Source organism: Culicoides brevitarsis, chromosome 2 (assembly GCF_036172545.1).
Source record: "Culicoides brevitarsis isolate CSIRO-B50_1 chromosome 2, AGI_CSIRO_Cbre_v1, whole genome shotgun sequence".
Taxonomy (NCBI): domain Eukaryota; kingdom Metazoa; phylum Arthropoda; class Insecta; order Diptera; family Ceratopogonidae; genus Culicoides; species Culicoides brevitarsis.
In genome coordinates this window covers 18075268-18147356 of record NC_087086.1, presented here as the reverse complement: position 1 = coordinate 18147356, position 72089 = coordinate 18075268, and the positions used below count along the sequence as shown (strand labels likewise).

At 28.7% G+C, this 72089-nt stretch overlaps 5 protein-coding genes across 7 annotated transcripts; 3 read left to right on the top strand and 2 right to left on the bottom strand.

Annotated features, from left to right (window-relative positions):
* Positions 1-17315: 17315 nt before the first annotated feature.
* Positions 17316-18433, bottom strand: LOC134830963 (collagenase-like). 2 transcript variants are annotated; one of them, XM_063844583.1, is made up of 3 exons: positions 18356-18414; positions 18235-18288; positions 17316-18198 (listed from the first exon to the last, which is right to left on the bottom strand). In XM_063844583.1, the coding sequence occupies exons 1-3, from the start codon at positions 18401-18403 to the stop codon at positions 17341-17343; spliced, it is 960 nt and encodes a 319-aa protein (XP_063700653.1). In that variant the 5' UTR covers positions 18404-18414; the 3' UTR covers positions 17316-17340. The 2 variants fall into 2 exon arrangements, with proteins under 2 accessions (XP_063700653.1, XP_063700652.1); XM_063844582.1 differs by having other exon boundaries at positions 17316-18288; positions 18356-18433.
* Positions 18434-42925: 24492 nt separating this feature from the next.
* On the top strand, positions 42926-58848 carry LOC134829386 (tubulin monoglutamylase TTLL4). Of its 2 annotated transcripts, none has more exons than XM_063842438.1 (5): positions 42926-43014; positions 51897-53713; positions 54858-55584; positions 55644-55922; positions 58492-58848. In XM_063842438.1, the coding sequence occupies exons 2-5, from the start codon at positions 51954-51956 to the stop codon at positions 58846-58848; spliced, it is 3123 nt and encodes a 1040-aa protein (XP_063698508.1). In that variant the 5' UTR covers positions 42926-43014; positions 51897-51953. The 2 variants fall into 2 exon arrangements, with proteins under 2 accessions (XP_063698508.1, XP_063698507.1); XM_063842437.1 differs by lacking the exon at positions 42926-43014 and adding an exon at positions 51129-51386.
* Positions 58849-59052: 204 nt separating this feature from the next.
* On the bottom strand, positions 59053-63239 carry LOC134828650 (zinc finger protein 729-like). The gene is made up of 3 exons (XM_063841632.1): positions 62725-63239; positions 60316-62667; positions 59053-59674 (listed from the first exon to the last, which is right to left on the bottom strand). Exons 1-3 carry the CDS (start codon positions 63237-63239, stop codon positions 59095-59097), a joined length of 3447 nt encoding a protein of 1148 aa, XP_063697702.1. The 3' UTR covers positions 59053-59094.
* Positions 63240-63527: 288 nt separating this feature from the next.
* LOC134831496 (uncharacterized) lies at positions 63528-64829 on the top strand. The gene is made up of 2 exons (XM_063845231.1): positions 63528-63847; positions 63903-64829. Exons 1-2 carry the CDS (start codon positions 63715-63717, stop codon positions 64676-64678), a joined length of 909 nt encoding a protein of 302 aa, XP_063701301.1. The 5' UTR covers positions 63528-63714; the 3' UTR covers positions 64679-64829.
* A 161-nt stretch (positions 64830-64990) lies between these two features.
* LOC134831495 (gastrula zinc finger protein XlCGF64.1-like) lies at positions 64991-66579 on the top strand. Its single transcript, XM_063845230.1, has 3 exons — positions 64991-65191; positions 65250-65628; positions 65688-66579. The coding sequence occupies exons 1-3, from the start codon at positions 65069-65071 to the stop codon at positions 66311-66313; spliced, it is 1128 nt and encodes a 375-aa protein (XP_063701300.1). The 5' UTR covers positions 64991-65068; the 3' UTR covers positions 66314-66579.
* The last annotated feature ends 5510 nt before the right edge of the window (positions 66580-72089 follow it).

Here is a 72089-nt window from a genome sequence, read left to right as displayed (position 1 = left end):
TCTGAAGCCTGAAGAATAAAGCAAATTTTTTACATAGCTTTGCTTAACATGGGTACAGTTAACTGGAAAACTTTAAAAACGTTTAAGTCAAAAATCAAAACTTAAAGACTTTATAATTTCGCTTAAGTTAATAAATTAAAAAATTAAGTCAACTTGATAGGAACTTAATTAACATATTTTGAACCGAAAAGATACACATTTTTTCATCAAAATTACTTCGAAAAAGTAAAAAAAAAATAATTGAATTTTAATTTATTCTTAAATTTGTGCTGAAGTCAAAGCCTTTTAAATCAAACGATCTTAAAGTTTAAGTTTCATAATTTCTTAAGTTTAACAAAAAAGTTTCAATGGATCGAAATATTAAAAAAAAACATGGCTTGTTAAAAAACTTATGAAACTTAAATTTTAAATTAGGTTTATGACTTATTAAAGTTTTGACTTAAGCTTAAGTTTAAGAATATTTTTTTGGATTTTCGAAAAATTTTGGAAAAAATATAATTTTTTTGAAAATATTTATATTTTTTTTTCAAATTAATTAAATAAATTTGACTTAAGCCAAGTTTAGTCTTGCCAAAAATATCTGATAAAAAAATAAAAAAATCCCCCAATTCACCAGTTTGTGAATCACAACAACGAAAACAGCACCAACAAATAAAGAAGAGTCACGAAAAACGCTTTGTGATATAAATCCGTTGAATTGTTTTAGACAACCAGACTTAACATATCAGATTGAATCAAGAGATAAATATCAAACAAATCGAGAAAAGTACTCCAGCAACAACAACAAACAATTCTCGATAAAAATTCAAATAAAAACATCAATCGTACGCTACACACAGCTTCTCTTTTCTCCAATATGAATTTGAACTTGATTTAATTTAACTGCACGTTATTCACTTCTAAATTAATCATTTGAGGCTTCTGATAGCAAGTTATTTTATTTGTCGGTTCGGATTCATAAATTAATTTTGAGCGAGATTCACTATTAGATGAACGAAGTTGGAGGGAGAGAGAGAGCTATTAAGGAGCGATTACCTTTGATGTTTATATTTTTCATGTCAGTGCTATTAATCTTTTTTGTTCTTCGTCTTTCGCTTGTGTGTACGTGGAGATTGAGACGTCTAAGCTGACATGAAGATATTTTCGTGAGATGTTTTTAAACGCTTCACTTACTTAAACGGAGCTCCGGCATGAGTGATGTGTTTATATGTGTGGTGATTAGATGAAGCGAAAACAATGGTCTCCTCTGCGTTGAGGTCACTTTTCTGCATCAAACGGCGAAAGAAACGCACAAGACAATTAATCACGTTTGCTTTGTAATAAAATAATCAATTGGCAAAGTCAATGCATGTGAATGCGAAAACTAATCAAAAAAACTCACATGTGGTGTAAATTATTTGCGTGTAAACATTTTAAATTATCTTTTCAACAACTTACTCGCGATCGATGCTCGTTTGCTCCGTTTTTCGACGAAAAAAAAAAGTTAATTACAACCACTCGCGGATAAAGAAAATGCAGAAGCAACAATTTATAGCAAACAAAAACAGCGTGTGTCAATGAAGATCGCTTTTTTTCTTAACTTAACTTCACCTGCAGAGTAAAAAACGTAACTAGTTTTATTTCACATCGCAGATGATTTATTTGACCAAAGCATACGATGATGTAATTTCATGCATTATCACTTCTCAAACGAACGAAATCTTCAAAAAAACAAAAAATCTCAGTGTGTCAAATTTTCTTCAAATTTTTACCAGGCGGTGAAAAAAACTTCTCTGACTGTGCACTTTAACAAGGAGGCGGATCACTTCTCTTGTTAATTTATTTTTTATGTCTTCTTCAACAGTTTATTCTGTGTGTTAAAAATTTTTTGAAAGGATCCGAAATTTTGCGCATTATCAGCAAGAGTAGACAAGTGTATTCTGTTTTTTTTTTCTTGTCTAAAATGCCGAACAAACCACCCACATGGCATGACAAATGTCTTAATTTAGTCATTTTAGCGACTTTCCCGATTACAAGAATTTTTTTGTGTAAGAAGAAAGGCCCTTAAAAATTAAATTAAATTTTAAATTAAAATCCAATCTTAAGCTAAGAGGATCAAAATTAATCGAATTCGTAAGTTTTTCTGCAGAAAAGATCTGGATTTTAGGATTAAAAATTATCATCATTATTAGTCTTTTCTCAATTATTATCACTTTTCAAAAAAAAATTGTTAAAAAAATTAAAAATAAAAATGATCCGTTTAAAAGTTAATATTTTCATTAGTTGAACAAATATTTGCTCATTTACGGCACAATATTGGCAAATTTTAAGCTCATTAGGTCATTAACAGTCCTTTTCACCAAAAAAAAATTTTTTTTTGCTGTAAGACGCCGTTTTGTTCGAGAAAGGGATGAAAATGAGAACAAAAAAGACCTCAAAGGTCGAAAGTAGATTATGATCAAAACTATTTTTGCATGTTTTGTTAAATATTTGTCAGGTTCATTTTTGCATTTTTTTAAATATTTTTTTTTTTGTGTGAAAGAAAGAAAAGAAAGGGTTTGAAGGACATAAAGAGAGACTTAAACAGGATTAGGGATGTACATTTCTAGAGTGTAATGAAGACCACAAGTGCATTTTTCGAGCTCACAGCTGTAAATTACGCGGTGATTCATCGGCTTCTTATAAAAAATAGATGAAATCGGGAATTTATTACCGTAACCTTTAACCACACTTTGTTTCTTATTTCTTTTGATGAAACAAAGATGTTTCTTTTATATCTCACTTCCCTCCTTTTATGATAAAATGACTAATTTAACGGAAGGTTATTTTTTTTTTCTTAATAAAAATTGTTTTTGTTTTAGTAGCGAGCAACTGCCTCCTTTTTTCTCGATCATCAACAATATCAATTTTTCAAATTAGGTCAGATTTTGGGACCACACAGACGAAAGATGAGAAATAGTACCCAATTACACGCTGATGTTCGGAAATTCGTGTTATTAAGGTCTAAATATGTTGTTTGGATTTTGTTATGGCATCAACTATCAAAAACAACGGCAACAGTTTTTTTCCGTTTGTAAGATGAAACCAAATTATTTCTGCTGAAGATTTCGGTTCATCCCCTTTTGTTTTTGTTTTTCACTATTTTTTGGTTAAAGGTCGATTTTTTTCATTAAACATTGGACTGAAAAATCGATTTTGATTGAAATTTGACGAAAGCATGCAAGTAATAACTATGAATTTGTCATTCGTTTAACCTTTAACGATGGAACATTTTCGAACTTTCTTAGAAAAAAATATTTTGTGACGTCCTTCCATTATTGCATAATAAGTTAAAAGCATAAAAGGACAAGTTTTGCTCAATTTTTAAATATTTTAAATTTAATCGTGAACTAAAAATGTTTATTTTTCAAGAAAATTCTCCTGAATTTCTCGCATTACTGCGTCAGATCAAAATTATCGGCAGTTTCGGTGGTTTTGAGTTCAGCAATCCTTGGTCTCATCGTGGCTGGAAGTTTTATCGTATCTTCTGCATTTGCATCTTTTTGTCATATGTTGTCCTTAACTGGTCCGCCATTTACACATCTCGCGTTCATCCGATCGCATTTTTGCTGCAAATTGGAATCAACGGAGGAGTTCTCGCGTCATTGAGTTGTTGCTACGATCTCATTTCTTGCAACAAGAAATTTATGAAAATTTTCAATTCTATTGGAAAATTTGAACGAATTTATCAAAATAATCGACATTTCAACGAAGCTTATAGAAAATCTCAAAAAGCGATTAAAATCAGTGTCAAATTCAATTTTGGCAGATTTTTCTTGGTCGTTTTCTTGAGTCTCATCATTCAGTTGTTGCATAAGCCCGTGTGGAGTGAAAGTGGAAAATTCAATATTCGGCTGCCTTTGAGGTTTTATTTGCCGTTTTTGGGTCCGCCACGTGGATGGATGACGTTTAGCATTAATTATATTTTTCAATTTTTCGGAGCTTTTTTAAGTTTTTGCAACTATGGGTTTTTCATGATAGTTGTCTCGATTTTAGCTCTTTTCTTGGAAGCAAGTTTGGATGTTTTAGGAGATTTAGTTGAAAATATGGGACATTTGATGCAAAGTGAAACTGAGGAACGTTATTGGAATAGAAAAAGTCATCAAATGTTGATTAAAAATATTATTAAGATACATGTTTTAATCATGAGGTAAGAAATTCCTAAGAAAAAATTTTAAATTTCAAATATTTTTTTACAGAAATTTACAAGAATTGAAGTCCATCATTTATCGGACTTTATTTTGCTTTGAAATTGTTCTCTTTGTTTTCACATTTTTCCTCTGGATCGCCATCACAGTTGAGCTAAATGATATTATTTCAAATATCGCAATTGCTTTGGCTGCCATGGCGGGAATTCTCATGTATTTTTGGTTGGCATTCTTGAATGGAAAGCTTTTTGATGCGGTAAATTATTTTAATCTTAATTTTGAAAATTCTATTTTAAATAAAAATAAATATTTTTTAATTATTTTTTTTTATTTTATTTATTTTTTTATTAATTTAAATTATTTCTAAAATTAAATAATTAATTAGTTAAATTAATTCAATTAAATTAATTTTTTTTATTATTTTACTTAAAATTTTATTTTTTATTTTTTTTAGAATTCTCGACTTTTGGACAAAATAACTGATCTCCCATGGTACAACCTAACCTCAAAAGATCGTGAGCTTTTAATACTCATCATACAGCGTCTGCAATCTCCATCACTTTTGAAGATTCGTGGCATCAGTGGCTTGAAGGATGTCAATTACGAGAGATTCGGCGAAACAGTTCAGACCGTTTATAGTTGCTGTTTGGTCATTCAGAAAATACTAACCCGTTAAACTCGCACTCGTTACACTCTAGAAATGTACATCCCTAATCCTGTTTAAGTCTCTCTTTATGTCCTTCAAACCCTTTCTTTTCTTTCTTTCACACAAAAAAAAAAAATATTTAAAAAAATGCAAAAATGAACCTGACAAATATTTAACAAAACATGCAAAAATAGTTTTGATCATAATCTACTTTCGACCTTTGAGGTCTTTTTTGTTCTCATTTTCATCCCTTTCTCGAACAAAACGGCGTCTTACAGCAAAAAAAAATTTTTTTTTGGTGAAAAGGACTGTTAATGACCTAATGAGCTTAAAATTTGCCAATATTGTGCCGTAAATGAGCAAATATTTGTTCAACTAATGAAAATATTAACTTTTAAACGGATCATTTTTTCTCTTAATTTTTTTAACAATTTTTTTTTTTGAAAAGTGATAATAATTGAGAAAAGACTAATAATGATGATAATTTTTAATCCTAAAATCCAGATCTTTTCTGCAGAAAAACTTACGAATTCGATTAATTTTGATCCTCTTAGCTTAAGATTGGATTTTAATTTAAAATTTAATTTACTCGAATAGTATTAAAACACTTGAAGGATTTTAATTTTTTTTTCTTCGTTTTTCATTAGGTACATTGGCTTAGAGATGTTCTTTCGTCAAACAGTCAAGCTGAAGACTTCATTCCTTTAACACACTCCAAAATCGAGGCAAAAATTTCTCAAGTATCATCGAGAAAAGTATCTTGTATGATAAATTGTTGCAAAAAAAAAACATATCACGTCTTAATAAAATTGAATAAAATCCTTACCTGATGTAGACAAAAAACGACACAATAACGAAATTCATCTGTGGAAAGATTTAAGTGTTGTGGTTTTTTGATATCTTTACTTACTTCATTATTAACTATTATTAGCTCATCACTCAAATCTATTTTAGAGCAAATATGAAATTAAAAGCAAATCTGGGTAATCTGTGGTAATAATAAATGTAATTTAAGAGCTTCTTCATCTTTTATTTCTTCACTCGTATATGTCTCGATGTGTGGATGTGGAAAGAAAAAGGACAGAATTTAATAATTATATAAATAAGGGTTTCAAATTACCCTTTTTATTTACTCTCCGGATAGAATTCAACACACGAACGAGCAAAAAAAGATGTTGAAATTTGATTTTTTTTCGTACTTGAACGTCTTGAAAAGAAAATTATTATTATTATTATTTCGTTTAATTTGGGATCCCAGGTGAGGTGAATCCTCGTTAACCTTAAACAAATATCGATTTTGTCTCGTAATAGGCTTATAATGGAGATAATTCCGAAAAAAAAACGTTTGGTAGTGGGTGACTGACTGACACAAAATTTAATATAATAAAAAAGCAAGAGTTGAATTTGATACCGCCATGCAATTTTTTTTGCGGGCTATTGACAAAATATCTACAGAGAAAGGTTAAATTTGTCGTTTTTTGCACTTTTTTAAAGGATAGCGTGTGCGTAACTCGTAAGAGATTAAAAAAGTGGTAGAAAGTACTTTTTTTTTGGCGGTAAATCAAGGTAACTGAGGTGTCGCAGCATGTCCCAAGCAACATGTCAAAAGTGAAGGGATTTATTTAAAATAATTTTTTTTAAAGGAAGTCAGTTACCTACAAAAAAAAATTAAATGAACTTTGTCATCGTTGCCTTGTTTTCCGATATTTTCGTCGTGAATTATTGAAACGTTTTCGATCTGTATGTAAATATCGCTTCATTTGTTTAGTAATAACAATAATAACTTCTGACAAGCAAACGAACGATGAGTGAATGAAAAACTTTACTTACACACAAAAAACGACTATCATTTCATTAAAAATTGAACATCTTTTTAAAATTACTGTGAAATTGGTTGAAATTGTTGTTCGTGCACTTGTCTTGATACTACTTATTATTTTTTTTCAGAAAGAAAATAACGAGACACAAGCCGTTACTGGTTAGAAAATTTTCCACGATCCTCATTAAATATTCACGATGCTTGAAGTTTTGTGTGTGTCTATGAGGCGTATAAGTAATTTTAAATAAAATAAAACGTCCTCCCACTTTATTCATCGTTTGATCGCAAGTCACGCAAAAGCTTTTCGCCTTTCTCGTTCACGTCAACGATGAGTAAATAAGTGAAGAGGGAACATTTTGTTACAATTATATTTTGAAAATATTTTTAAATATTTAATAACATGACGAGTCCACAATGAAAAAAGGAAAATGTTTAATTATATATTTTGTGTGGCGAGTAATGATCTGTGTTTATTAAATATTTTTCCGATAGATTAATTAAATATTCATTAATTAATTGACGAAAAAAACATGTCACTTGACTTTGGTTTGTTATGTGAGTCGGAATGTACAAACAGTTATTAGTCCTTGAACAGAAAATTAAATGAATATAATTTTTTAATGAATAAAAATGAAAATTTTTTATTTATTAAAAAATTATTTTTTTTTTAATTTTTTAAGAATTTAAATAATAATTTTTAATTTTTTTTTAACTTTTTTATTTTTTTTTTTATTTTTATCTATTTTAGATTTTTATACAAATTTAATGATTTAAAAATAAAATTTTATTTTAATAAATACGCATGTTTATATTTTTAATAAATTTTAATTTTATATAATTAAAAAATAATTAATTAATTAAAATTATTCAATAAAAAAATTAATAAAAATCAAATAAAATTAAATTTTATTATAAAAATTATTTTTTTTATTTTATAATTAATTTTTTTAAAAATTAAATAAGTACACCTGAAATTATAATTTATTTGATTTATTTTTAAAAAAATTAATTAAATTAATAATTCAATGAATAATTAAATTAAATAATTAAAATATTATTTTTAATTAATTTTATTGTATATTTAAAAATTTTTATAAAAAAAATTATTTAATAATTTATTGTCAAAAATTAATTTATTTTCAAAATTTAAAAATAATTTTTTTAACAAAAAATCTATAAAAAATGACTAGACGGCTTAAAGTTAATAAAGATCATGTGTGGCAAATGTGTTCGCCGCGGTGGCACGCGTGTTTTGAGACAACAGACATCATCACAAAAATTATGTCTCCGATAAAGTCCTTACACTAAAAGGATCGTCGCTTTCTCCATTATGTTTAATGATAAAATATTTAGATAACTTACTCCTGTTTCTTCATTTATTTTTTTATAATTATTGTGGTAATAAACAAGTAGACGAAAGGATATAGGCGTAACCGACGATAAGGAAGAAATTTTTTGTCCTCATGACTCACAACTTCATTTTTTTTCTTTCAAACAAGAGATTAGCGAATGACTCAGTTGCATCTGTTTCGCCATGTCAGGTGACGATAAAGGAATCTCTTTATTGTGAAAGGGTCTGATAATTTTAATGCCACCCAACTTTACACTCGACATCCAGATTTCTATTTATTTAATGAAATTTCTCCAGATAACATGCAAATGTTTTGAAATTGGCGCCAGTAAAATATTTGCGTGCGCACTTAACGGTCCGTTCTTCAACGATATTGAGTCCACATCTGGGTTCTCAAATATCTTGCGTGATTTTTATTTTAAAGAGTAACAAGAATATCTTCATTATTATAAATATTTCATATAAAATAAATTTGAAGAGAAATTTTAATTATTTATTTTTTTTGTCCTTTAAAAAATTCGAAAAAGAAAAACAATTAAAAAAAGAAATTTTTTTATTAAAAAGAAAGTCACGAAATTCATGCAAAAAAGCATTAAATTACCAAATTTTAAATTTTTTATCCTCAACAAGTTAATTTAAAACTGCACAATATTTCACCGCTGCATTTTTTTTGTCGTAAAAATGTTTGTAAGTGAGAAAATCGAGGTTTTTACGAAGCAATATCAATATTTACCTACGATAAATTTACAAAAGTGTTGAATTACGCACTTTGTGGTCTTCGCCATATAATAATTCACACAATATATGAACTAGTTTTCCTCACTCACTGTCATGCAAAACTTATTTATTTTTTTTTATTTACCCGTAATTGTCTTTATTTGTTTATCGGCGTTTGGAGTTTAAAAAAATTAAATAATAAATAAACAAAGGCAACTAATTAGATTTATTTTTGTGATTGTTGTTGAGCTGGGTATTTAATTTCATAAGTGGCGTTACGTGGCTGGTTGAACTGCAATGAAAAAAAAGGTGACATAATCTTTTTTTGATTAAATATTTTTTTTTTTTGCTATGAAAACTTGTTTTTAATGAGATTATTGCAATTTTATTTCCAACAAATGTCATCTGCTACATAAATTGTTCGAAAAAATACCGGATCAGTTAAACTAAGCCACTTGAAAAGGATATCAAAATTTATTTAATGACAGTTTCAATTTCAGACTGAATAAATTTGCACAAAAGGCAACAACAAAAAAGGACTTGTATCACGCAGTTTTTCGATTATTTTGACAACAAAAGAGGAATTACATGAAATTTTATTGTCAAAAGTGTCGTAAGTGACTCATTTTTATCGTTTTTCGATTGAGATCTCCGTCAGATGAGGGTAAAAATTTCTTCTTCACGACCTTATCCACGAAAAATCTTCAGAATCTAATTAATTATGTTCCATTACATTAACATTAGCCGATATCACAGTTAATCTAATTCAATCAAGTAGAAAATAAAAAAATAACCAGCATATTTCACTGTCTTCATTTTTCTTACTTTTTCTATAAGCGACTCAATTTAAGACAAATTAATCGGACCCAATAAATCATAAAAAGACGGTCCAGCAGTAAATCAGTGCCTGTGTCAATAAAAAGTGACAAATATGATTCTTGATGTTCCCATGATTTACGGACATCAAAAAAAAATTCGTTTGGAATGCAGTTCAAAGATAGATGACAATCCTTTTGTCTCAGAAATTTTGTTTGAATTGTTCTTTATTTGTGCTTGATTTATATGTGAGATGAGACGACACGCATGTTTTACGATGTGTTACAATAATAGCCTGCGGTGTTTAATCAAGATTTAGGATTTTTGAATATTTGAGCGTTCAAAGAGTGATACTTTTGTTGTACGACAAGAAATAAATGCGCTAGATGACATATCTGATGTGACGTATTTTTGTTTTGGATTTATTTTATTGGGTGTTTATAAGAAATTGAGATTTGATTAAAATTTAATTTAAATAATTTATTTATTATATTGATTACTTTATTATATTAATTAGAGATAATTAGAAAAAAAAATTTTTTTAAATTAAATTATGAATTTTAATTTAAATATTTTACAATTACAATTACAATTCAATTTATTTGTCTTAACATTATTTTTAAATTTAAAAATTGATTTTTTAAATAATTTTTTTGAAATTATTTTAAAATTAAAAAATTAAATTTTTTAATAAAAATATAAATGTTTAATAAATAAATTATTTTTCAATAAAATTATAATTTAATTAATAAATTAATTTTTTAAATTTTGATAAATTGAATTTTATTTAAACTTAGATTAATTAAATTAAATTTTAATTTAAAAAACATTAAATATATATTTTTTTATTTTTTTTAATTTTTTTATTTTAAATTTTAATTAATTTAATTTAATTAATTAAATATATAAAATATTTAAAAAAAATAAGTTTTTAAAAAATTTTAAAATTATCAAATTTGTCCAAAATTTATGGATTAAGATTTTAAAAAATATTTTTTCAAGAAAAAATTTTTTTTAATAAATTTTATTTTCGAATTTCTGAAATCTTTCAAAAATTTCTGAAAACTTTAATTTAAAAAAAATCTAACAAATTTTAATTTCAAACTTTGAAAGAAATTTATCCTTCTAGTGGAGTGACAAAATCAAAAAAAATGTAATAAAAAGTTTTGAAACTCATGCTAATTCACTTTTTTTCTTGCCAACCAGTACACAACATCCAAATATAAATATCAACAATATGATGGATTACAACTCATCTCCTTTAAAAATATTTATTGCCTCCAAGAAAAGACTTAAAAAGCCGTTTAAAATCTTCATAAAAAGGCTTTTGATAAAAAAAAAACGTTAAACAATTGTCCACGACATAAAAATAAGACGAGAAAAAAATCCATGAAAGCCAATATAAAATAATAAAAACATACAAACATCGCCTATTGACACGACACAAAGGAGCTTGAAAAGCAAACAAATAGAAAACTAAATGCCGCCCGTCAAAATATAATCTCCCGTAATAGATCTCCTCCAATTTATCATTGTAATGACAAAAATATTTACGAATCGTGACGACTTTTTTTCTTCTCTCTCGTACAATATTTAACCTTTTTTTTTGAATAATTTTATTTGTTAAAAAAATTTTTTTTTCAGATTGAAATGTAGAGCCCACATATTGAACTGAAAGAAGAGATCGACGAAAATATGTCACTTTTTTATATCTTCATACAATAAAATGTTTATAACATTACAAATAATAATAAAAATAATGACGAAACAGAAAATGTAAATATTGTTGGAGACCGACGACGACGCGACTAGATGATCGAGCACCGGGATGACATGACTCTTTACATTGTTTGAGGCATGAAAAAAAAAATGAAAAGTGGACGTATTGCGTTTCATGCGGGCCTTACCTTTAACAGACGATAAAGAAGATTAGCTTTATTTACCACGAGAGATTAAGAGGGATGTTTTTTCGAACTAATTTTGTGCTCAAAATCTCGTATTACAATATTTTGCAACATTATTTGTTTGTTAATTTTCGAGGAGAGACGTGTAAATTTGTTTCACGGAAGTAATATATATTTGAAATCCATTAAAATATTGCATTACAAATATGTAACATTATTTTTATTCGCATTATTGTTCGGATTACATTCAGTTTTCGGACAAAAATAAACATTTTTCTCATATTTCATAATTTGTCACACCTTTTCCTCATGATTTTTTTTTTGCTACAAATGTTTATGTGGCGAGATTATGAGAAGCTAATAATGCAATGTTGATCTTGATAAGTAATTTTACACTTTTTTTTTGGTTTTTCGTATGTTTTGTTGAGGTTTTGTTTGGTGTCAGCAACAATAGAGTCGTTGTTGTGAAATAAACAATCTCGTTTCTACCTCTTGGGAACTTTTAGATCAAATTTTGTGAAGTTGAAGATACAATTCTTCATTTATTTATTTTTTGAATTTATATAAAGAACGAAATCTTAAATATTAAAAAAGTTTGAATTAGCGAAAAACGATTTTCAAATTTTTAACGGTCGATTTTTGAATTGACATTTATGAAAAATTTTGTAGATTCTTCATTTTTACATTTAAATTTTTATGAATATGCTTAAAGAAATTATTTTTAACAAGAAAACTAGAATTCGAAAAGTTTGAATTAGCAAAAAGTGAATTTCAAATTTTTAACGGTCAATTTTTGAAATGACATTTGTACAACATTTTGTAGCATAATTTAAATTTTTCACTTCAAAGCGATAAATTTAGATCTAAAAACGAAAAAAATAAATAAAATTTAAAAAAACTAACAAATTTCTTACCAAATCTCACTAAAAATCGAAACCTCAACATCATCGTGGGAACATTTTCTCAAACACGATCAGTAATCCATTAATCCTCCTCCTGTTTTATGTCTGTCTGCCTCTCGTTTCGCCTGTGTGTTCACATTTAACGTCCAATGTTTACAAAATATCTTTCACTTGTCTCTTTGTTTCGCTGCATGAAAAAAATTTACACAGACGAAACTCATTCATTTCAAAAAAAAAAGTTCGAGTCGTAAACACACAAAAAAGCAGCTAAAGAGATCAGATCTTATCTCCGGACTTCGTTGTAAAATATACGAGAGTCGAGGAGGACAAGACCTTTAATGACAACACATTAATGTCTTATTGATTATCTGCATTTTTTCTTTTTTTTTCGTTCAAGCACACACAAAAACACGACAAAAAAGGAATTCGAAACATTTGTTTACAAAATATTTATCCAAAAATTAGTTCAATTCATGGGATTTCTTAATCCTTTCCTCTGTTCTAATGTCGTGTTTTTTTTTTTAAGAAAGTGTGTGAAATGACAAAAGACGAGAAAAAAGTAGTCTAAATGCTAATGTTAATGTCTCCATTATCGGTCTCTTATCATCTTTTTCGGTGAGACGCGGCATCCAAAGTGTTTGAGTAGGCGCTTCGTCGGAATGTTGTCTCCTACTTTCTTTCGCGGTGTATTAAAATATCTCAATTTATACGTCAGATTTAAATTAAAGAAGCAGGAAATAGGTTTTTTGAATGTTTTCTAACTACTGATAAGACGATGGGTGGTAACTTACTCACCAGTCAGTAGTTTGTGTGAGAAATTTTTGTTTCTCATGGAGCTCATGTGCATTTCAGTGCATTCCCAAATCTCCTTAATCCTTTGTTTTGCATAAATATTTACAAAAAACTAGGAAAAATAGATGAATTTTTGTTTGCTATGTTTGCAAATAAGGAATAATCTTCACAAAAATAAAGGATTAAGATTTTTTTCTGTGTTTCTCTAATCCTTTGACACGACGAAGACTCCCTCAAGACTACATAAGAAGCTCGTTTTCTCATGAATTTCTCAAAATCTCATTTAATTTCGTTTCGTCACATCTCATTAGTATTGAAACAGCTTAATATCTTCGTCTTCTTAATCATCGTCAGCTCAGTGAATCCATTCCAGAAGATATTTATTTATATTTATATGCATAACAATGGGTGCAATGATAAATAATATGAGAGACTCGGGGAACGAAAGAGAAAAATATCTCTTTTTATTCAAATAATAATGCCGCCAACACAATTATATTGTACAAACAATGCACTAATGAGATGCGTTTTTTTCTTCTTCTCTCTCTGTATTGACTCAATTTATCAATTATTGTTTACAAAAGTTTACACAATAAAATCAGAAAATTTGTAATAACATTTGCGGTTTAGCGGAGTCTTTTAAATCGTGATGAGATGAGAAAAAAAAAATAATAAGTTTTTTCTCAACACAAGAAGCCGCTTTGAAAGTCTTCGACACTTTTACAATTTTATTTAAAATTCGAAAAATTTTCCCCTTCGAGTATTCCTGAATATTTTAACATTTCCTCAAACAACATTGTTGCGGTCAATTACTCAAACGCGGATCAAACGGTCAATTACATGCTTTGAATTTTATGGCACCTGTGATTTTCCCATCGTTCACGTTCAATTTACTTTCCATAGGGAAAAAATCAATTTATTTTTAAAATCAATATTTTTTTTACAAAGAATTGATTTTAACAAGTGTGTCACCTAATTCGTATCGGATTTCTTATAAAATGAATTTTGGCACTTCCAAGAATTCAAATCCTTTTTTTGAAAAAAAAAAAATATATAAAACTTTAAAAGATAATCGATTATAGAACCGATATTCTTTGATTTTGACATGATTTCACATAAAAAATAAACAACGCGTCGATTTTTTTTAAAGTTCCATTTGTATCAATCATTTATCGACGTGCATCAAAGCACAGCAATATGGAGTCAATTTTCTTACCTCTTTACCTAATTTTTTTTCTCTGTTCCAATTTGACTGGCTCGTGTCACGAATAATTAATTGACGCCATCCGTTCATGTTAATTTCTTGTTGTTGTTTTAGACTAAAGCTTAATGACGAATAAAGTAAGAAATTCTTCTAATATTTCAATATTTTTTGTTCGAAGCACTGACGCATGTGTCCAAGAATTTTTTGTTAGAAATATTTTTTTTAAAAAAAAGAAGAAGACGATGGACACGCACACTTTTCGAATAAATGTAAATTTATAGTGTCATGTCGGCGTTTTCGTCTTTTAAATTAGGTAATCTAATGCAAAATTTGTTGTTATATTTAATAAAAGATGATATTTTGTGTTTGGCTTGTGAGAAAAGTTATATGTTAAAAAGATAAATGTACAGGGGGTTCAACGTAAAATTACTTGATTTTTATTGGTAAGAAATTTTGAATTATTTTTCTTTTAAATAATTTGTAGCTTTTATCTTTTCAGATGATTTCAGATGGAGTTAGCCTGATGATAATAGAAAGAAGGATTCATAAGGACCAAACCAAACTGTTAAAAATTTGAAATATGGCTATATAACATTTGAGAGCACATCCTTGAACCATCCGAACTATTTACTACGAGTTGATGGAGGATTAAATAGCTTACCAAACTTTTTGTCTAAAGTTTATTACCGAGTTACATATAACTATATATTTCCATTAAAACTACTGTAGATGATTTGATGCAGACAATCAAACTATAAATACCTTCAGATATCCGAAAATGAGGTCGTTACGTTTATATATTTTAGAAAAAAAGCTGGTTACACCTTATTTGTGTTTACAACAGATTAATCGCGTTAGGAAGCAGAGATCTCAACCAAGAGTCTTATCAATCGCTTAATATCGTCTTGTGGGAATCGCTTTATTGTCTTACATTCACTTACATCCTGAAATAAAACAAATCAACAAACATTCGATTTTTCGAAAATACTAGATATTGGATTTTCTTAACAAGTTAAGAACGAGTATCTTATTTTTGACTAAAAGCAGTCCTGAAATACAAAGTAAAAATTTTGCAGCAAACATTTAATTTAACAAATATCTAAAGATGAACAAAGGTATTTATTGCTAGAAAATAGAAATTTTTGAATAATTTTTATTCTCAGTAGAAAATTTTATTATTTTTTGTCACATGCCATTTAACCTAGAAAGCTAACTACGCTCATTTTATATTTTTGACATTACTTTTATTCTCTTTGAGAAAACTTTTCATGAAATGAACTCCCTGTACCAATGCGAAACAAAACACGATAACAAATTAATTCAGGTTCACTTATAAATCTCAAATCACTTAACATTTATTTATGCTGATGTTTACGCCGATGATCACAATATCTCCCCCGTTTCTTCCGCCTGACTGCTTGCTCCTTTGTGGAAGATATTTGTTGTGCAAATAAAAAGCCACAAAATCGTGTTCATGTCGTTTTCGTTCATGTTGTCTTCTCACTCGTCGTTTCGCTTTTATTTATTTGTGAACTCTTTTTAAATGCAGAAATTACACAGACGATTGCCTCTTGATTGGCGGTTACTCCAACGAAACCTTGAAACTTTACTTTATCTCGTGAGCTGTTCGATTTGGTCCTGTAAAAACATAATTACGCTTCAAGTTGATCAAATCAACCGAAAGTAAATAAACAAAATAGGAAATAACTGAGAAGAATTCGGAAATATTTCGATTGAAATAGGAGCATTTCTAGTGATTCTTGCTTTTTTTGTGTCGTTAGGTTGATGTCACAGAGAAGCCGCCTCCAAATTCCGGACAAAAATCCAAAAGATAAACAATTAAAAGGGATCATCTTACAACTAAAATATATCCTATCTTTGACCGAATGATATTTTCTTAGGACTATGCAAGCGAGGTAGCTTGAATAAACATCTTTCGGTTGCACATGACTCAATATCAATCGACGACAATCGAATAAACCTCAAATACGTAAATAAATAAATAAATACGGAAATCGAGGAGAAAAGAGAAGCACAAAAGAAAAAAAGACCAAATCGGGGCAATCAAACAACATGCTTATAACAACATCGACAAAAACAGGAGTAAAAGAAAATAAAAATTAAATAAATGTATACAAATTGTGACAAATGAAAAAATGCCGACATTAATGAATATGTCTCAATCGTTTAGGTTCATTTATTTATTTATTTAATTTCTTTTACAGTGTGTCATGTACAATTTTTATTTCTTCTTGTAACATGAGATGGAAGAACACGAAAGAAATGTTTATAAATTAAAAGCGTCATTATTATAACTACCTATAAGTGAATTATATTTTGTACAAATAAACCGAGTGAAGATTCAATCAAGCAGAAACCTTCGGATATGACTAAAAAACGTGCTTTTTTGGTAAAAAAAAAAAATATTTAATTTTCTCATGAACTCGGAGACAAATTTAATGAAATAAACAAATAAATGAAGTGATCAGGAAACTTTTTTGACTTCTTCTTAAATTAAAAAAAAACGACATGTTCAATTTTTCGTTAAGAAGGAAGCACGTTGTTTAAAATTTAAAATTGATGAGAACCAAATTGTATGCAAATCTCAATAAACACGAAATTCTCAGTAGCAAAAAATCCATCAAAAAATTTCTTTTATTGACCAATGGATCAATCTTTCTCTTACGCAGAAAATTTTGAGGTCTCTTTGACTGATGATGACAGTTCGAGACAAGTTCCATTTGTTGAAGATCTCGTAAAGTTTCGTACAACAGAATTTTGACAAGACTCCCTACGGCGCAGATTTGTACAGGAAAAAAAAACAGAGGACAAGACACACAATAAATAAACAAGAGAGAAATAGACAACAATTCCAAAGATTACAACACCATCAAAAGGTATTCACAACACGAAAATGACACATCGATCAACTTTTTTGTGGTGTTTGCCAGATTGTGTCTCGAGGGACTTCTTGAGGCATCATGAATGAAAGAGATGGTCATTTCCAGGTGATTTTTATTTTTTTATTCTCGAATCGAGATATCGCCATTCTTGTTGATCCAATCCAAATAATGAGAAACTCTAACGAATCCTGTTGGAATTTGGGCTTCACATCCCTTCTTGGCGACGAAAGAAACAACTCCGATCTGAATAACTTCGCCCAAGTTATCGTCGTCGACAACTAATGGACCTCCTGAATCCCCTTGGCATGTTGATTGGTTCGCGCTATCCCATCCGACGACACATAACGTAAAAGGCTTAATAAGTCTTCGTCCGAAATGCTTGCGACATTCTTCGTTTTCGATGACTTTTGTGTAAACGTACATCAGTTTCGTCGAAACACTTTCGTGATCTCCAGTTTTACCGTGACCCGAAACGGTTGCCTTTTCACCCACAAATGACTTGTCTTTTTGACTGTAACTTGGTAGCTGGATGGGCTTAATGTTTTCCGTGTAAGTCAGTTTTTCGGGCAGAATAAATAGAGCAATGTCGTTGTTTAAGGTTTTTGGGTTGAAATCTTCATGTTGAATTGTTTTGGTGACAGTCATCTCGATGGCGGGATCTTTCATATCGATCGAACCGAAGCCCATATCGAAGGAATCGTGTCCAACGGTGCAATGGCATGCCGTGAGAACGACAGTTTCGGAGAGAATTGAACCGCCGCAAATGCTGTACGAATGAGCACCTTTCTTGGCACGACTTCGGGCTTGGTAGGGGAACTGCCCGAGTTTTGCAGGCCATCCATTGACGATGCGAGAAGAGGAGGAGGAGCGACGAACATCTTCGGGGAATGCAGGTTGATGGAAATTGAATCCAGGAAAGCCGGGAATTTGAGGAAGGCCGGGAACGCCAGGGATTTGAGGAACTTTAGGAAATTCAGGAACACCCGGGATTTGAGGAACTTTTGGAAATTCAGGTACGCCGGGAATATGGGGCTTTCCTGGATGTCCGGGAATTCCGGGAATGTTCCACTATTTGTGAAAAAAAAATTAAATTAAAATTTTTTAATATATTTTTTAGATTTTTAACGAAACTTACTTGAGGATTAGCACTCACAGATGCCACTAAAAGTAGAAAAATCCACATCTTTAGTGGATCTCAATTCAAAAACTAAACTTTTTGAGCCAAATTTGATTAAATTTATACAAAACCTTATCTCAGTAAGTGACATTTGTGACATTATCTTTACAAGTTACTCACAAAAAAATCTTATTTACAGCAAATTGTTGACATTTTGACACTTTGATTGAACCTTCACGGTCACTTTTCTAACAAAACACTTGGAATTCACCATTTTTCACTTCATCGCAATTTAAATTCCCGATATTCAACACATAAATAAACAAATATGACGATCAAACGCGATGTAACCATATGTGTTGTATTGACAAACAACAACACAGAAAATTGCCTTGATCATCTCACAGTTGGAGTGTGTGCATGTTTCAATTTCAAAAGAAAATTTTGTGTTTGTTGTGTGATATTGTTTGAATTTTTTTTTTTTTCATGTAAAGTAAGAAATGTTTGATCAGACACAATCAAAGACATGCTCAAAGGTGTGATTGATCAAAAAAGAAATTTAAATATTTTTGTTTTCAGGCAATTCCCCGAAGGAATTTTATTGGACGAGCGCTAATCGATCAATTTGTAAGCATTTTAGAACAAAGTTTGTCCTTTCCTTGAATGGTTTTAACAACATTTTCCATTTCTTTTAGCTCTTCATCCACTTTGACGTATTGAAAAATGCTGAAAAGGTGCTTCAAGATGACTAAATTGACTAAAACCAACATGCAGCTTGTACAATAAATCACTTTTCCATTACTTGCAACTTGATAACCATGCTCCGTGTCGATGACAAAGAGTAAAATTGTGACTGAATTCTTCAAAAGAGGCCAAATTACATCCAAAATTGTCAAAAATAAGCTAGTTTTGTTGAAGAAGTTGTCTGAAAATGTCACAAAAATTGCCAAAATAATCGCATTTGCAACAAAAATCACGTCAATTTCGAAATCCAAGTACGCGTTGGTAAGAACATTCGTTGGCAAAAGTCCGTAAACGATATTTTCAGTTTTAATCACAAATGGAGCATTCAACATCGTGATGCCGAAGAGAGTGATGATACTTAAAAACTTGTTTTTCTTCAAAAAATCCATGAGAAATTCCAAACAATGACGATTTGATGAGTGTTTCTGTGGTTACTTCGATCAAATTTCTCCGGAAAGAATGAAAGTTTTTAGAATTCGTTCGTTATAAATATTTTGAAATTACTGACAACAACTTATCACCTTGTAAATCTGTGATCGTCTTTTGTTTTGCTCCTCTTCACTGACCAATTTTTGTTCATTTTTTAAAAGAATTGGTTATCAATTGTTTAAAATCTACAAAAAATCCATTTAAAAAAATTTTGCTGAATTAAAAAAAAAGTGCATCAACGATGAGAACTGAAATCGATCCTTTTATTACCCTGATTTTTTATTTGTTTTTTTTTCTCGTAAAAAAAATGATCGACAGACGAACAAATTTTCAGTTGAATGATTTTAACAAGCATTTTGCAAAAACAAAAAAAATAAATAGACAAACAAACCCAAAATCTTGATTGAAATGATCACTTTTTTCTCTTTACAAGTAATTTAGGAAGGACAAAAGACGCCCAAATGGTCGTCGAAGTAATCGTCTAGCAATTGAACTTTAAGTACTTTTGGACCAAAAATTATCTTCAAGTGGATTGCTCATGATTTTTCGTCTTGAGAAACATCTTGAGATTGTCTTTTTCGCAATTATTTCAAGCAAATTTAGGAGAAAATTCAAATTTATTTGAAAAAATCTTGATAAAAAGTGAAACTAATACTTTAATGGGATTTTGCAGATTTTTATCTAAAAAACAGAAAAAATTGCGCCATTCTCATGACTGACCTTCAAAAAAAAAAAATCTGTCGCAAAAAATTACATCCGATCAATTGTGCAAACAGAAAATTGCATCAAATTACCTACATAGCCATAAATATTTCCTGGTTACCAGCCCCTGACTAAAAACGTAACATTTTCGCATCCATAAATAAACGATAATAAATTAAAATAATAATGCGAACAACAAACAATAACAGTTTTTGATGTCTCACTTTGTCGATATTGATTTTGAGCAAAAAAGAAGAAAAAAGGGAAAACACCGAACCACAGAAATGTGTCAGTCCCTCTAATAAAGTCCTTCCATTAAATACAGAGAACAGATATCGAATGATGATCGATACACAATTGTAACAAACAACAATAAAAAGGATCAGTACTTGATTTATGATCTGGCATACATGACAAGGACATGCAGAGAAAGCTTCTTGTCGTCATCGCCGGCATTATTCAGTATTAGCAGGATAATAAAAATGATCATCCATGTACATGGCAGATGTTATTCCATTCCTTTTGATTATTATTATTATTTGCAATTCATATCGATTCAATTCAATTCTGAAAAAAAAATCAAAATGAGAATAATTGTGGTGATGACACTTTGTGAGGATTTTGCCACGATTTTGGCAAAAAGGAGATGTGTTTTTGTGGAAGGTAAGTGCTCTCATGAGAGATTGAGAGTGACAGTGTGTATGAGATATGATTAATTTAATGATTATTTTATGGCAATTGGATGATTTTATGTTATATTGATATTTTATTTATTTTAGGTATCGGTGTGAAAAAAAATCTAAGAGATGGGATGTGAAGAAAGGTTTGATCATTTAATTATAGAAAAGACTTATGGGAAGGAAATTTGTCAAAAGTTATTTTTTTTATGCCGACATGAATTTTAATGTTTTTTTTTTAGTTTTTTTTTATGTAACTGAAAGTTCATTTAATGAATTATTTTTAATGATAAAATAAAATTAACAAAAAATTAGTCACGAGTGAAAAAAAATATTCTAAAGCTAATGAAATATAAAGGCTGAAAATCAATTTCAGAACAACGACAATATTTTTGACAATATTAAGAACAAGCTAAGAAGCTCGCAATCGACCACTTAAGTTAGAAATAACAATTATGATTGAGATATAAAATTTTTAAATGTAAAATTAATAAAACTTACAAATGAATAAAGGCTTTTATTGCAGAAAAAAAGAGATTTAAAATAAATAAATAAATCTAAAGAGATTTAGAACAAGTTTTTATTGCAGAAATATAAAAATCGTGCAAAAAAAAATAAGATTTTCAAAAATAATTAATTTTTAAAGAATTTTCTATTAAAAAATTAAAAAAGTATAACTTAATTTGATTTTTAAATAATTTTTGAACAGCTTTGATATATGCATGTCTCTAAGTACAGTGATATTACTCAAGAATATTTTTTTTTGTTATGTAAAATAAAAATAATATTAAATTAAAGTAAAAAAAAAAATAAATAATAAAATTTAATTCTGTAGAAAAAATATAAGCCAAAGATAAGCAGTAATAAGCAGAAACAAAAATATATAAATTTAAAAAAATTATTTAATGTTATTTAAATAATTTTATAAATAAAAATTATCAAATTTTATAAAACCTATGTTGAATTCCTTTAATTCAAATTTAATTTTTTTAATCAACTAATTTTAATTGATTAATTTAATTTTTTTTAATAATTTATTTTATTTTTAAGAAAAGTTTTTTAAAAAAAATCATTCGTTCTGTAAAATTTTATGAGTTTAATTAATTTTTTTTTTTTTTAACGAAAATCCTCATATTTTTGCGATTTTAATGTTACAAAAACACAAAGAAGTCAAAGAAAAATCATTAAAGTTAAACAAAAAATATTCTCAAATTGTTGCCAAAAAAACATTTCCGTTTTACAGGTGCAAATTAATAATAATGACACACAAAAAGCTCATTCACTAAAAAAAAAACCAACAAAAAATCCTCATTCTTCATTTGTTTCAATTTATTCCCTCATGGCATGTACCTCGCCGCTGTGCAAACTTTAACAATTAACTTCAATTCCTCGGTGTGTCGGTCGGTTGGCTTAGTCACTTCGCAACAATATTCAATTAAAATACAAAATTATTTATTACACACCGCACACTGCATAATATAATAAAATTATAACAATAACGATGCTTTTGGATATATAGAAAACAAATAATTACGGGTTTGAGTTTTCTGTTTTCTCCGCTGAATGTTAGCACACAGTGCTTGTTTTGTTGCACCAACTACCGACACAAATTATACACTTTGTTTGAATAAATATTTTTTGTGTGTGTGTCTAACTTTGGAACACAATGACGATGATGACGACGACGAATAGTGAGAAAGAGTCGCAGTACGACGAGCATGAGTTTCTATTTAATTCTTTAATATTTAATAATATTTTATGGCGTAAAAAAGGAGTTAAAAATATTTATAACGAAGATAATTACGATATAGAGAACGTGATGCCTGTGAAGCAAATTAATGGTGTGAATTGGATGGAAGGCAGGGAGATGACGCCGCAACACTGCACACAATGGAAGGACGACGAAAAAATGGAAGAAAGGAAGAAAAATTAAAGGAAGGTGTTACAATATAATTAAATTTCATCGATTTTTTTGACTATTTTTTTTTTATAAATTTTAGGGTACAAAAACGGAACGGAACATGCAATTACTTCAATTTGTCTATTAAGGAACAATTTTCCTTTCTTTGAGAAATTTTGCAAGTCAACATTGTTCGAGTTGTGTATTAATCAATCAATTTCATCCGGATTACCGAGCAATAAATGCATCAAAATACTTAATTATCGTGTGAGTATCTCACGACAGACGTTGCTGCTGCACCGAAAGAAGACACATGAATAATTTAATTTGAATCGACAACGCAGCAAAATCAATTGATCTGGCGCGTTGCAGTTCTCATGTGAATAATGAGGTCAGTTCTTTTGTTTTGTGCACCGCCTTTCGGTGGCAATGTGGAAAAAAAAGAAGAAGAAATAAAATAAAACGTTTGTTAAGATAAAGAGAACAATGGAAAATTTAAACAAGAAGAAGGAAAGAGGAGGAAGACTGTGGGGTTGGTCAGTTACGTCGATCGGTCTATTGTGTTGTCGCTCGATCGTTACATTGTTAAATATTTTGTCTTGGATGTCTGTCTTCGCATCGCAGCTACCTATCAATGTAGTGATTAGAGAAGTTACTACTGGTAATTATCTGACATGACGGAGAAATTCAATTGACGAATTTAGTGGCGCTTGGTTTGACGTGGATTTTGATATTTTTTGACACGTATGAGAAAATATTTCGAAAATATTAGTTTAGTTTATCATATTTTTCTTTTTTAAGGTCGAAAAAATTTTAAGTCAAATTGAGCTTTCATACAAGTCATATTAAGTCAAAAATTTAAATTGCGAAAAAAAATTTAATTTGCAAAATAAAATTAATTTGCGAAAAAAAATTGAATTAAAAAAAATTAATGAAAAGCTAATGAAAAAAAGCTCAAATAAGTTTTTAAATATTTTGCCTTAAAATTAGGTTTTAAAAATATTTTGACTTAAGCTTAAGTTTGATATCAAGCCAAAATCAAATAATTTTTGACTTTTCACAAATTATTTTTTTTAAATTTAAAATTTGAATTGAAAAACAAAAATTTAAATTTGAAATTTTAAACATTTAATTTGCGAAAAGTGAAATTCTAATTGATTTTTGGCTTAATATCAAACTGAAGCATAAGTCAAAATATTTTTAAAATTTTTATAAAAATTTAATTTTTAAGTCTAAATATTTTAAAAACTTATTCGGACTTAATTTTTATTAGTTTTTTCCATTTTGTTCTTCATCCAACTGAGAACTTGATTAAACATTTCTAAAAACATGTAATAAAAATTTGACACAAATTTCGTAAATGTCAATTCAAAAAAAGACCGTTAAAAATTTGAAAATATTTTTTTTTGTTTATTTTGACCTGAAAAATATTTTTAAAAAAATTGAAAACTCATGAAAAATGAAAATATTTTGCGTTAAAAACTGAAATTTTTTAGACTCGCACTCAGAACCTCATTCAATGCCAGTCCATTTAACATTAAAAAACATCAACAACTAATCTCAGTTGACAAACAAATTGATTTTTTCGTCTGTAACTATTTGAATAGGCAATAAAACGAACAAAAAACTTTAATCATTCATTTCAAGCTCACCAGACACGTATTTTGACTGTTTGTTTGTTATTCATTTAGAGGGTCTTTAAAGAATTTCAATATTTGAGGATATAATTCTGTAGCTCGTACAATTCTAATAAAAGCGATACACTTTTTTATTTGAGTGACTCTATTCAGGTGATTAGTTTAGTTAAAGATGAGATTTTTTATGCGTTCTATTCAAAAAAAATGTTTTTATTATTCTCGATTCTGTCTGAAAACATTTTGAATACTTTTGTCAGACATTGTTGAGCTTATCGACTTAAAAATGTCGGTTTGGTCAGGAAGTGAATTCGTCGTCGTTGTTAACGTGAAAAATTGACAGGCCGAAAAAAAAGTTACAATTTAATCAAGTTTGAACAAATTTATTGTCACCCTCCCAAAGTCGGAATCACGTTCAGTAGTAACGAAACTAATAAATATTTTGCATTGTTTTGTGACAACACGCAAAAAATGTGCGACACGATGCCGAGAAATTGATTGAAAAACGGAGCGAAATGACGAAGGGAGGATGTACACGACACAAAATGACACAAAAATTAGCAACTATTAAAAACGGTGACACATGAACGAGAGAGAGACAGTCATTTAGAGGAGATTGTTTAGTCTTGCGTTACCCATTAATGTGTGTTGCCGTTTATGAGTCGGAACATTTCTCACCCCTCGAGGAACAAAATTTTGTACAAATGACAAAGACACTCCCTTTATTAGATGCGTAACGATCATGTTTATGATTTTGTTGTTCGATGAGGACTACGACAACCATTATTTTAGAGAGGATTTCACGAGTATTACGATGAGGTACGTGTTAAAAGAGATCAAAATTTTACATCAAGTTTTATTGATCAAATTTTTCTTTTAGGTTTTTGGCTTGAGAGTCTCTGACATGCACTCTCTGAAATTTTCTAGTGTCTTCTTTGACATGCAAGATTGCATATCACTTTCCATTTGCTGGAAATCCGGTTGGTCTTGCGCAACAACAAGAGTGACGATGAAGAAAATTGCTAATAATACTGCGAAGACTTTCATGTTTGAATTACTAGCTTTAGGTTGAAAGCACAAAGCTTTTATACCAGAATTGTATGTCATAAAAAACATTCAATGTGATATCTTTGAATTAATATTCTGGAAAATTTATGCATTTTTTGAATTAACGATTGTTTGTCAAGCTCATGCATTCTTTGATATCAGCAGCGAGTTCTTCTTGTGTTAGTTGGCCAGCTTCTACGCCACGTTCAGAGAGTTTTTCTTCCATGCAATGTTGGAAATCTCCAGCTACTTCTGCGATTTGGGGTGATTCTGAGGGTTGTTGATTGAAATTGTTCCAAGAAAACCAAGATTCGTCAGGATTTGCAAGAATTCCAACTAAAAGATAGAGTAAAAGTACAATAGAAGCTTTCATGTTTGATTTATGACTTCTAATTTGCAAACAATAATTATACGTTAGCTTTTATAGCGGAATTTTCTATGTCAAATTTAATAAGTAAAAGATAAGTCGAAGCTTGTGAAATTTTTTTAACCTTCAATGAATTTATCAATAAATAAAATGCATATTAATATAGTAAATGTAACAGCTGACAATCGAATGAACTAATTCCATTATTAATTTTTATTTAAATTTATTTTTAAGGTTTAGTTTTAATAGAAATTTTCATTAAAACAGATGTTTTATTTCACTCCTTCAAATTTAAAATATTTTTAAAAAAGATTTAAAACTGAAAAAAAAATATAATTTTTATAATTTAATTTTTAAAATTATTTAATTTAAATTAATTATTTTTTTTAAATAATTCTTATAAATATATTTTTTTAAATTAAAAATTAAACGAAATTGTTAATTTAATAAATTAATAAAATAAATTAAAAGTAGATTTTTATATTTTTGAAGCATTTGTTTTGAATTTTACAATTTTTTATTTTTTTTTATTACAATAAATTAATTATTTTATAACAATTATTACTTAAAATTACATTAAAAAATTTTAAACTTAAAAAAAACTTGATTTTTTTTTTTTAAAATCGTAATTTTTTTTTAATTTAATTTTAACTAATTATTTAATCTAATTTTTATTATTATTTATTTTATTTTTTTTCTTTTTAAAATATTTTTTAAATTATAAATTAAACTAAATTGTTATTTAAAATTTTTAATTAAATTGATTATTGAATTAAAATTAAATAAAAAGTAATTCTTGATTTTTTTTTGTGTAGAAATCTTTAAAAAATATTTAATTATTTTTATTTCATTTAAAATAATTTTTTGTTGAATAATATAAAAGTATCAGTTATATCCCTTTTAACATGGACCGCTTTCCTCAAACAAACTCACAAATCATTTACAAATGTGACACAGTCGCGTTAATTTGAACCATACTGAAATTTTTGGCTTGTAATGTAATCCTTTTTGTTGTTATATTTTCCTGATAGACGCAACATTATTATAAATGTTAACTTACGCACATTAAAAAAAAAACTACAAATGTAATAATGTCACCCTCTTGATGCGTCTGCAGACATTACATGTGAGAACTAGGTCTCGAATTGTCATTTTACAAATTGAAAAAAGGGGTAGCGTTGATGATGACGATGCCGATTGATAATAGTAAAAAGATGCATGTTGCAGCCATTTATAATGTAATTTAATATGATTCGGCAACAAAAATAAATAAAAACTATTTTATAACAATATGAATGAAAAATTACCGAGACTTTTATTTCATTTTCACATTTGATTAGCATTTATGATAAAACATTAAAATATACCGAGGACCTTATGCATTTTATTTATTTATGTTTATTTTCGTGAGTTTAACAAACTAAATCAGTCATGCTTGTCTGGCAATCAATGTTCGTCGGTCTCCGTTTCAAAAGAGGAGGAACAATCAGTGATTTGGAAATTTTTGTGTTTGCGAGAGATAAGATCGCAACTAAGATAAAAATTAAAGGGAGAAAAAATCCTTATAACGATTTTTGTTCTTTTTTCACCGCAATAAGTAACTTTTATTTGATTTTGGGTTTTCAAAGAGTTTTTCTCTTGGGAAACTTTAATTAAGTATTTGACAGATGTCAATATTTTTTTGTTGAAATTATAATTTTTCTAGGCAATAATTAATTCATGATTAAAGAAAAAATAAATTTTTATTATAATTTATGACAACTGTCATATTTTTTCTTCAAATTTCTGAAGGACTTGAAAAAAATTAACTTGAAAAGCTCCGAAAATCACAATTAACGAAGATCAAACACTTGAAAAACTCAATTAACTTCCATTCTTTACGTACAAAGCCCACTTAAACGCACACAAATCCAAATGCAATCAAATAATCTTGTCAATTTTCGGATGACATGCGTCCCAATTCTTCAGAAAAAATCGTTTAAATTCATTCATCACTCGATTGTTTGCTTCTTAATTGAAATCTTCTGTCAAATTCTACAAGATTTTGTTATTAACTGAAAAATTCTATTAAATAATTTCTAAAATAAACATTGATCCACAAAAATAACTGAATAATAAGCGATTGGCGGTAATTCTTGTTTGTAGATTACACAACAAACAAACGCATTATTATTATTATTTTGGGAGAAGAGAAGAAAAGGGAGCTTTTGACTCGGCATGCTCTGGTCGAAACGAATAGAAAATGGAGAGAAAAATAAGATAAATGTCTTCTTTTCGGTGTGTGTGAATATTCGTTTTTTTTTTCATTCAACTTGCATTGGATAAAGTGTAATAATAATAATGACAATGACAACTTACGGTAAGGAATGGAAAAAAGGAACGGACGACAATAATCATGCGGAATATAATGAAAATGTCTAATCTTTTGATATTTTTATTTTATATTTATTTATGTTTTCGTTTTTATTGCCATATACTGGATGAATATAACCCACACAAATGTCGTTGGTGTTTGTCGGCACAGCTTTGGAAGAAATATTTATAAACAGTTGCTTCGACAGGGAATGATTTTGAATTGCATAACGTTCATTTTTGATAAAAAATTTATAATTTTTGAGTTAAAAATTTTTTTTTTAATGTTTTCAATGATCTTATTAAAGAAAAATAAATTTTTCTTGACTTGAAAAAATTTAAAATTTGAAGCTCAAAATTTATTAAAAAATTTTTTGAAATGAAATTTATGATTTTTGAGCAAAAAAAATTTTTTTTTATTTTTTTAAAAATTAATATTAAAAAATTTTAGGCTTTTAACTAAAAAATTATATTTTTAAATGATTTTGAGCTGATTTTTTTTTATTTCGACATAATTTTTTTTTTTTAAATTTACAAAATTAATTTTTTAGCTCTAAATTTATATTTTTAAAATAAAATTACAAAAAAAAATAATTTAAAGAGTTTTAAAAAATTTTCTCTACTTTAATTAAAATTATTTAATTTTAAAATTTAAATAAAAAGAATTAATTTAACTAAAAATTGATAAATAAGTTTGTCTTTAAAAAAAAATCAATTTTTGAGTTCAAAAAATTATTTTTTTTTTCAAAATCAAAGTTTTTAGGTCAAAAATCGTAAATTTTCTTTCAAAAAACACTAAAAATTTTGTTACCTAATCCTTGTTCGTCCCCAAAATTCATAAATAAGCATAAATGTTGTTTGTGTGTCAACAATTAAGATGTTTCTCGCGTACCTGAACATCGTTATTGTCCCTTTTCTCCACATCCAGCACACACATTTATTGTCATTTATATTGCCGAGAATCCATAATCGAATTTATTCTCTCTTTATTATCATCTCTCATTGTTCGGTTTCCATTTTTTCATGTTTTGGTAAAAAAAAATAAATCGTTTGAGTCATGTAAAAGAAGCTAAAAAAGAGATAAAATGACTCAATAAAACCCGAAAAAAAAAGTTTTGTCACAAGCATTGTGCGATGATGCTCAAAGCCGAAGCCGACTTTGTTACAAATTGAGATGTCAGAACAGGTCCTTTACTTTTTTTTTCGTTTCTCGTATGAAAAATTTCTCACCCTTTTTTGCGCTTTACTTTGTGTTCGTCCATAATTCACAAATCAAATACTGTATCGTAATTGCTGAATCAGAGAAATTATCATTAGCGATAAAAATCACACAATACAATATTTACAAATTGGATCAAAATTGAAGCGGAAACTAACCTTACTTAACTTTATATTAATTCAATAATAACCAATTGTGCACGAATCTTGCTCGTGTAACGGTTATTTGTTAAATATTTTCGATTTTTTAGGGTAAATGTATCGAGTTAATGGCATGTTCTTATTTTTTGCTTTTGGAGGTAAGTACTTGCGCAAATAGTGCAATAAAAATCTTTCCAATGTTTGCGCAAGTGATTTGGGAAGTTGACACAGAGATTAACAGCGAGTGAGTTATATTTAGTACATGGAGGTAAATAATGCTGGTTGTGTGGCAAATCATTAAAAATTGGATTTTAATTGGCAATGAAGGGACGTTTGACAGGAAGTTTTAAAAAAATTAAAGAGGATTAATTGGAAATTGAGGCACTGAAGTGACGTGATTGATTAACAGGAGACACATTTTTTTCATCCAAAGAGGAATTTTTCTTTAAAATTTACTTTAAAATGAAATTTTTATTAGAAAATTATTAAAAAAATTACACGTTTTAATTTTAAAAATTGACATATTTTGATAATTTATTTTTTTTTATTTTTTAAAATAAAAATAAAAATTTTAGTAACTTTTTGAAAACTTTCTTCATAAATGAATTTAGAAATTGATACAGAATAAATCAATGAATAAAGGATTTTTTACCGCATTTCATAAAGGAATTTAAAACTTGTTACAGAATAAATCAATAAATAAAGGATTTTTTTTATTTCAAGGGCTATTTTATGGAAAATTTTGATGAATTTTTTAAGCTTTGAAATCCTTGAAAGTTGATTAAAAAAAAACAAATTTTTTTTATTTTTTAAAAATCATTTTGACAAGATTTACAAAAAATATTATCTTTAGAATGAATATTTATTCAATTTTAGCTTTGAAATCCATCGAAAGTTTACTTAAACTTGACTTGAAAAATTTCATGACCGTTTTTCTTCTTTTTCGATGAGGAGTTTGAATATGTGAAATTAGGGGTGCAAAATTATGAAATTTTAGGGCTATTTTTATCAAATTTTGATAATTTTTTAAGCAACTTTCTTTGAAAAAAAAAACAAATTTTTGTGCGTCAGCTAACGAATCATTTTGACAAGATACAAAAAATATTAATTACAAAATTTTGATAAATAAATAAATTAAATTAAACTAATTTAAAAAATTAATTAAATAATAATGACCAAGTTTGAATTATTTTCTTTATTTGGATTTTTTTATTAATTTGGGAAATTAAATAACTGTTGACATTTTTTCGAACATATAAATATTTATTTATTAATTTTTTTAATACCTAAATATTAATATATTTTTAATTTACATTGTTTCAATATTTTTTTTTTTAATTATTTTTTCAAATTTTTTTTTAAATTTTATTTTAAATTTATTTTTTTAAATTTTAATTTTAACTTCAAATTTATCAAAATAATTGACGTGTCAGTTTAATTTCTGACGCACAAAAAAAAATTCTTCAATATTTGTTCAAAAAATTTATGTCAAGGGCCTTTCTAACGTCAAAAGTGTATCAAAAAACCCTTCAACAGCCGGAAATTCCCATAATATTTACTTTTATTTTTGCAACCAAAACATTATTTGCTCAAAATTGTTACAAAACCAACAAAAATGACTCAAAAACTTGTCACCAAATGTGTGAAAACACTCCTCTTAGAACGAATTGGCACGACTCTCGTCACCGAAATTCTCTTTATTCTTCTAATTTTCATGACGTTTTACTATTAATTAGACTCTTCGACGACTTCAAACCAGTTTCTTCTGTCTTAATTAAGACCACACGTGCCTCTTACGCATTTCATCATTTTTTTTGCTCTTCTTTTTTTTTGTTTCACAAATTATTTACTCTCTACTACGTTGCAAATTTGCAAAACAAACTGACTCACAAACTTAATTAAAAAAGTTTTACTTTCCAGCTAAAGCAGTTTTGTCATCTGACTGACCAAATAACCCGTTCCGTAATTAAAACCTGATTCATCCGCGTAATACGTAAACGGGGTGCTAATTAATTACACTTTAATTTAGTTTTGTTCGTGCGCGCGCGATGAATAATTGTAAACATAAACAACAAAAAAAAAACTTAAATCACGCAAAATTGTCAATATTTTTGGGTTCTGACCTGTTTATGTCTAGATATGTTGTCAACAAAAAAAAAATCTCTGCAGTTACTCACGTTCGACGTGTCAATCGATTAAATCAATATTTTTGCCGGCAACAAAAAAAATCTTCGTTATCATCGTAAAAATATTGATCGTCGTGCGTATTGATTTAAATCAGATTATGACTAATGTGTGAATTGACACGAATGGGCATTTAACACTTTCATTGTGGTGTGTTGGAATTTTCGGTTCGTTTCGAGCCTTTTGTAGAATTATCTGTTACAGCGAGTCACGTAAGCCCACGATTAGCGTCACACCTCGAAGAATTCTGTGACAAATCAGTCTAAACACCGAAAAAAAGTGTGTAGAATTTTTATCAGATGACCTTTTATCGTACAAAAGCTAAAATATTCAATTCACACGTCCATTCAAGTGATAATGAAGCCGGTCCAGAGGTATAAAAAACGGTGGTAGCTCGATGTTTGGCATCAATAAAGTTTCGCTCGTTAAGAAATCAACATCGAATTGTGAAAAAAAAAATTTTTTTTCGACCAAAAAAGTGTCTAAAAGTAAAAATAAATAAAAATAATAAATAAATAAAACAAAAATAAATCAAAATGAAGAGTTTATCAGTGATCCTCGTTATTGCGATCTACGCCAACGAAGCTGCTGCATATCATACTCGCAAGTCACGTGACCTAAAAATAGAAAATGGAGAAATTATTACATCAAAAATTGACGAAAACCCTTCAGAAACGATGGATTTGCAAGAATCTCACATTTTTCCGCCATCATTCTTGAACGACAAACGTCGTTTTCAACTTTATCGTGTTGCAAGAGACGTAAACACCGACGAAAAATCATCTTTACCCGAAAATAATAATGAAAAATTGGACCCGCAAGAATCTCACATCTTTCCGCCGTCATTTTTGAATGAAAAACGTCGCATCCAATCAGCTCGTGTCGCAAGAGATACCAAAAAATCCTCTTCAGCTGCGAATAATGAAGCGATGGAACTACAAGAAACGCACGTTTTTCCTCCAGCTTTTGCAATGTTTGCTGCCAACGAGAGAAAACGTCACTTTTTGTCACGAGTAACGCGAGACACGGACTCTCCAAAGGCAGAAGGCAGTGAAATGATGGATACGGAAGAAACTCACATCTTTCCCCCAACTTTCGCAATGTTACAAAATGAGAAAAAACGCAATAAGAATAGACAAACTTACTTGTTGCTCGATGTGGCATCCATTAATAATGTCCCGATTGCTATTAACGCTCAAGTTGTTCCTGCGACTTATTATTATCAGGGACTTGGAGGATATGCTTTTTACGGATTCAGAAGAAAGTAAGCGCATTGTTAATAATTTTTGATGAAAAAATGGAGAGAAAGCTGAAAATGGACTAAAAATGAAAAAAAAAATTAAATATTTTTAACCAAAACTTAAAATAATCAAAGAATTTTGTATAAGGTAAAATAATTTAAGAAATATTGTGAGCCTGGTGTTCGTTCAGAAAAAAAAATAATTATTAAGTTGGGTGCTTTAAAAAATGTATGAAAACTTAATTTTAAGTAAAATAATCCACTGTGTGGAAGAAAAAATTGAATTATCGAGTTTTATAAATTTTTATGGAACTTTTTTTAATATTAAGATATTATTTATAAAAAAAAATAAAATTTTATGTAAATATTATGAATAAAAAAATAATTATTAACAAAAAAAAAAATATTTTATTTAATTTTTCCATAAAAATCGAAATTATGAAATTTTCTTCTTCTTTGTAATTCCATACTAAAAAAATTAATTAATTAAAAACTTACGTCAATAACAAAATATTTCGATGAAAATTTTTAATGAAATACAAAATTAATTTTTTTTAATTCTAGGAAAAATATTTACTTTAAAAAATTTGAGGGAAATTTGTTTTACTTCTTGACGTGTTTATAAATTCCAGTTATTATCATTAAAATTGGAAAAAAAAAAATTTTGTTATTATTTAATAATAATTTTTTATTTTAAAACAGAAATAACGACAAAAAAAATAAAATTATTCAATTTTAATTTTTTTTAAAAAAAATAATTTTATTTCATTTTTTAAAATTTTTAAAATATTAAAAATTTTAATTTTTTATAAGTTGAAAAATTAATTGAAAATAAAAAAAAAATAAAAATTTTCGTTTTAACAAAAGATTTTGATGAGAAAATATAAGTTTTCAATTAATTTTAATTTTTTTCTTCTACTTAACTACTTTAAAAATTTATTATTTAATTCCAGTTAAATTATTAAAATTATAAAAAAAAATATTTAATAAAAATAATTTGTTATTAAAATACAGAAAAACGGCATTAAATGAATGAAATCGATGAAAGTCGGCAAGGTAAGTCACAATAATAATTTTACAATAAACCAACAAAAGACGTTATACAAAAAAAAAATAGAAAGTCATCGTCATCATTAAATACTTTGTAAGTCAAAAAGATTTGCTAAAGAGCAAAAATATTTTGTGTAATTTATTCTTCTATTTATTAAATATTAAAAAAAAAACTTAAAAAATCAACGATGATGACGTTAACTTTTTTTTTTCAATAATTTACCTGTCGGCAATTTTCAAAATTGAAACTGCACAAAGCTCAAAGGAAGAAAGGATACAACAGGATCACAGATTCCGACTTAATTTTCCATTCTTCGATAAAAAAAAATAAATAAAACGATTGAAATTAACAATAAAAATTGTCGATCATTGTTGGTTTTTTTATTCGATTCGGATTCTATTCAGTTTTTTCTTATTTTTGTGTTTTTTTTTCTATGAATCGAAGAAAGCAACCGCGATTACGCAACGTAATCGGAGAGATTTTACATTTGAAAAAGGATCAAAGCCGCTTGCGTGGCCCTCATTTAGCAGAGGATAAACGCATAAGAGGGTCACACCGGTTGTTGGTCCGCTTCACATACACACACACAAAACGCATCATAATAATAAAAATAAATAAAACTCGAGCAATTGCTCTCATTGAAAAAAATTGCTCAATTTATTGGAAAAAATAAGTTTTTAAATCTCTTGCGTGTCTTTGTGCGCTTGTACAAGGTGATTGAACCAGAAATGACTTCATTTAAGTTAAAATTGGCGGTTTCCCATTCACACACAAAAAAAATTATTTATCGAATTTATTCGCAATATTGTTTAAACATTCGATCGATTTAGGAAAAATATGAGGGGGATTATGTCCCGCGCGTTATTTATTAGATTTTAAGAAGTTTCGTAAACAATATGTGTTTTTAATCTGCTTTGTTCGTCGCTTTATTGGTGAATTAATGACATGGGAAAGTTTTTTTTTTCGATTTTTTTTTTATTGAAGTCAATTTTTATGTTTAATATTTTATTCGTTACGACGAAAAGGAAAATTAAGACATCAAAATAACAACAAAAAAAGAACATTTTTACTACCTACATAACGATTATTGTCCTTAAAAGCCGATAAACAGGACATAAATTACTCGGTCTTGTCTTCACATTCAGAAAAATAACAACAAAAAGTTACATCTCTATCTTTTTTATCACTTTTCATGAATAGAAAGATCGTCCTAATAATCGACATTCATGTAATTCAATACAAAAACGCACACACATGTCGTACATTTCATGCGAGAAAAGAAGAATCTTGTCGTCATCGATGTTTTTGTCGATTGTTTTTGTGTTGTCGGACAAGTTTTTGTTACATCATCGGCGCTGTGTGTGTGTTCCCTTGATCTTTTCCGAAGAATTTGTCACCATTTTTCGGTAATAATGTCCTTCGATGCTGGTAAAGACCAGAAGCGATTTTCAAAGGCACAGTAAATATTGAACGGCAAACAATGCAACTTTGTTACGCAAGTGCAAAAAGATTCAATAGAAAGAATTTCTTTAGAATTTGCAGAGATGAGTCACGTAAACGTGAGAAAATTACCACCAACGAGATGAAATTTGTTAAATTCAATTCTAAAATTTAAAATGAAGCGCAATAATAACAGTAAATCCTTATCGCGTCGATCTGCATTTCCTGATCAACTTTCAAAAAATAATTTTTTTACATTTAAATTAAGAGTAACAATGTGACATACAAAGTAAATTGTAACATCCTAGCGACAAAATAAGGAGCTAAAAAAATATCACATTTCACATTCAATTGTTTTTCAACGATGATTTATTTTTATTTTTACGATTTACAATTTTTTCTAGTTGTTGTTGTTAAAACATGTTACGATTTTTTCATGTAGATATTTTTAAAAATTGACGACGATGCGATTCACTGGAGCAAGATTAATGTGTTTGATATAAATATTTAACAATATATTTAAAACACGGGAACGAGAACTAGTTGAGAGACATTGTTGTGCGATCCCTTTAAAATTATTTTTAAAAAATTTAAAGTGGAATAATTTTTAAATTATTTTTTTTAAAGGAGGGAACTAAAAAGTGAAAAATAAGAATAAAGTTAAGAAATAATTTAATTTTTTTTTATAAAAAATAATTTATTTTAATTGTTTAAATATATATTTTTTTAAATATTATTTAAAAAAAATCTTTAAAATTATAAAATTAAAAAAAAATAAAATTTTTATAAAAAATTAATTCTTTTTTTTTATAAAATTTATTTAAATTAAATTAATTTAACTTAATTAAACTTATTAAAATTAAAAAATAAATTCTTAGTTTTTTTTTTGAAATATACCTATTAAATAAATAAATTTAAAAAAATAAATCTATTAAATGAATTGTAAAAAAAATAATAATTTTTAAAAATTGTGTTTTTAAAAAAATAAAATAAAAATATACAAAAATATTAAAAACATAAATTTTCTTTATAAATTTTGAATATTAAACATAAAATTATTAAATTTATTAAATTTTATTAATTTAATTAAATTATTAAAATTATTGAATATTAAATTAAATAATTATTATTTTTATTAAAAAATTATTTAAAAGATTTATTCCAACTTTCATAAAAAGCATCCATTTTAAAAAACAAAATTTTCAACGGTTTCGATTTCACTTTTGCTCTCTTGCGTGCCCCTGTTTTTTTTTGTTCATTATTAATACCTCGTCGTATTTTTTAAAAAAATAAAAACATTACTTTAGATGTTTTTCGTGATTTGATTGTTTATCGTTAAAACGTCTGGAATTGTTTTTTAGTTTTTTTTTGTATTTTCAAAACGCACTCAATTAAATTGTTTACGATTATTTTTGCCCACCCATTTGTACAAAATGTACAATTTCATTTGAGAATGCGCAATTGCATTGCTTTGCATTATTATTTTTTTACTATTGTCAGAATGCAATCAACTGTGAACGAGACAATAAATTTTCCGTGTTGTTTTAAATATTTTGATTTCTTTCAGATTTTTTTTCTGTTGTTTAGGTGCTTAATGAAGTTTATGAAAAAATATTTAAAATTTTTGCTGTTTTATTAAAAAAAAAAAATTGAAAATAAAATAATATCATAAATCTTGCAAAATCAGTTTCTAATAAATAACTTAAACATTAAAAATCATATAAAATACCGAGAGATAAAAAAAAAAAAAAAAAAAAAACTCGGAAGACCAGTTTTCATGCATCCACGCCTCCAATAACTTTTCCCTTATATACTTTAATGCGCCGTTCAACATTAAAAATCATATTTGCCCCTCCCTTTGCTTGGCTGACGATGGAAAAGGTGCGCATTCACTCAGTACGACATGATATAAGAGAGAATCGAGCGAGCAAGGAAGGTAGCAAAAATAGGTGGCTGCGTTTATTGTATGTTTTTGAATAAATAACACGTGTTTTGTTGGTCAATATTTATCAAGGAAATTTCAAACTATGTGCAAATATTATTATACATCATGATAATTATTTGTGGCGTGTCGAGAACTCTACTGTCAGACTGCGAACTAGTAGAATAGCGTAGCGAGTGAATGAATAGCAAAAAGAACGAAAAAAATATAATATAATGATGACGACGACGAATAATGTAATAAAAGAATAAATTATTGCCAGGAAAGACATTTTATTATTCTGTACTTTTTTTTACTGCTTCTTCTTAATTTTTTTGTATGAAATTATTGCTTTTTGCTTCGTCTTCAGGTAAAAATGAAGTAGAAGACAAGTGTGATCTCTTGATTGGGTTGATCCACTTAATTTCTCTCAGGATTAAATTAACGTAATCTTTAATCCGATTTGCAAGCGATTCTTAAGCAAATTTAATTTTAGTTCAGTTTTTCTTCTTTTTCAAACAAAAATAAACCAAAAAAGGAATTTGAATGCAGAAAAACATCTATTTCTATGGCAAAATGCTGTAAAAATAAATAAAGTACTTGTCCGAAGATTTTACGATAATTCCTTAAAGATGTAATTGATATTATTCTGGTCTGGTCAGAATTTTTGCAAAAATAAAAAAAAGAATAAAATTGTTTGTGTTTTGGAATTAAAAGCAAACAAAAATATTTGTCGTTCAAGATTTTTTTTTCAATTGAAATATTTCATTCATTAAACGTTTTTTAGTCAAAATAATTATTTTTAATGAATTTACATTTAAATTTTTGTTTTTCTATAAATATTTAAACAAAAAAAAATATTAAACTTTTTATATTTAAAATAAGAATTAATTTTAAAAAAATATTTTTTTTGTTTATTTGTTTGGAAAGCAGAAATTCTGAAATAAAATTTATTACTAAAAATTAAGAATTAATTATATAACTTTCAAAATTTTCATAAAATTTTGTTTTTTATAAATGTTTAAAAAAAAATAATATTTTTATTTATTTTATTTTATAAAATTTTGTTTTTTATAAATGTTTAAAAAAATAAATATGTATTTTTATTTATTTTATTTATATTTCAAATCAAAAGTAAATTTAATTAAAGTTAAGTTTTTATATTGCTTTTTAAAATAATTTTTTTAATATTTTAAATTTTAAAACTATTTATCAAATTTTTAATTTTTGAGCCTTCCTTTTAAAATATTTTTAAATATCATTTTTTTTTTATTTATATTTTGAACTAAAATCATTTGTTTTTTTTTTAAATTAGTAAAATTTTATTAAATAATTAAAACTACAATTTTTTTATTTTTTTTAAATTTTATTTATAAATTTCTTTCTGAAATAATTTTTTTAATAATAATTATTAAAAAAAATTTAAATTTTTCGTAAAATATTTTAATTAAGTCCTCTAAATATATTTCATTAATTTTTAAATTATCAACAATTTTTAATGAATATTCTGAATTCACTAAAATTACATCTTTCAACCCTTTTTCTCACTTGGCACTTTGAAATCCTTTCATAATATCGCACAATTCAAGGTTACCTTTAATCCAACAATGAAAGGTAAAACATAAAATTATTGACGACGCTTTCAAAATCGAGAAAAGAAAATATTTATACGTACAAGTGTCAAATATATCAAAGCAAGACGGCCGCCTTTTCATGATTTTTTCGCTCCTTTTATTTGCTTCCGAATACAATTGAAGAAAAAAAATTACCCGTCGTTTTACATCCAAAACAGGGAATGAAAGAGTTGTCGAAGGCATCATCTCATAAAAAAATTAAAAAAAAAATCGGATGAAAGGTGTATTTTTTGCCGCATATGTCCTGATAAATTCACGTATCTCGCAGATTAGAAAGGCACACATAATATTTTCATTCAATTCAATCAAAAAATTAAATCACGATAAAAATCTGCCAATATATACGTAACTTAATAATCATGTCGCAACTGTTCAAAAGGATTGAACATCCTCCAACTACAATTTTCATTCATTCATCGCAAGTCGAGTCTGAATGAAATATGACAAAAAAAGAAAGGAGTGCGGATAAAAAAATTATTACCCGCCTCATTTTTTTTTGTTCCTGGCTTTGTTCTGTTACGTGAGGAACTTTTTAATTCAATTTTGTGCGTAATAGAATCTTTTTTTGGTAAATATGAGATGCCGACACATTATGCTTCAATTAGAGCAAAATTAGACGGGTTAATGTCTCTTTTTGTGTGATCCATGCCGAAAATTTCCCCTAAAAACGAGCCTTTTCTCATAAATAACGTTTAATCGTAATTTGTTGAGGTTCTGGTCGCGTCGAAATATTTTCATAGGAAAAAAAGGTAAAAAAAATGCTCATAAATTAGAACAAAAATGGTGTGCGAGTGCCACTGTTTTAACATATTTACCCACAAATTACATAAAAATATATTAATTTGATCGTTATCAAATTCACGCAAACAAGCATAACCTACTGAAATAAATTACTTGTGACGAAAATAAAGAACTTGCAGAACAAAAGCAAACAATTAATTTGAATGTTCATTTATTTTTCCTTTTGTTTGAATAAATTTTCGTGTTGAAATATTTTTATTTTCATTTAAAAAAAAAATTGTCAGGTGTAAGTCGAGGTAAAATAAAATTAAATGTTTAGTGTTTATGCAAATGAGACAAAAATGACCGAAATGTAATTCCAGCCATTTTTACTTCAAAAAAAAAAAAAATAGTTGAGACAAAAGCATGGAATTGAATTACCTGACGAAGAACGAAAAGGTAAAAATTTCAATAGAATTTTTTTCGTTTCTCTTCTTTTGTGCAAATTAAATAATTTTAATTGAATAACGAGCAAATTTTTAAGCGAATTAAAACAAAAGGAAGGAATTTTTGTCCATCGCGCGAAATTTTATTTAAATCGTAGACAAAATGGCGCTTCATTTCCGGACTAGTCACAAAATGAGGACATTCAAGAATTTTTTTTTTTGTGAGAAAAAAGACAAAACGCAGCTGAAGTGATTATTTCTGCACTTTTTTGAGTGCACTTTGAATGTAAGTGCGAAATGTGACGTCTGGTCAGTAAAGAACTACGCAGAAGAGGCACGGAAATAGTGATAAATGGCAGCTAAAGATATAAAATTAAAATTAAACGCAGTAAGAAGGCTGATTCATTATTAGCGATTTTTGTTTGGATGACAAATTAAAGCCTTTTTGCGTCAAGTTGGTCGTGTGGATATTTTTATCTTAATTATTACGAAACTTCGAAGGTTGTCTGGATGACACAAAAAAAATAATTAGAAGGAATTGTTTATTTTGTGTGTTTTTTTTTTATAAAAATTCTAAGATTTTGATCTAAAATGGTCAATTTTTTGTGATGTCTTTTTAATTTTTTTGCTCAAGAGGTCTTCAAGAAATGTCAAACAATGAACAGGAAATCAGTCGAACTAACTTTTTATGAATTTTTAAGTTGTTTTGTGAAAATGGATTTACTTTTAACAGCTTCTGTATTAACAATTGTCCTGTTTATTCAAGTAGTTTTTTTTTGCATAAAAAATTGTTTTGAGCGGATGTTTGCAATTGTTCACAATAAAAATATTAAATATTTGAATAGCTCATTTTTTTATGGCTTCTATTTACAAAATATTGAATAATGTTGAAGCACAAATATGGACACTTTTATTTCCTGTGCGTACGTGGTTGAATGACAAATTTTGTCACACATGGTCAGCAATGGAGAAAAATTAATGTTTACAAGGAGTTTAAGTTAAAATTTGTGATTTAATGGTTAAAATATTGATTTTCACAGAAAAATTATTAAAAAAAAATTATTTATATTAATTGAAAATTAAGAAAAACATATTTTTAATTCATTTACTTTTTTCAATTTCTTTTATTTAACACTTAAAATTCCTAACCTTTTTTTTTATTATAAAATAATTATTTTTTTTAAGTTTTATTTTTTTATGTTTTAATATTTATTAACCATTTTATACATTTTTTTAAAATTAAATTTTATTTTTAATTTAATTTAATTTAATTTTTTAAACTGTATTTATTAAAATTTAAAATTTTTTCTGGACTTTAATTTTTTTTTTAATTAAATTTTTTAATAAAAATAAAGTAATTTTTTTTTTTGAAACTATTAAGACACTATTTCTTATTAAAATTTTATTATTTATTATTTTTATGATATATTTTTTTAAAATTTGTAAATTAAAAATTTAATTTAATTAATTTTCTGATAACCGATTCAACCATAATGTTCTTTATCCAAATCATAGATGTCGCTATTATTGTAATACAAAATTATCAATTTCATACGTCTCAAATTCTATGGGTACTGTGTTCCGACGATTACAACCCATTTTTTTGTTCGCCGAACAACAGTAGTCCACTGATTTGAGACGAATGAAAGTGATAAATGAGTGATGGCGCTGATGTCCTTATCACTTTCATTCGTCTCGGTTCCATCAATCGGAATGGAAAAATCGGTGTTCGGAATCGAAAGCCCTAGACGGCGCGAATTTTGAATTTAGACCATTTTTTACCACTTTTTTTACATTTTTAAACGTTAAATAAATATTTAATTAATTTTTTAGTCAGAATTGAAAAAAAATAAAAGTCTAAGAAAAAATAATAATTTCAGTCACGTGAATTTTCATCTAAATTTCAAAAGAAAAAAGTTCATGTTTAATATCTTTTTAACATAAATTTGCTAAGATTTCCCAAAATTGCTAAAAAGGCTTTCGGAGGCTTTTTTAGACTCCTGCGAGGTCAATTTGCTGTTTTTTAATGGATTTTGGATTGGATTTATTCCGCATTTATTTCATGATTATTATATTATTATTTTCTTGCTAAATGTTTTTGTATAGGAAAAATCATTTTCCCGTTTTTCCTATACACACAGAAACACGCACAAACACACGGAAAAACAATCAGCTGATTCGTATTTACATTGCAAAAACTTTTTTCGTTCTCTTTCATTCTGACAATTCGTAGTAGACAACGACAGACACAACAAGCACCAATTTTCTGCTCCTTCAAATTTTTTATATCGTTTGCTCATCATCAAACTACTTTTTTGATACAACTTTTCTGGCACTATGACTTGAAAAAATATTATCCAATAATTATTTTTAATCAAATTAAAATAAAATAAAATAAAAAAGTGCTTTAGAAAAAAAAAATCGAAAAAAATCAATGAAGTGAAAAACAAGTAAAAAGTGATTTTATGACAGAAAAAAAAGGAAAATCTCAAGGGAAAGGAAATAAAATTGATCCATTTTTACATTTTATTACTCTTTCACTCGAAAAAAAAAATATCAAACGAATGTAGAGCATGTGAAACTCACACACGATTAAAGTGACAGTTTTATAAAATAAAATAAAAAAAGAGAGTGTTCGTTATCGTGTTATCAGTCAATAAAAAGCAATCACACAAATTTTTTTATTCGCGTTCGAAAATAAACTTGCGACGAAAATAATTTTTACTTTTATGGTTTCCCCGTTTGACAAGTTTTCCAAGTGTTTATGAATGAATGACTCATTCGTCATTCAAAAAATAGAAAAATCATAAAAACACGTGCCATTCTTACGGTAAGTACCTTCCATTGAACAAAAAAAGTGTCTTTTATTAAATAAACTCTGCCTTCATGATACGGAAAAAAATTCTTTGATCGATTTTCTGCCCTAAAAATGCAATAAATTATACGTGCTCGTGTTCGGTCTGAGGTGACGTTGTGTGGTATTGGCCTGTATACGTCACACATTTGGAAAGCGAGGAAAAATGCGTACAGGATAAATCGCACATACGCAAGAAAATTTCAAAATTTGTTCGAAAATGTGTGTTTTATTGCAAAAAGCGAGGAAAAATGCAGTAAAAGTTTCTCTGCATTGAATATGAACGCAGCAACGTGACCAAACGGAATTTTTATTGGATTTGATTGAAAAATTGGGTGAATTATGACGGTGTCCTATGAAATTTTGAAACTTTTTAGAAGGATCATTCCATTTTTTTTTGCAGCTAAAATCTGCTACGAGCGTCATTTGAACACTTCTTTGATCTAAATTCCCTCCTTCGAGGCACACATTGCTGTCCTAAATTTTCCTCATGTACATGAAAGTTGTCTGTATGTGTGTGCGAAAAACAAACATTCAACCGTGACAAAAACAAATCAATTTTCACATCAACACCCTGTACGAAGCTCCATACCATCAACCACTTGCACGATGCACTTGCTGCTGAACTTTAATGCATTTTCACTTGATTTGTGACTGTACGGAAGACACTGCATAATGCATTCATGTTTATTACGGGTGATGGGTAAGGAAGTGCAGGAAATTTTTTTTTATATTGACCCAAATTCGAAAGAAAGTGATTCTGTGCGACGGTTGTGAAAATTGCGCCGGCACAAAGTTTTTTGTGGTAAATGTAAATAAACTTATTGATTAACTCATAAATAATGAAGAAAAGAGAAACAGACAGAGTAATGAATAGTGACAAGGTAAAGGGTAACTATAACATGATGATAAGTGATTCCTTTCAATCGAAGGACATTTATTGATAAAACATTCGAAACGACGACGTTTTTGTTAACCCTCCGTTTTTTACTTGTTGTCGATGTTGGACGCGTTGAAGTAAATAATAATATAAACAAATTCGGTGAATTGTAATTAGATACCGACACGATGATTCCAAGTATTTTAAATTTTGGGGATTTAATAATGAGAAATTAGTTCATAAAAACTGAAAAAAATTTTAGAAATTTTTTGATTTTTTTAAATCAAATTAGAAAATTTTGAACTTTTATTTAATTGTTTTTTTTTAGAATTTTTTCGATATAATTTAAGATTTTTTCTGAAAACCCAAATTTCTTGAACAAAAACGTTGATTTTTTATTTGATTTTAAAGCAAAATTATAATAAAAATTAAAATAAAAAAATTACTAAAAAAATTGTTGAATACTTTTAATAAATTTTTAATAAAAAAATAAAACTTTTTAATATTTAATAAATTTTTTAATAATAATTCTTATAATAAATAAATAAATACCTAAATAATAAATTTTTTAATAATTTTTTAAAAATATTTTTATAAATTTTTACTTAATTTTTTTAAACAAATTTTTTTACTAGTCTATTATTAATTTTTATTTTTGTGAACATCATTGAATAATTTTGCCTTAAATAATACAAAAATTTTGGTAAAATTCACTTGAAAATGAAGAAAATAAATCAGATGTCAAAAAAAATTTTTCTAAAAATCATTTAAATTTTTTTCTCATTTATTCTTATTTTTTTATTATTTTTTTTTTTAACTTTTTTAACTTTTTTAAATACCTAATATTAAATTATTTTTTTTTATAAGATTTTTTTATTTTTAGATTTTTTTAAAATACCTATTTAATTAATTTATTAAATTTAATTAAAAATAAATTTTAAATAACAATTTTTAATAATAAAATAAAAAATAATTTTAAATATTAAAAAATCAAAATTCAATTATTTTATGAAAATTCAGTTCAAATTTCACATTTATTTTTCGCTTAATTTATTCTTTTTTAACAAGCAATTAAAACTTTTCATCATATTTCAAGCCGTTCGCTATCTTGTCAATGACTCAAACTCGATTATATCAAATGGCAACTTATTAAAAGCTCATTTTATACTAGCTACCCTTATCATTTTCTACGCGTTGTCACATGAAAATACGCCGATAAAAAAATGGAGCAAAATTTTGAAGTGTATATTCGAGTGAGGTGAAAGGCATGAAATAAATTCATGTATCGGAAAACAAAAATTTCCCCCATTGACTTATATTTCAAGGAATAAACTTCAACTAAATTTTTTTTTTTATCATTTTTGCCATTATTATTTATTTATTTGTGGGGAAAATAATTCTGTTTATCACGTTATTTTTCACGATAGTTGCACACCGAAGAATATTTGGTGTTGCTTTCGTGCTAAAAATACTCGAAAAATTTCATGTGTGGTTGGTTGGTTTGTTGGTGTCCCATATCGATCGCAAATAAATTAAATAACGGTTAATGAACTTGTGATTTAATGTGTCAAGTCATCATCAGCCAACATCATCATCGTCGACACATTATCGGCTTTTGTATGAAATTATAAAAGTTGCTGCTAAGAAAAAAATAAACAAAAAGCATTCTTGGCACACATCCACGCAGTTCTTGCAGCGAAACTGCAACAAAATCATTTTCTGCATGTTTAGACGGCACGCAACGAACAAAGAAATCGAACGAACGAAAGAAAACTTGTACGAGACCGATAAAGTTTATTAATAGACGAATTTTGATAAAGAAAATTTTATATTAGGTTAAGAGTTGCATGCGATGCGATGTGCAAAAGTATTTAAAAACAAATTAGTTTGTTATTTATTTATTTTATTAAAATTACTTGTGAAGAAGACGGAAAAAAACCACAAAGATCAAGTATGATAAATATTTTTGTTTGCCTATAAATAGTGGCGCGATTTGCAATGCAGTCACAATATAAATCATTCTTGCCGCGCCATTATTTTCTTTATTCACAAAAAAAAAATTCATCGGATCAAAAAAGATTTTTTTTTCACATTTTGTGACGCATCCCGCAAAAATATTCTCTGCAATTAACGAAATTGTTTGCCCGCTTTTATTATGATTGTTGTTATTATTTTTCACTGAATATTTAGTATGGGTTTATAATTAATTGTCTCCGTGGTTAAATTTAAAAAAAAAATAAGAAATTTGGCTCTAAAGCGGTGTTTCCTATGAATTTTCGATTGAAAATGCACTTAGATTCGCTTTGGAAACGAAACAATGAGGAATGTGCAGAAAAACAAAATATTTTACAAAACGATGACTATCTTTTGGTATGTTTGTGGGTGGCAGAAATACAAACAAAAATGCATTTGCAAGTCTTTTATAATATAAACTGGCCTAAATTAGCAATCTTTTGTTGAATTTTTATCATCTCTTACATTTTCTCTTCGTCCTAACCGAGATTTTGGTGCATTTTAATGAAAAAAATGATTTTTTTTCCCAAGTAGTCTTAAAAATTAATAAAATAAATTAATAATTAAAAAAAAATAAATAAATAACTAAAGACAATAAATAAATAAAAAAAATAAATAAATAAAAAAAAAATAATAATTATTATTTTACAATTTTTTTAATGAAAATAGTTATAAAAAATTTAGTAATTTTCAAGAAAAAATTTAAAAAATATTTTTTTTAAACTTTCGAAAATTATTAATTAAATTAAATAATTTTTTAAAATTTAAATTACATTTTTAATAATTAATTTTTAATTAATTTTTTATATGTATTATTTAAATTAATTTTAATTTAATATTTTTTAATAAAATAATTTATTAAATTAATTATTATTTTATAAAAAAAATAAATAAAATTATTTTAAAACTAATTTAATTTTTTTATAAAAAATAATGACAATAAATAAAAGCGCTCAAGTCATTTTTCACTTCAAAACTTTTTTTTTTGCATTAAGGAAATATTTCAACTGGAAATTCATGTATTCCGTGAAAATTAGGTCGCATGCGGTGATGCGGTAACTATTTCGCTGGTGGCTGATAATATTGATGATAATAGTACTCCATGTTGTACTCTCCTTCCATTCGTTGGTTTTTGTATCTTGCGGCAAGCCAACAAATAAAAGGCACCAAAAAAGACAAAATGAGCAAAAAACCACAAGCAATCATCAAATACAAAATTTTCACGTCAGTTTCTTCAAAATCACTCTCAATCTCCTTGCCTGCTGCATTTTTCGTCACAAATGCACGAATGCGCTCCTCTTCCGTCACACATTCAACTTTATCGACGAGATTTTTTGCATCCAAATTTCTCGGAAAAGCTTCTTTAAAATGTTCTTTGACTTGGATTCCTTTGCGTTTAATGGCACGAAGAATTATCCGAAGTCGTGCACAGTCAAATAAATTGTTGTGCATGATGATTTCCTTGAGATTCGGGAATTTATAGAAGAGTTCTTGCTCATCGAGATCCGTGAGATCGTTCACGTAGATCTGAAAACGTTCCAAAGATGGAATAATCGGAAAGCGCTCGAGTGGAAGTTCAGTAAAAAAGTTCTCAGCAAGCACGAGATGATTCAACTTCTTCACCGGAAGGAACAAATCGGGATCGATTTCTGTAAAATTATTTGCTTGAAGACTAATTTTACGAATTTCAGCGTTATTTTTGAACAAATCCACAGGTAAGGAGGTGAGTTTGTTGTCGTAAAAAAGGGCTTGAACCAATTTCAAACATTTATCGAGAGCTTTTTCGCTCACTTCTTCGATCGAAAGTTCAAATAGCTCCAAAATTTTCAAGTTGGGAAAGACGCGACAGAATTCGTCAGTCACTAACGGGATTTTGCTATCTGTGAATTTGAGAATTTCCACAGCAGAAGCATTTCGGGCAGTTGCATTCAAGTAAGGAGCTTCTCGAGTCACATTTACGTTGAAAAAAGTACAAGTCGAGTTCACTAAAATGCATTCAATTGCCAGGGCGTTTCCAATAAAAAATAGTTGGATGACAAATTTCAAGTGAATCATCATTTTTTTTTTTGCTTCAGCCTGTCAATCGAAGAACGGATCAAACTATTAACTAACGAGAAAAATGCAATTCTGTTGATTTTTACAAGTTGAATGGCGTTATTGAATATCCGGTATCCTTATCTTGCGATAGTTCTTTGCTTCTTGTAAAATCCCTTCAGTAGTTCTATAAAAAAAATAAAAATAAACAAAAGTTTAATAGAAAGAATTTCAAACACTTTTCATAAAAGTTTCCAAATAGTTTAGAATCACGCAAACCAACGATAACAACAGGCAACCATCCGTGTTGTGGAAAACAACAAAAAAATATATCTTTAGCCGCACGGCAATAATCTGCCTATCAAACGATAATCAAAGCAAGACACGAAAAATAACACTTTTTTAAAGTTCTTAACTCGTCGTTCTCGTGGAGTGCATTTCTTCAATTTTTTTTAACACGAACAGTTTCCTGATATTTGCATGCCTTTACTTGTAAAAACGTGAAACTTTTCTCTATATTTAAAATGTTTTTAATAAAAATTTAAAAATTTAAAAAAAAATATTTTAAAAATTTTAAAAAAATTTTTAGTAAGAATTTTAGATTTTTTAGGTTAAATAAATATTAATTAATTTTTTTTAAATAATCTTAAATTTAATTTAATTATTGAAATTTAATTTTTTTTATTTAAATTTTAAAAATTATTTTGATTTAAATTTAATTACAATTTATTTATTTTTAGTCTAATTTTTTTCTAAATTTTCAAAATAATTATTTTTGGATTATTTTATTCAAATTTAAATTTTATTTTTTAAAAATTTATTTAATATTTTTTTTTTAAATTATAAAAACTTTTTTCAAATTAATTTGATAAGTTTAAAATTAATTTTTTTATTTTAAGTCTAATTTTAATTTAATTTTTCTTTTCTTATACATATTTAATTTTAATTAAAAGTAATTCATTTTTTAACCAATTTTAAGCCTAAAATTGAATAAATATTCATTTCAAATTGATTTTTTCATTTTTTTTTTAATTAAAATTTAATTTTCTTGTAAAAAATTTTAATAATAAAATTTAAGGCAATTAAGTTTAATATTTTTTAAATTTTAAAAATTTTTCTAAATTTTTAAAAAAAATTTTTGGAGCGTTTAAATTTTATTTTTTAAAACTTTATGTAATATTTTTTGTTCAAATTTCGATAATTTGATGAAATCAAAATTTTTTTTCAAATTAATTTTTAAGTTTCAAAATTTATTTTTTTGTTTAAACACAATTAAGTTGTAATTCATTTTTTTAATAAAATTTTAAGCCTAAAATTTAAATGGGTTAATCAGCGTTTTGAAGTTCAATTCATTTTAAAGTTGATTTCTGTTCATATTGGGTCAATATTTGATGAAACAAAAAATTCAGTAGTGCAATAAATTCCATCCCTTTTTTAAAAATTAAATTAGGTACCTGATTAATTAAAATAAATCATTTAAAAAAATAAATTTCCTCATTCCATAAATTTTTTTTCTTGGAAAATCAAACCAAACACTAATTTGTTGAAAAATCTCTTTCATCACATCACGAAAAATCCATGAAAAACAAAAAATTACGTAAACGACGTTAATTGAACTTGCATCATAAAAAAAATAAACATAATTTATCGATCAACAGAGGGTCAATGTATTTCTGTTTTATTTTTTATTTAAACATTTTTTGCAACTAAAAGTCAATAACAAAAACGAACCAACGACCGACAAAAAATTAGCACGGAAATATTTTTTCATAGCTTTCAAAATAGCCTCAACCATTTCGTGGCACGTGAACAAAATAACACTAAACTAAAGAATTACCGCTAAATTATTTTTTTTTTATTTTTCGTGTTCTGTTCTGTTGGTTTCTAATCGCAACAACAATAAAAAAAAACACAAACACGGCAGACAATCATTTTGCGGGTTGAATTTTGACGTCAATTTCGATTAAATATTGGTGTGCTGCGAAACGAGAGCAAGCAACAGATTGACCTCCGACGCACAAAACGTGTTCTGACTCACTTTTCTGGCGTCCGTGAACTTGGCCAGACACGAAAAAACGGGCGAACGACACCGCATGCCATAAAAATGTGTGTTGCGTTAATTTTAAAACATAATTTTCTGACCTAATTCTACATAACATGTCGAACGGTCACTGGCGGTTGTTGTTACATTCTCGTCACTCGTCGCACGATGACGCAACATCCCGCCGAATGAAATGATAAAAATTTGATTAGTTACAACATTGAACTATGCCAAAGCAGAATCGAATCCACGGTCAACGAATTTTTGCGACGACGACCATCACCTGATGTAAAAAAACAAAAAAATTAAATGAGGAGGCAAAAAACATGTTTTTCGCAAATCTCACGCAGCTATTAATAAATACATTTTAAATTTAAACGATAACAAAGAAATTAATTTGCGCGTATATTCATCAACAACTCATCATCATCATTACCGCGGTGAGCCACCTCCATGTTATTTATAGGAGAAAACACTTGTAAATTCCAAAGAATTTTAATAAAAAAACAAGAATGAACATGAAAAATCACACATTTGACGTCGCAAAAAATGTGTCATCCAAGAATTTTCACCCGAAAATTTGATGAATTTTTATAAAAATAACTCAACCTTCATAAATCACTCGGTTTTTTTATGTTGCAAAGTGATAAAATTTTAATTAATCATCGTTCTATTCAAATTTGGAGCATGCCATGCTTGAAACATGTGCTTAAACGTTTTGTCATGTAAAAATAATTTTTTTTTTGGCAAAGAATAAAGTTAATTTTGGGCTTTTTGAGATCTTATTGATCCGCTCTGATCGCTCTTTGAGGTTAAATTTATTTCAAAACAATTTAAAAATGGGGCACTTTCATAATCTAATTTTTTTTCCTAATAAAAAGATGTAAATTTTAAAATTTTTATAGCTGGAAATCTTGTTTTTAATTGTTTTTTGCAAATTTTTGTTCTCATTATTAATATTTTTCTTAAAATTTTAATTTTTGGAATTTTTATGAATGTGCCCCATAATGAAATTCTCCCATTTTCCCCTATCGAGGAGTACAAAAATGTAAAACGTGCGCGCCAAAGTGCCTGACATTGCGTTTCGTTGCGTTTTCATTTGTTTATCTCTGCGAAACAGGAACAGCAGCTTGCTCAGTTCACGCTTAAATCTTCAAAATTTCCTAAAATACCTCAAAACTCCATCGGAAAATGCACATTTTCGGATAACCAAAGGCACGTGTGACATTTTCCGATAACAAGTTGCGTGGAAAGTGTATTAGTTTAGTGCGAAAATCGCAAAAACCGAGTCTCGTTGTTTTTTTTTTACAGAACAACTTCCTTCATTTTTTATTCAAGTCCATTCTCCGCATACCAAAGACGTAGTTTTATACACGACTGGTAAGTGTCATTAGTGTGATGAGGGCAATTTTGGGCAATTATGAGCTGAAAATTATTCTAAAATGTAAAAAAAAATCTAAAACATCAGAAAATTTATGCGAAAATGTGATTTTTCATTGAAAATTTAATTTTTTTATGTGTTCTAAATCCGCCACTGAAAAATGTGCGAAATGTGTAGACAGTGAGAGTGTTTTGAAATGTGTGTTAATGGAGTATTTAAGAATATTATATCGATGTTTTGCGTGACAATCAAAGAAAAAAATTAAATTTAGTGAAAAAATATTAAAAATTTTACTTTTTTTTAAAAGGAATGAAAGTTTAAAGGACTAGAATTAATTTTTTTGTGAAAATAATTGCTCCAATTATAAAATATTTCAAGGTAGGGGACGTGACATGAGTCAATCAACAATGCGACATGACATGTGTGATGTATGCTAATAAAAATAATTCTCTCGCCGAATTTCGTCACAAAATATAAGTTTTTCAATTAATTTTCATTTTTTTTTTCAGACAAATCACTCAGCAGCTCTCCGTTAATTTTTACGAAAATTTCTCGTAAAAATTCCAATGGACCTCAAACAGAATGGACTGCCACACAACTCAAGTAGCAACGGCGTGAATGGCAACAACTCCTCACAACTGCATCAAAATGGGCGCCAAACGCCACAGAAGACGTCGCGTCGTCGTTGTCGCAGCGAATGTCTTGCCACCACTGCCCCATGCACCCTCGGCCTCCAAATCGAACGTTACAACCTAAAACACAAGGAAGCCCCCTCATCCGAGCATTACGCCATCAAAAGTGCACAACAAAGCCTGCGGAACAGCTACACGATCAAGGCGAGTCACCAAATGAAGTTGGCAGAAATTTACGCGAGCGGCGAAATGGTCGGAAAACTCAGCAACGGCGATCGGTTTGCTTCAAAAAAAGAGGAAAATGGTCACGAAAAGCCCGTCGACCTGAAAGATTTGTACTTGCAAGAAGTGGAAATGTACAAAAATGGAAATTGCAACGGATTTCGACCACATCCCGCATCAGCGCATCATCGATTTTCCGATCGCAGCAACGATTACGGGTACTTTAACCCACGAAATTCCGTTTTTGATGCCAATCGACGTCGTATCCGGGCACGTAGCGAATCGGAGCCGCATGAACTTTACACTGTTGCTGGTCCCTCGAATAATAGTCGCAGCGTTAGCGGGCATCGTACCGACGATATGTCCCTAAAACGTGTCAGAGAAGCCAATTCCCCGCCATTAGACTCGAAAATTGTCAATCGAACGAGTAGCAGCTCAATTTATCGCAAGGAAACGGCGTCGGCTCCAATTACGCCAAGTGTTCTCGTGAGCGGAAGTCAAATTGGAATAAAATCAGGACCGCTGAGATTAAAAGCGAAATCTCCGGGTGTCTCGGTACTTCGAGTGAAATCCAGTAAATTAAGACCTTCGACACCGACGCGTCGTCGTTCGCCGTTGTTACGCAAAAGTTTGACGCCATCACGAGAAATTTCAAAATCTTCCGTGACAGAGACCGAAAATGACGAAACGAGTTCGTTGCAATCGTTGGAAGTGAATGCCGTGAGTGAAAAAGAAGATGTCGATAGTTTGGAAGACGATGACGATGATTTGCCTCTCAATGGATTGGAAGATGACGATATCGATGGCAGCGTTACAGATCCCGAAGACAACTATGCGAGTCACTTGGTGACAAGTAGCAAGAAAATTAATACGAAAAATCTTCCGCTTCCGAAAATTTGCATCGACGATAATGCCGAAGCACCAAAACTGCCAGCCCCGTTGGCGCCAAGTATGTTCCCGAATGTGCCGCCTTACATTACGTTCTCGACGCACACGGAAAAGGGTGTTCCCATGCCAGCAACTATACAAAAACTGCTGAAATGGAAGTTGACACCGATAACGCCGGTCATTGTGCGTCGCATCTTGTTCAACTCAAACTTCCGGTTGCTTCGGAAAACGAACGATTGGATGGGACAATGGGGCAAACACATGAAATCGCCTTGTTTTAAGACACTTCGATCGTATCAAAAATTCAATCATCTTCCGGGTAGCTTTCAGATTGGAAGGAAAGATCGCGTTTGGCGAAATTTGCAGAATCAAATGGTGAAACATGGCAAGAAGGAGTTTGGATTTATGCCGAGGACGTTCATTATTCCGCCAGATTTGAAGACGTTGCGAACTGTATGGCCAAAATATGCGCAACGGAATGCGAGATGGATTATTAAGCCGCCGGCAAGTGCGCGAGGTACGGGAATTAAGGTTGTTAATCAATGGGCACAAATTCCGAAGCGAAAGCCGTTGATTGTTCAAAGGTGAGATATTTTTTCTTATAAAAAGAAGTGTAATTTTTAAAAGTTTTTAACATATCATACCTCTTAATTTTTGGAAAAAATCAAAATAATGAAATATTGATTCAAAAATCGTTAAAAAAATTTTTATCAGTTTTTAAATAAAAAAGTTAAAAAATTTAAGTTTCTTTTTAAATATTCAAGTTTTTTTTTTATTTTTGTTAAAAAATTATTTAGGCCGCTCCAAATTTTTTTCGAACTTTTTGTCGCAAAAACTATTTATCAAAATGGGGGAGGGCAAAAAAATAAAAAAAGAAAATTTGAAATTCTCAAAAATTAATCAGTTAAAATTTGTATCAAAAACGAAAATTTTAAAAAAAAAAAAAAACTGTCAAAAAATTTGAAAAATATTTTTTTCTTTTAAAAAAAATTCATGTTTGAGTTTTTCAATACAAAAATTTAATTTAAGATTTAAAAAAAATAAATTTGAAAAATTCTTTTATAACTAAATTAAAATGAATTTTCAATTTTGGCTTTTTATTTTGCCCCATTGGATTTTCCACTTTTGAAATGGGGCTTGGGACAAAAAGTTCAAAAAAAATTTGGAGCGGCCTTATAAGCTTTTAACGGTTTTTAAAAAATTAAGAAGATGAAAAAGTTAATTTTTATATTTAAAAAAAAAAAACTTATTAAAGAATTTAATTAACTTAATTTAATTTTTTTTTTATTTTTCAAAAGAAAAAAAAAATAAATCAAAATTTGGTATAAAATTATTCTCAGAATTATATTCACATATTCTTAACTTAAGCTTATGTCAAAATTATCTTCAATTAAATATTTTTTTTATTTAAATTTTATTTCATTTTTTTTTGAAAAATTTTGAAAATCTTTATGTTCTGACGTTTTTTAAACACATTTAACTTTTAAAAGCGATTAAACTTAAAAATATGTCAAATTCAATTAGTTTCTAGTTTTATGATTAATTTTTGGGAAAAAAAATATCATTTTGTTTTGAAAATTAAATTGAATTTTATATACTTAAGCTTAAGTCATTAAGTTTTAACTTAAAAAGTTTTTTAATATTTTTTTTTTTTTCATTAAAAATAAGGTTTTGAGGTTCAAAAAAATTTTAGAAAAAAAAAATTAATGAAATTTTACCTCTTTTCAGATACATCGAACGTCCCCTTCTGATCAACGGCAGCAAATTCGATCTCCGCCTTTACGTGCTCGTGACATCGATGAATCCGCTACGTGTCTTCATGCATACGGATGGCCTTGCGCGTTTCGCTAGCGTCAAATATAGCGAAAAAGCCGATACCCTCAATGACCGTTACATGCATTTAACGAACTACAGTATTAACAAGCTCTCGTCAAACTACACGAAAAACGAGGATGCGAACGCATGTGTCGGTCACAAATGGACAATAAAATCACTGTGGACCTATCTGAACGATCAGGGATACAACGTCGCGTTGCTCTGGAATGCCCTGAAAAATCTCGTACTCAGGACAATTTTGGCAGGCGAGTCGCCCATCAATGCACTCACAAAGGTCAACGTACAAAACAAATACAATTGCTACGAGTTATTCGGCATCGATGTCATTCTCGATAGCGAATTGGTGCCGTGGTTGTTGGAAGTGAATATTTCGCCGTCACTGCATTCGGCATCGCCGCTCGATGCGCACGTCAAAGGTCCCCTCGTGACTTCCCTACTCAATACTGTGATGTATCAAGTACCTCCAAAGATTCCCGTGCCGCAACAAGAAGAACTCATGGAAGAACTCGGACTCAAGGGTCCGCTTTGCTTCGATAAACGGATTTACTGCACGGGACTTAACAAGAATGAAAGACAGAAACACAGCCAGTATGCCATCAAGGGAATGCAACGAGAGGATGTAAGTTATTTTTTGTCTTCATTTAAAATTAAAATCCTACAATTTTAATTTTTTTTTAGTACCTCACATCAATTCTTGACAATTTAACGCCCGATGACATTCGTTGCCTTTTGATATCGGAAGATGAACTTGCGCGATCCGCTCCGCTCGAGAGAATTTTCCCGACGACTCAAACACATCATTATCTCACATACACAGACAATCCACGATATTACAACAGACTATTGGATGCGTGGGAAAATCGATATGCGAATCGCCGACAAGAGGGAATCGACTTACTCAAATCGTTTTGCGAGAAAAACGTTCACTTAGAAGTTCCGCCACAAACGTTCCAGAAAGTAAGTATTTTTTTGCACCCTAAACTGAGTTTTAATTTTAATTTTACGAGTATCTTGAAAAAAGTAACTCATCCTTGTACGTTTATTTTTTTTGTTAAATCCTCCCGTAAAAAATTTTTTGATGTCCTTTTAAATTAAAAAAAAAATCGTTTTTATCATAAAAATTTTTGTATATGAATTTTTGAGGGAGTTTGGAGAGCAATGCGAGTTGTCTATTGGCGTGCTAAAGCATTTCACGGTCGTAAGTCAAAACATCCAACGGAGAGACTTTTTTCTCTTCCCTTTTTTTAATAAATAAAAACTTAGCCGAGTTAATAAATGAATTTTTAAAATTCAGCTAGATTTCGTTTAAAAAAAATATATAGTTTCCCGCTCCGCGCCCGCAAAATAACCGTTTGGCTAAAATCTGTAAATAATTTGTGTAAAATAAATCTTAAATAGGAAAATTGCAGCTAGCCATGCAAAGCGTATATAAAATTTGCGAAAATTCGAAGTTAATTTCGAAAACCCTACCAGACAGTAAAATTTGAATTCGAGTTCGAAAAATTTCAATTCAGTTTATTCTCAGGTTTTTGTACAGAAATTAGTTTAGGGAAGAAAACAAAAAGAAAATTAGGCCAATAAACGGTTAAAAACGGCGTATTTTAGCGGGATTAGCAGGATCGCTATATTAGGTCCTCTAGATAAATCTTGAAGTAGGTCCCTTTCTTGTCAAATATTTAATCAATCTAGTAGGTTTTTTCATAGGGTTAGTAGTTAGGTTAGGTCTCTTATTCGTTAATTAAAGCTAAATAATAATTGTTCTCATTTATTACATTTTATAGAAGAAAAAACATTTGTACATGTTGTACATAACTAAACGATGTTAGGACTTTCGTACAAAATCAAACGTAACAGTGTTTTAGGGTTTGTAGGGTAAAAAAGTTGTCATTGTGGTTAAATATTTTAGATCGTGTGTTTTTAGATCTCATCGACTTCTGGTCCAATGAATTTTATGATTTTTCTTAATTTTTTCCAAGAATTTTTCTAAACAATCATCATAAACTAGTTCTTGCGTCATACTTTATCCCGAAACTTTTGTTTTATTTGTTCTTTTTCTAGGTAATTAGAGCTAGAATAAAGGAGTTCAAAGAATCTCAATCTCAATGTGATATTATGATGATTGCTGTAATTATCATTCCTTTTCATTATGATATTTCTTGATGTTACATTTTTTATGTTTAGTTGATGTTGTTGTCTTACACAAACACAAAAAATAACTAGAATAGAAGCTTCTTTAGAATAGAAACCAAAAATAATTGTCTGTCTCGTGTCTGTCTTTTGTCCGTTCAATGTTGTAGTTTGTAGATAAGATGCTTACTTTAAAAAAAAAATCATGCTGCTTACGCACCTTTTCGCTTATATTTTTGCACAAATTTTCGCTTAATTTTTTTGTTTTTCAAAATTAACATTTTTAAAATTTGAATTTGGCAATTTGTCATCCATTTTGTTTATATTTCAACCTGTCTTGCAATCATCTGTTAATTTCGAATCATTTTCGAAAAAATTTTCGAAATTCGATCGTTAGATGATCAGGACGATAGGTCCGCTGATATACATTTAGATCAATCAAAGAATTGCCTTTTTAACACTGATTCATCTTTTTAATTTACTCTCTTTTTCATGCTTTCTCTTTTAAAAACCACTCTCTATAAATAAAAAAAAAACATAAAATGCACGCAAACTTAACAATAAAAAAATCCCTTAAATGATTTAAAAACAATCAGCTTTGCCTAAGCTGCGCAAATCCATCTAACTCTTCTGAAACCACCGCTAGAACTTCCACGAATATCGACGCTATTGCCGCAAATACGTAAAAAAAAACTAAAAAAGATTTTAAATTATCATAAAAAGTGCGTTTCGTTCGTTTTTTGGTAAAGATCATTTCCCTTACTTTTTTCCTAAATTCGTTTAAATTTATTCCGATTTCCTCTTGAATTAAATTTTAAAAATATTTACAAACAAATTTGGAAAATTTTTCTCTGTTATTTCGAAAATTTGCATTTTGAATTCGAAATTGGCAAAAAAAAAATTTAAATAAATCAAAATTTAAACAGAGAGAAGCAAAAAATAAAGTTCATTTAAGCCTGAATATTTTCTAATATTGCCTGCATTCTATTTCTATATTCTTCTATTGAAAGCTTGACTTCATATTTTTTTTCGAAAATTTTTATTTATTTTCGAATTTAATTTCGAAACGACGAAAAAATTTGACTCACATGCTTTTTTATGCGACTTTTTGTGTTATTGACAATTTTTTAACTTATTCGACATCAAATTATGACGAATTATTGTCGAAAATTTTCGTTTTCTTGACTCATGAAAAGGAATTTTTGCGTAGTGCGTTAATTTTGGTTTTCCATTTCAAAAAAATTTTTTTGGTTTGATGTTTCTTGAGTTACTTTTCGTTCAAAATTTCTTAGAATAGTTAGTTGCAAAAACATTTTTGCTGCCTCCGTAGGCTTTAGAGCACTTTCCCTGCATTATTTCGCCACAAAATACTAATTCAATTTTTTTCTAACCTCAAAAGGAATCGAACGATGATGAAAATGGCTTTGTTGTCGAAGATTTGGCGCAACCCTCTGTGCCAGATCAGTCGGAAGATACGGAAAATCATGCCGCAAGCGCCGCCATTACAAATCCAAATAATGCCTTAGCGTTAACCGAAACAAAACAAAATGCCCTCAATAACAGTAGTAGTAACTTATTCAACAATTTGCCACCTTTGCTACCTTTATCACCGATTTCGCAGCAGGAAAATTGCGCGTTAGTAATCAACAATGGCAGCAGCAAGTTATCGGAATCCACGAAATTGGAGACAACGCCATCTGGGGGCACCGCCAATAACGCAACACCAAATTCAACGGAAATTTTAGTGAATCAATGAAAATTCCTGTTTCATATTTTTTTCGACATATTTAATCAATTCCCAACTTTTTTGTTTAAATTTTATCATTTTTATTTGTAAAAAATTTTATTTTTAGGAATTTTTTGAATAAATAAAAAAAAATCAATCTTGGATGATATTTCGTAGATTTTAAGACAACTTTTAACTTAAAAAATAAAAGAAATGCGTAGAATGTCGTCACTAGCCTCAGACTTATAAAAAAAGTAATAAAAAAAATTGAAAAAATTAAATGACTTCCGTTTCATGTAAAAATTCGACTTGAAAGCGAACGACACTCGAGTCATCCGTCACAGTTATCGGTTCATTGTCTATTTGCATCAAATACTGATTCCAACTTTGGGGTCGTTGATGTCTCGATTTTGTCCCGACATTCCCATAAATTTCTGGATGCGTTCTCTTTCGATGAGTCCTTAAGCAACCACGTGACGCATAATCTTTGTCACAAATTTCACAACGCAAATAATTCGGAATTTCGTGTCCTTTCATGTGCTCGTACAACGTTGCCTTGTATTTGAATTGTTGCGGGCAATATTTGCAGCCGTGTTGCGTCGTCGAGTGTTTTTCCTGCTGATGCACGATCATGGTGCGTTTTTGGTGAAACATGAGATCGCATTGGTCACATTTGAAGGTTTTTGGTTTGTGGATCAGCTCGTGTCGCGTGAGAGTTTTCTTGCCTTTGACGACAATGCCGCACGTTTTGCAGGTCAGCAGTTCGAGAGAATGGGTCTTTTTGTGTTCAATAAAGTGACCGAGTTGGGAGAAAACTTTGCCGCAATCAGGGCATGTGGATTCCTGACAGTCTTGCCTGTGAAAAAAAATTAAAATTAGATTTTTTTGAATTTTTTTAAATAAAGTTGCTAATTTTTTTTTAATTTTATCAAAAATTTAAAATCAATGATTTTTTTTATTTTAGAAAATTTTTCAAACAAAAAAAAAGAAAAATAGAAAAAAAAATTATAGAAATTATAAAAAAATTCCAATGAATAAAATGTCAAACTTTTTAAAATTTCTACATAATTTTTTCAAAAATTTTTTAAAAATAAATTCAAAAATATTTTTTCTTAAAATTAGAATTTTTACATGATTTTTTTTTTTTTTGTAAAAATAAATATTTCTTTGACAAATAATATTTTTAAATTTTTAATTAAATTTTTTCCATTAATTTTAAAACAGTAAAAAAATTGAAAATTAATTTTACAAAACAAAACTAATGTGAAAATTAAAATTTTGTTTGAAAAAAATTTTTGAAATTCGAAAAACATTTTTGATTTTTTTTTTAATAAAATTTCTTAAAAAATTATGTAAAAAGTTAAAAACTTTTACCTCTTTTAAATTTTTCTACAATCTCTAAAAATTTTATTAAAAAATTTTTTTTTTGAAAAATTTTAAATTAAACAGCTAAAATAAAATTTATAAAGGGACTTAAAAATAAAAAAAAATACTTACCGATACAAATCTTCATACTGTGGAAAAATAATTCCATGAACTTTCCGCCCATGTTCCATCAAACGATAATCATTACAGCAAATTTTCGCACAAATATCACACATTCGCTTCTCCGTGCCGTGCGAAAATGGAAAAAGAGTCGATCTGCGATTAACTTTTCTCTGCTTATCAGCTCCGCTGATAGTTTCCATCACTTTTAACTCTCGCGCTTCCTTTTTCTTTTGTTTCAGCTCCGCACAGAACCATTTCAATTGCGGTCTTTCCTTAAAAGCCTTGCAATAAAGTTGAAAATGTGCCACTAACGCCTTTCTCCTCGTAATTTTCTCGCCACAATGATCACAAATGTAATTCTTCCTCCCAATTCCATGTTTGTAGGCATCATGTTCGCGCCTCTGACTGATTCCACTGAAATGCTTATCACAAATTGGGCAATAAAGCAAACCAAAGTCATGTTGTTCCTTGTGTTTGTCATAAAGTTCCTTCTTTTGAAACGTTTTTACGCAAATTGAACATTTGAATTCTTGAATTTCGCCGATATTTAGTACGGAAAGCGGAAAAACTGGCTTAATTTTTGGCGTTTCATCGATTTTTGGAGGCAAAATCGTGGGTTTTGCTTCGTGACATACTTCCCGATGGTATGAAAGGTCTTCTGGATCCACGTAGAAATGGTTGCAATCATCACACTGAAGTTCCGGATTGCTCTGACGAAAGCTTTCAATCTCCTTGCCACATTTTTCCATGTAAGTATCGATTGACATGCCTTCGTGCTGACGTTTTAAATGGATTTTCAGGTAATTTCTCACGACAAATACTTCGCCACACAAAAAACAAACGCAATCTACCAAGGAAAGTCCGTGACTCGAAGTAACATGCCGCTTAAGGAACTTCGAATCTTGACTCGGGTAACTTTTGTGACACAATTTGCACGAAACTCCGGTTTTCCCATCATCAACGACGTCTGTGACGACTTCTTTGCCCGGATGCATCACTTCGATGTGAAATTTCAAATGATTCGCTGCCAAATATTTCGCCGGGCAGTACAAACAATAAAGCTCCGGCGGCAAATCCTTCGGTAAAGGAAACTTTTTTTGCATTACTTCCAATTGATAGGCGGAAAATTGTTTTTTATGGAAACTTTTGACGTGTTCCTTCAAATCTCGCTTGCACATCGCGACTTTTTGGCACATCCGACAAACGCGATCCAACAACGCGTCGCCGTGATAATGCTCGAGATGCGTTTTAATGGTTTTTGTTGCTTGATTACAGATGAGACACAGAATTTCGCCGGGTTTGAGAATTTTTGGTGTAGATTCTTGCGGATTTTTCTTTTTGCGAGACGTGGGCAGGAAATCGGGATCGTATCCGAAATCTGTGTCTTGCAAGAAATCGTTCACGAAAATATCGTCAGTGGCTGTGTAATCGTAGTTTGGATCGTATTCCTCCAAGGCTGGGTCATGCCGAGTTGCGTACGAGCGATTGAAGTCTTGGAGATCGTCTGAAATTGAGTCCTGCCGAGGAGGTTCTTGATGATTTTCGACATTTTCGTTGGTTTCTGGGGCAATTATTGTTTTAATTATCGTTGAAGGGACAATTTTTGATGAAATTTCTACTTTTTTTGCTTTGCGCTCTTTAATTCTGGTCGATTTTCGAACATTTAAAGGTTCAGTTTCGATCGTCTCCTCAGATTTTTCCTCCTGAGATTTAATTTTTTCCGTTTTTTGTGCGATTTTAGGTTTTTTCCGTTTCGTGCCTCGTTTTTTCTTTACCAATCCGATGCCTTCTTCCGTGTTCAAAAGTCCCATCATGCAATTTTCCAAATGATTTGGCTTTCCATTGCGTCTCGGAAGTGCGTCAATTAATTTTCTCAGCATTTCCATCGTTGCGACATCCGTTGGATCGACTTTCGGCAGTGCATAATTGAGATTCAGCTCGGGATGTTTTTTCTTTTTGTGCTCCAAACAACTTCTTCTCGCATCCCATTCGTAATTGCAGATTTCGCAAACTTTCGAAGCCGGATCGAGATGTCCTGCAATGTGATCGTTGTAATTTCCGCGATGTCGATATTGAACGTTGCAAATGCCACAACGATATTTTAGCTCGGAATGTTTGTATTTCAAGTGCCCACGAAGCGAATCCATCGAATTTAGCAACGCGCCGCATTTTTCGCATGGATATTTCAATCCGAGATGCTTCTGTTGATGCTTCCGGAGGATTCTTTCGTTTTTGCACACGATCCCGCAGTCCGCACAAACATGACGATCCACAAAATGAGAGTTTTCGTGACATCGCAAGTAGTTGACTGACTCAAAGGGACGATCGCAGAAGATGCAATTCAGTGCTTGATGATCGTTGCTACAAAAAATATCAAAAAATTAATAATTTTTTTGAAAATTCATGTGAAATTCTTACCCATAGGATTTTAATTCCTTATCACCGCCTTGATGAACGACCAAAACGTGCCTTTTCAAGGTCTTTTCAGTAGAAAATTTCCCGTCACAAAGCTCACATTGCTGCAATTTATTGAGATGAACATTAAAATGAGCTTCCAGAGACTCTTTTAGGCTGAAAGTCATTCCGCACCAATCACAAATTAATTTTTGATCGACTTTTTCCTGTGATTTTCTGACATTTTTCACGCTGGATTGAAATTTTGACGCTTTTTTCTTCATTTCACGCTGAATTCCATACAAAATTTTCTGAAAAATGGGAATGTGATTCTTGCAAGCGACCATAAATGAACCCAAATCCGGGAAAATTCGGCGACATCGCAAGCAACGATAAAAATTTTCCGAATCTACATCAAGCTGGATGATTTCCTCGTCATCTACTTCGATTAAACGGTCTGTAGCTGGCAATGGAGGCTCAAAATCGATACCAATCGCCTCTAAAAGGTCCTCAGAAAATATCGAAGCAAAGTCTGACATTGTGTTAAATGGAATATTTTTCGAGTTTTTTGAATTTTTAACATCAATTCTTGAGCTTGAACGATTGTGCGTATGCTGAAGACCTCAAAAAATCGAATTTTTTGCTATTTTGAGCGTTACTTTTGTCAAAAAATCATTTTTTATTTAATTTATGCGGAAGTGTTTTCGGTTTGTTGCTCAAAAAGTCAAAATCAGCTGTTCGATTTTTATCAAAAAGCTGTCAATTTCTGTTTATCAAAGTCATTCGTCTCACAAATTTTTGATTGTGGACCGTTATTTGTCTTTCTTATCACAATTTTCCTTCAAATTCTTCATTTTCGAACCACGTTTCTGCCATTTTGGCGTCGATTCCTGTATTTTCGATTAAATATCGGAAAAATTTTTTTTGTCTTTTTTGTATTTTTGTGTTACAAATTCGTGGCAGAAGCTTCTTTTTCTTAATTGACGTTAAGAAATCCCCATTTTATCGTGAAAAATGCCAAATAAATCAACAAAACGTGATCCCACTTGGACTCCATCGTGCTTGAAAGATGCAGATTCCACTTTTGACGATTCATTTTGCTCAGACGATTACTTTTCGGAGATCGATGTTAGCGAATATGAGTCTGGTAAGTCATTATTTTTCATTAAAACTTTAATTTTTAATAAAATTTCGTTTCACAGAATCGGCGGAATCGAATTTGGAGCATGAATTTCCGGAGTACGAGTTGGTTTTGGATCATCAGAACTCAATTTTCACCACAAATGCGTTCGAGGATGCTTTTGGTATCTTTGGAAAACATCTTGCTTACTTCAAAACGGTTTTAGAAAAACCTGCAGAAGAAAAAATTGAACAAAAAGACGATGAAATGCCAATTTTGAACCAACCTTATCACTTTTACGTGAATGTCGTTATCGAAGAAAGTCCTAAAAAGTCTTGTTTGGTGCTGGAAGAGATCGAACCTGAGTACGGTCCATCAGAAACAGGCGAAATTGTGACTCCCACAGATGACGACGTGCCTCCGTTGGCAGCTTCAACCCCAATTGTTGGCTCAAATCGTGTTTTATCGACGGAGCAAAGTACAATGATGGCATCAACTCCCACAAAAAATGGATTTTTATCGAATATGGGATTGATGTTTAACCCAGCAACTGCTCCTCCTGCCCTCATAAGTCCTTTTAAATCGCCACTGCCCAAAAAACCGCTGTCTGCAACTTCAACTCCGACACAAAGTTCGAAGAAAAAGAATTTTTCAAAGCATAACAAGTCAATTTTGGACTATTTCAAGTCCGTAAATGAGAATGACGACGATAAAAATGCAGAAAATCACAACAGCAGCAATGAAGAAGTCGGTGTCGTTTCAACTCTCAAGCGGAAGAGGACCAACGAAATGGACGAAGAAGGGCAAAAAGAGCAAGAAAATATCAATCCGGCGAAGAAAGTTCTGATGATCAATTGAAATTTATCATTTTTCGCATTTTAAGCAAGCAGTGCTTTGGACAATGTCGCGTACTAAATTTAATTTTGTGTGATTTTGACATAAAATTTTGAAAAATTTCAAAGCAAAGTCTTTGAAAGCTTATTTTTTGATTAAAATAATTAAATTTTAAGGAACTATTGTAAGATTTATTAGAAAAAAAAAAGAAATTTAATAAAGTTTGATAAATTATAACAGAAATTCACACAAAATTGAATTCAAAACGCATGCCCCGCAAAATTTTGTGAAAGTTGTCTCTCGCTGGGATCGAGAATCGAATTTTATGTCAACAATAATAACAAAATTTGTCTTTAAATTTAATTTTTTATTAATTTTTAGAAGAATTTTGAATGAAAAAGACAATAAAAAGTGATGTTCTCGTCAAAATTGGAAATTGGGGATCAATGTCGCACTTGTTTGTCGACAAAAGAGCCTTTTTTGTCCATTTTTGAGGATAATTTGTGTGAAATTTATCAGGAACTGACTCGTCTTGAGGTAAGAAATACAATTTTTAACAAGAATTTTTGTTTTATTTGATTTTTTTAATTTTTAGGTAACTAAAGATGATAATTTTTCAAAAGAAATTTGCGTGGCTTGTGTTCAACGATTAAAGGCTGTGAAGAAATTCAAGAAATTATGCATAAAATCGCACCAAATATTGACTGAGGAGGCAAATGAGATGAGAAAAAAGTTAGAAATTGATGAAAATGGGAGAGATGAAGACTCATTTCGAATATCAAAAGACTCTGATAGTGAATTTGGTGCAGCTGAAGAGTCTTTAGCAGAAGAAATTATAGTAGAAAATGAAGATTCATCTAAATTATTGGACAGAAACTCGAATTTAGTGCGAATTTCACATAAAGAAGAAAAGATTTCTGTGAATTTACCAGAAAAAGAAACATTTTTAAGGCCTAACAAAACAGCTTCCTCAAGTAAATTTAACTTTTTCTACTAATTTCTTACCAAATTTTTAATTTTTCTTTCATTTTAGATCAAAAATCATCAATTTCCTGTCCTGTCTGCTCCAAAGAAATCTCTCATCGCAACAATCTGGACCGCCATTTACGTACTCATTCAAAATTCAAACCTTTCAAATGCGATTTTTGCTCGAAATCCTTCACCGCAAGAGATAATTTATCGAAACACGTGAATTCTCAACACACAAAATCAAAAACTTACGTTTGTGACATTTGCGCCAAAGTCTTTTATTGCTCTGTGAATCTCGTTGTTCACAAGAAAACTCATTCTGCTGATCGATTATTCCAATGCAACGAATGTCATCGCAGTTACAAGTCGAAAATGGCATTGAAGGCACATTTATTGAGACATTCTGGCACGAGAAATTTCGTTTGTGGTACTTGCTCGGGAAAATTCTTCACAAATTCTGAGTTGAAGTCTCATGAAAGATTAGTTCATCAAAAAAATATTAAAAAAGTTTTCGAATGTCAGGAATGTGGAATGAAATTTGTGAGGAAATCGTTGTTGGAAACACACGAAAGAGGTCATACAGGCGAAAAACCGTTCAAATGTGGAATTTGTGAACAAAGTTTTAGGAGAAAAGATACTTTGATGAAGCATGAAGTCAGTAAACATTCAAAAAATTCTTACAAAACTTGAAAAACTTCTAAGGCTTGAAGGAATTTTGGAAAAATTTCAATTTAATGAAGTCAATTTAGCAAAGCTAGGAATCAACAGGTGTTTTTTCCTCGAACGTCGAGTCGAAATTTTCCAGATTTAAATAAAATACGAGGAATTATTCGAATAAAAAAATATCTAAAGTTATTGATTTAAATGTAAAGAATATGGAAAAAAGTATTCATATGGAATCTCAAATACTGAAGTTTACTCAAAAAAAGATAATTTTTGAACTGATATTGACCAAAATCGCCTTAAAATTGAATTATATTTAGAAATTATTAAAAATTAATACAAATTAAAAATAAAATAGAATTAATATAGTAAAAATTTTTATAAAATTTATCCGTATTATAGTTTTATTTTTCCTTGCAATCCTCAAAAAGTTGTTTTATGCAGATTTTTTAACCGTCGAAGCCATTTTTGTTCAGAAGACAAGTTTAAATTATTTTTTTTTTTAATTTTTTTATGATTTATTTTTTGAGAAATATAAAAAAATATTTTAGAAATGGAAAACTTTAACATTTTTCAATATATTTTTTTTATTATTTTTTAAAATATTTTTTAAATATTTCATGCCCCATTTCAAAAAGACATATTTTTTTAAGGAATTTTCCAAAAATTTTTAATTTTAAAGAATTTTCGTATTAAAAATCTAATCTAATAAATATTAATCTTTAAAATTTTTTTTTTAAAAAAATTATTTTTCAAAATTTTTTGACAGTTTTTTTACGAAAATTTTTTGTTTAAATTTTTACCTTGAAATACTCTGAGATATATTTTAAATTATCAAAAAAATATTTACCAAAAAATCAACTAAAACTATTCATTAATGACAAAAAACAATTTTTTTTCAATATGAAAAAGTGTTTAAATTTTTTTTTATTTTTTTTAAATTTTTGGGACAAAAAGTTCAATATAAATAAATTTATTTATTCATGAAGTTATTTTTTTTATAGGTTAGGATTTTATTTTTAAATTTTATTGAAGCTTTTTTTTAAACTTTTTTATTTTATTTTTGTTTTAAATTTTCTTACCGTTCAAAAATAATTTTTTTATATATTTTTTTCGAAAACTTCAATGTTAGTATTTTAAGACAAGTAAAAAAAAGATAATTTTTGTTAAAAATTAAAAATAAAATTTGTTTTGCAATCTAAGATTTCATACAATGTCCAAGTACATTCGCCAAATACTATTTCTATTGTTAGAAGACAAACAAAAGCGAGAAAAAATACTGACCTCGTTACTCGCCATCGTAAAAATAAAAATCCACACAATAAACTCACCAAGGACCATTTTTATGTAAAAATTTCTAAAAAAAAAAAAAGAAACAATTGTTCCTATTTTTGCATAAAATTCTCTCTCTAACAATTCCATTGTCTCCATTTCTTTCTTCCTCCTTTTTTTTAATAAAATCTTCCTATAAATATTTAAATAATAGCAAAAAAGTCGATAAACTTTATCCCAAAAACGAAGTAAAAAAAAATACGGAACGAAAAGCATCCACTTGAGTAAATATTATTACTTACGATTACACATTTCTTGGTCCTTTATAATTTTTTTTCTTCTTCTTCTTCGTTGTTTGTTACGTCGTCCATCCTCCGCAATAAAAAATGACTTTTGGCTGCTCATCTGAATGCCAAACGCTTTCTCTCCGTGAATTTACTCTCATGGAAATATTCTAATGTTATTACAAACAAATTATTATAATAAAATGCATAGAGGAACGTCTCTCTCCGAACGATAAGGAAGTCAATTTAAAATTGAAATGCATATAAAAATTTTTGTTAGGAATTGAATTCGTAATTGAAAATTGCGCATCTGGCATTCAAGTCCATTTTTAGCCAAACAAACTCGGCAAACACACACAAAAATGGCATAAAAGTTGGAAAAATTTTGCATTTTATTATGTTGGAGGGAGAGAAAGGACAGACAATGACCTCGTTTTTTGCACGTTTTCGATCGGATGCTCATTATTGCAAGTCAATTTTTCATAATGCAAAGCATTTTTATCAATAAATTCTGATGAATCAATTTACTTTGAGTGCATCTAGTAAATAATTGGGCTTGCATCATCTTTTTTTTTGACAATTGAAGGCATGGCAAAGTGAAAAATGTTACTTTATGTCGATTTGGATTCGGTTCAGCAATCAAAAGGCTTCCGTCTTGTGTAACTCGACATCTTTTTCACTTTACTCGTTTGAAGAAATTGAAATTTTACTTCAGTCACACACAAAGAACGACGTTTGGATGCAGCTGTTTCTCCACACAGAGACAAAAAAGACAAAAAAAAATTGATAACGAAGGTCCACACATGGGAGACAGAGTTGGTCTCCGCTTGTTTTTTGTCATCATTGCAGGAGACGACGAGCGAAGAGACAAAAAATCTACCCATAGAAAGCCACGTGAGTAACAGATGTGACACATAAATTCATATCTTTCCTGCTTATTAAAAAAAAATATTAAAATTACAAAATATACCACAAATAAGGAAGCTTCGTTCATTCGCTTGGTCTCTCTCTTCGCATTGCATTCATTAACATATGGGAGAACCCACGTGGTCTGAATAATTAATAAAACAATTTTTTCAACTAATTATTAGTCTTCCTGCATGCCGGGCGCCAATTAGGTCAAATTCCCATCCAATAATCCGAATTTTCGGTCTCACGCGTTGCTTCTGACTTTTTGACGTCCATTTTTTTCGGGTGAATTTTCTTGTCGTCGCATCGTTTCTCATGCATTGCTGCTTAAATTTACATAAATTTCTCATGACATTGCTTGCATGCATAAGTGAAATATGATAAAAATTCATTTATGCATGTTTTGATGCACTTTTGGCACACAAAAAGAAGAACAAGGAGTCTCGGTTTGGTCATGTTTGTGTGTCAGGGGCCGAGATTTATGTACATGGAAAAACAGATTTTAACGACTTATTTAGATGGAAATGAGGCTGAGAGGTGTCAAAAGGCAGTTGAGGTACTTGAGATGCATGAAAAGTAGGGAAAAAGTGTATCAAAAAGTGTGAAATTAGTAAAGTTGGTAAATTATTAATTAAATTTGATTTTTGGAGATTTGATGAGATTAATATTACAGACAAAATATTTGAAATTAATATCAATAGTTAAAATAATTAAATTACAATAAATAATTGAATTTAAATAAAATTAAAAAAATAAATTAAATAAAAATTAAATTAAATTAATTAAATTTAACTCAAGTTTCAATTTATTTTTTAGGCACGAGAATTTCTTTAATATTTGAAGTTTTTCAGTCGGATTAAAACACAAACACCTTATCAATTTCTCTTAAAAAAAAGAGAAATTGCAATTTTAAGAGAAATTGAAAAGGTGTTTGTGTTTTAATCCGACTGAAAAACGTCAAATATTAACTCAAATAATCTATTAAATTTAAGTACATTTTATAATAAATTCTAAATTTAATTTTATTTAATTAAACATTAAATAATTATATAACAATAAATTAAAATAATTTAAAAAAATATTTTAATCACATTAATTATATGATTAATGAAAAAAAAAAACAAAATAAAATTTTATAGTTATAATTATTTATTTTTTTTTATAAATTATTTTAATTTTTATTTAATTATTATTTTCGTTGTTTTTAATTTTTATTAGCAATTATTATTAAATTAAAAATTAATTAAATTTATTATATTTTAAAATTTTTATCATTAATTTATATTTTACTAATTATAATTAAATATTTTATTAATTTTTAAATAAATAATTAACAAATATGGAAAAAAATTTAAATCATAAAAATTAGTTAAAAAATCTAGATTTTATAGATATCTATAGAAATCCTTCTTTTCACATTTAAAAAAAAATAAAAACGAAATTTTTTATTTTTTACATCAAGTAACTTTCTTTAAGTAAAAGTTAAATTGACGAAAATTCACAAGTGAAGAAATCCGAATACAAATTGCAATTGCAAAGATACATCTTACAACTTACTAAAATTGCTTCATTATGCATAACGAATGCCATTATCCATTCATTCCTTTGCACAAAATTTTTATTTTCTGTCGAAATGTCCAAAAAAATTTCAATTTCTCTGCCATTTAGGGAAAAATATGAGAGCTAGGTAGCAAAAATTTGCCTTTTTTTCCCCAAAGATGTTGCAGAAAAAAGAAACGTTGTGTGTGCAAAAGCAAACTTAGTCCCAAAAAAAGGAGATAAAAGGAATCAGACAGCGCACATGTGATGCCATTGATGATCATTTTTCAGTGAGCAAAGTGGAATATTTGACTTGGGATTATTTGAATAGCGAAGAAAAGACGAGGAGAGAGAAGTAAATTGCTTCTTGAATGGTTCATGTAATTTGGTTGTTAACATTTATTTACAAAGGGAGGGTCGGGTGGCCAATGCAACAAAGTTTTTTTTTTATTTTTTTAGATTTAGAGGCAATTTTTGGTCATCCTCGTGCTTCGTCTTGCATAAACAAGTACTTTGTAATCAAATTGATATTCACCAGTAAACCACAAACACGTCTTTTAAAGTCGAGTCTGGATACCTGGCATATTAGCAAAAATATTTCCTTTGATTCCAGGAGCCTTATTACGACGACGACGACGACGATGAGCAAAAGCAATCTGTATTCAAATTTTGTGCCTGTGTATAACTTAATTATGCACACTTTGTAAAGAGCGACGACGAACATGTGTCGAGCATTACAACGATTTTGTGTTTTAAACTCGACTCATGTAAGGATCCTTATTCACTTTGCGAGTCTGTTTGGATGTGGCAGTCGAGAAGAACATCATCGGCGTGATGTATGGATGGAAGACAGCAGCCTACAGGAGGAAATTATATGTGCATATTAATGATAATAACATGCACGTGTAATGAGATGTGTGGGCTGGAAGGTGTACAGATGTTTCGGAATTTATTTCAATTTGCTGAAGAGTATTAGAAAGTGTAAAAATGACGACAGGTGAGTTATTGAACCTTTTATGTTGGGTTATTTAAGTGATTTAGCAGAAACAATAGAAAAATTGGTCAATTTTGTTAAGAATTTTATTTTAAAATTAATTTTTAGGTTCAAAATTTCTCAAAATTGAAACAATTTTATCAAAAAATTTATCTTAAATTTTAATTTTTATTAATTTTAAGTTTCATTTTTTTTATAATTAACCAATTTTAGTTAAAATATATTATTGACCCACTTATAGCCTCTTAAAAGTTAAATAATTCCTTAAAAAAATTTAAATAGATTTTACATATTTGATATTAATTAGAAATATTCTGAGTAAAAATTATTTTTAATGTGAAAAAAATAAATTTTTAAAAAAAAAAAATCTTTATTTTATTAATTTAAAAAATTTCAACTACCGAAAGTTAAATCAAAGTGATGAAAAAAAATTATGCAAAAATTTTTAATTTAAAAAAAATTTCTAAAAAAGCTGAAAAATTTTTAAATTTATAAATTTATTTTATAAAATTAATTAATTTATTAATTTTTTCATCTATTAAAGCTTATTTTAAATATTTTTTATCAATTTTTAAGACTAGTAATATTTTTTTTTTAATTTTACAAAACTTGTTGTCATTCCAAAATTTATAATAAAACTCAAAAATTGTGGAAAAAAGGTTTGTATTGCTAAAAAAATCTCAAAACTATTTATAAAAATACCGAAAATAGCCTAAAATTTTAAAAACTTACGATTTTCTCACCTTATTTTGTTCAAAAGCCTGAAGAACAAAATTTCAAAAATTTTCTATTAAATTAAAATTAA

Excerpts from the sequence above, each read along its gene's own strand:
- LOC134830963 (XM_063844582.1), bottom strand. The coding sequence starts at position 18,403 with ATGTGGATTTTTCTACTTTTAGTGGCATCTGTGAGTGCTAATCCTCAA. Across the intron at positions 18,289-18,355 it reads CTGTGAGTGCTAATCCTCAA|TGGAACATTCCCGGAATTCC; the intron begins GTAAGTTTCGTT and ends TTTCACAAATAG.
- LOC134829386 (XM_063842438.1), top strand. The coding sequence starts at position 51,954 with ATGGACCTCAAACAGAATGGACTGCCACACAACTCAAGTAGCAACGGC. Across the intron at positions 53,714-54,857 it reads AAGCCGTTGATTGTTCAAAG|ATACATCGAACGTCCCCTTC; the intron begins GTGAGATATTTT and ends ACCTCTTTTCAG. Across the intron at positions 55,923-58,491 it reads CGCCACAAACGTTCCAGAAA|GAATCGAACGATGATGAAAA; the intron begins GTAAGTATTTTT and ends TAACCTCAAAAG.
- LOC134828650 (XM_063841632.1), bottom strand. The coding sequence starts at position 63,239 with ATGTCAGACTTTGCTTCGATATTTTCTGAGGACCTTTTAGAGGCGATT. Across the intron at positions 62,668-62,724 it reads AAGGAATTAAAATCCTATGG|CAACGATCATCAAGCACTGA; the intron begins GTAAGAATTTCA and ends TATTTTTTGTAG. Across the intron at positions 59,675-60,315 it reads CAGTATGAAGATTTGTATCG|GCAAGACTGTCAGGAATCCA; the intron begins GTAAGTATTTTT and ends TTTTTTTCACAG.
- LOC134831496 (XM_063845231.1), top strand. The coding sequence starts at position 63,715 with ATGCCAAATAAATCAACAAAACGTGATCCCACTTGGACTCCATCGTGC. Across the intron at positions 63,848-63,902 it reads TGTTAGCGAATATGAGTCTG|AATCGGCGGAATCGAATTTG; the intron begins GTAAGTCATTAT and ends TTCGTTTCACAG.
- LOC134831495 (XM_063845230.1), top strand. The coding sequence starts at position 65,069 with ATGTTCTCGTCAAAATTGGAAATTGGGGATCAATGTCGCACTTGTTTG. Across the intron at positions 65,192-65,249 it reads AGGAACTGACTCGTCTTGAG|GTAACTAAAGATGATAATTT; the intron begins GTAAGAAATACA and ends TTTAATTTTTAG. Across the intron at positions 65,629-65,687 it reads TAACAAAACAGCTTCCTCAA|ATCAAAAATCATCAATTTCC; the intron begins GTAAATTTAACT and ends CTTTCATTTTAG.